This window comes from Aphelocoma coerulescens, chromosome 3 (genome assembly GCF_041296385.1).
Source record: "Aphelocoma coerulescens isolate FSJ_1873_10779 chromosome 3, UR_Acoe_1.0, whole genome shotgun sequence".
Lineage (NCBI taxonomy): Eukaryota > Metazoa > Chordata > Aves > Passeriformes > Corvidae > Aphelocoma > Aphelocoma coerulescens.
This window is the reverse complement of record NC_091016.1, coordinates 89,397,487-89,469,575: the sequence shown is the minus strand read 5'-3', so window position 1 is coordinate 89,469,575 and position 72,089 is coordinate 89,397,487. Positions and strand designations below refer to the sequence as shown.

The following is a 72,089-nucleotide window of genomic DNA, read 5'->3' as shown; positions in this document are numbered from 1 at the left end:
ATGTGTCATTTTGGCAAGAATTACATTCACTATTCAGCCTTGGGAACACAAAATAATGAAAGGCCATATAGACTTTTTAAATCCACATAATTTCTAGAGTATATTCATTTTTTATCATCTCACCTACAATATCTCTGTCAAGAAGGCCGAAGGATGTTAATCTTAGGCTTATGCCAGGAAATACCTAATTTGGAACACAGCACTTTAAATGTACTATGGTCCCCTTACAGCTTTATTACCTTTGCCATGACTTCAGGATCTGGATCTTCTATAGGGTCAGCCCATTCCACTGTAACAACATTTCCCCAGACTTTCACTTTGCCGCTCATTAACCTACGTCTGGCCTGAGCAGCAGTTTTGTGATCTTCATATTCAAGAAAGCAGAAACCCCGGTTCTTCTTCTTGTCATCAGGCTGATGATACAATATGACATCTGTAAGACCCTCTGAAATGAAATAAAATATTTGTTATGCTTTCAGTCCATTGATTTGCATTCTGAAGTGTGGGTTGTCTTTGTAGCTGTGGAAGAACACCCTTTCTCTAACGGAATGGAGGAGAGTTGGGGGCAGCCAAAAGTTTTGCTTTGTCTATTCTCCTCTTAAACCCCTAAGTTACAACACTTATCAGTGTGTGTTTTTTCCATGCATGTCTAAAACAAGAGATAAAAGTTGCATGACTTCAATACCTAAAAAGTTCATTGCTCCAAAGAACCAGAAGTCTAGCATTCAGTAACAGAGAAAGTCATCAACCATTACCTTTGCAAGTTCATGTTATCAAAAAGAGATCCTTAAATTTTAAGAATTCTAAAGCACAGAACCAGTTACATTCTTCAACTTGCTTCAGTTTTGCCTTGAGAAGTTTTAAAACATCCATTAGTACTGAAATTATTAAACTTTTAATTCAAATTTCTTCGAACAGCTTTTTTAAACATTACACACTTTTTCTACAGGTAGAACTTGGAACCACCCATCTAGTCTAATTACAAATATCTCAGCCCTTAGCAAACAACAGTTTTGAAAAACCCAAACAAACCCCAACACAAAAAGTTGAGATAAATGCCGAGTGGTCTTGGTTTGGTTTCATCATCATTCAGCTATAAGCCAAAAGGTGGTGAAGAGAGCTCACCACGTTTGACACTTTCCAGCTCTACAAAACCTAGTTACTAGCTCACCTGTTACTTTGCTGAATTCTTCAACAATTTGCTCCTTGGTTTTACTCTTAGGAATAGAGCCAACAAAAAGCCTATTATTGGCAACAGAGATGCATACACCAATGTGTTTTCCAGAACGAATTTCATGGTTGTTGTACTGCAAGAAAAAAATTATTGGACAATCATCAGTTACAAACAATTTTCGCTCTCCTTCAACAGCAGCATACCAAATACTTAACTTTGGAAAACCCAGCATAGGGCAATATATTACATTTTTGCAGCTTAACACACTTTTATGATGCATATTCACCTACTCTGAAGTATATCCATGTTTTCTAAGGTATCTCCTTACAAAATTTCAGCCAACAATTATTCTTCCCTTCTTGTTCAAGCCTCTCAATACTTTTTTCTTTAGAGATTTTTATACAGAACCAAGTCATCAAGGTCAAGGCTGCTCCCTTCACAACCGTGCAGGAAAAAACCCACAAGTTTCTCTATAGGCTTTATCTATAAATTCTTGATTTGTGTGCAATACAAGACATGAGTTGCAATTAACATCAGATTCCATTCTGAAATTCTACAGCTAACAAAAGAAAGAGAGTCATGATCAGGTCTTCTCCACAAAATGTGCAAGAGCAATTGGCAAATACTTTACAAAGCATAAAGATTACACATGTAAAGAGAGGCAACAGCAAGAACAACTTTCTATTGACTTGAAAGGATCCTAAGACTTCTGTTCAAATGCTTCTCCAGTAACATTTAGAAGATACCATGAACAAGTTAGCAGTTTAAGGAGGAAAAAAAAGTACTACTGTAGACATCTGTTGACAAAACATGCAGACACAGACACGCATCATCTAAATAAGCAGCAGGGAGGTAAACTGCTGGTACATCAACCCATTTCCAACTGGAAGCCCTGCAACAGACAGTCCTTCAGCTAAGAAAATTCAACTTCTTATTGCCAAGTAGCAGGACAGATTTTTAAAATTTCATCTAGCTATATATTCTATGATTTATTTTGTGCTTGGTGGTAAATGTTACTACATAAGCAAGTTATCCTCCACTCCATCATGCTTTTTGTGCAATAAAATCCAGGAGAAGATGTTTATTTATATTTATCTTGGGCAAACAAAAACTCCATCACCGAAAATTTTCTAAGCCAGGTAACTGCACGAAAAGTGAGCCAAAAGGCTAACTGTACATGTGAAAAGGACCTGGAGTGACATCTTCCCAACAAATTACGTCTCAAAACATAATGACAACAAAAGACTTCTATCTCTGTATCTGTTGCCCATGTGGCAGAAGAATAGTTGATTTTAAATTAGTAAACCACAGTAGGAGCTGCAGTAGCTTCATAGAAAACCGTATATATATTATCATCGCTAATAGACATATACATTAATGAAGAGACAGATTATAGTAGCTAAAAAGAAAATCTTTTAAATAAACACTTTTAAAGAAGCTGACAGTTTATTAGTCTGTGAAAGTGATTCTTTATTAACTGAACTGTACACTAGGAAACACTTCCTTACATTAGGAAACTTTTTTTACTGAGAGGGTGGTCAAACACTGGAACAGGCTTCCTAAAGGGGTGGTCAATGTCCCAAAGCTGTCAGTGCCTAAGAGAGGATCTGGACAATGCCCTTGATGATCAAGATGACAGCAACAATTCTGGTCAGCCATGAAGTGGTCAGGCAGATGGACCTGGTGATGGCTGCAGGTCCCTTTTCCAAATGAAATATTCTATTCCATATGGATAATAAAAAGTATTATCCAACTGTTCATGCTATAAAGTCCAGCACCAACATTTGGGTACACATCTAATCCCAAAAGAACCTCTCATACAACGCAGTATGTTGTATGAGAGTAAAATTAACAAAGTAAAATTAATATGTGCTATGATATTGCAGTTCCACTGACAGTGGTTTCTAGTAGTTTTTTCACCTTACAATGTATTAACTGCTATTTTTCACTGTGTGTTTCTCTTAACACATAGAAAACATCTTCAGTCAGGTGTTCTTGAACATCAAGTTGGTGATTTTTTGGTAAAAAGTTTGCATACCATCTGCAAACTTAGATTGTAGACATAAAAGGCTCAGATCATGATCTGGGTAAAGTGCCAAAACAGTCAGGCTACCAAATTAGCTGTGTCAGCACACTGCTTCCCCCTCCTGTCACCATGGAATCAGTGTCCAAAGTCAGTAGCAGAGATATTGCCACCCTCTAGACAATGTAATAGTTTATTTTTTCTTGCTGACTTCTGTAAGAACTTAGTCACTAACAAGTCAAAGTATGCAGAAGGTCTGTCTTGGCACTTTACTAACTTAAATTTTCACCACCAATTTTAGTTTATTTCCAGGAGCAAATGGCAAGCTGTAACTCTATGCATAGCTAGCAAACTGCTTAAGGGGCATATTTGAGTAACTCACCTGTTTTATCCCTACTTTGATCAAGCTTACACCTGTTCTAGTCAAAAATACACTGAATACTTCAATAGTATGTTTTCCTACAAGCTTCACCTCAAAAATATGTATTCTGTACATATCTACAGTGACCTTATTCACATAGAAATCTTTTGAAAAACTTGATTTCTTATGAAATAGGAAGGAGAATTGAACATGTGTGCAAAAGAATACAACTGAAGTTGTAATTCCTAAACAGTATAAAGCAAAGTAAACATGTTACCAGGGGAAAAAATACTGAAAGTATGAAAAAAAATCATACTTTGATAGTGAATGCTTGTGTGAACATCTGAGATGCCATTTCTACTTAACCAGCAAGGGTTAACCACACTGAATTAAGTACTGGTCATAAAAAAAAAGGAGAGAATTCCCTAAAATGTGTTTGAAACAGTTCTGGCTGTGCTTAAGACAAAAATGGAGTGATACTATGGCCTGATACTGAGAAGAATTACAGATATGAACAGTAATTAATTTTAAGTGGCTTAAAAATGCATGTACATAAACAAAATCAAGACTTCTACCTTTTAAACCGCAAGACTCCTTCTTGTTAACAAACAAAGTAAGTCAACACTAAGCGTATCCAAAAATTTTAGTTGAGCTTTACATGAAGTTGTTATATAGACTGTGGAGATACATACAGCAGCCACACAAACACATGTTGTATGCAAAATGTGTTACACCAACTCCAAGAACCTGAAGACAGGTCAGTTTACTCTCTGCTGTAGTTTGGGTACTGACAAAAACATAGCTGTCTCTTACTACTCAAAAGCCTATAGGCAATGCAGAGACTTTTAATCTCATTTTTTCTATACTGTCCTGAAAAAATAAAAGCCTCTTGGAAAAAGATGGGAAATAACAAAAGAACCATTATCCTAAAGAGTCCAGAAAGCTGGGAAGTTGTATACACTTGAGAAGATTACAGATAGTATCAAAAAGAACACCACCTGTTAAAATAATAGGTTATGAAAATGGCTAGGACCAAGTGCTCAGTGTGTTGAAGAGGTCTTTCAGCAGTCTCTCCCATGCATGTGTAACTAATACAAGTTATAGACCTACGATTTTCAACTGAGCTCAACAGGCACAAATTGCTAATACTCCTGCAAACCACTTGCAGATAACTTGGGAAACTTATACACCAAACTAGCCAGTCAACTATGGTTGGAACCACTCCAAAAAAACTGAGGCATGGCATGCCACAGGACCCAATTTAAAACTAACTCTAATTTCAAAGAGTTTAGCATAAAGGTTGAGAGACTGCCCCATCAACTGCAACACTTTTCAGCTATTACCCTCAGTGGCTATTTAACTGACAAACAGAACACAGTGTGCTTCCTTCCTGAACATCAAAGATCAGACATAAAGGGACACCAAGTAGCTCCTTTGCTTTATCATTTAGTGGAAGACGGAGGCTAGGATCTGATGTTACTTTTCTGAAAACATGACTTGAATGACTTTTCAGAGCATGCTACCTTTAAGCAAAATCCAGTTAAATGAAGAAAAACTGTTTTATTCATTTACTAGGTACCTCTGAGAACCTAGATGATTTGATTCACCTTTTTGCTAAGTTTTAAGAGTTAACGCTTCAGCTTAATTCATAAGAGTTCACACACTCTCTCAACAGCTAGGTTGACAATGAAAGTACAAAAACAGAGTTATCCTCAGCATATCTGACTGCATACTGGAGCAAACAACTGTTCTTACCTAAAAAGCTGAACAGCATACACCAGATTGCTTTTGTACTTCTACTTTTGCAGACATTTGTGTACTTTCTCAAAACAAATTGCCATTTTCAGCTCGATTTGTCTCTACCAACTGCCTTACATGTCAATATAAAAAACCTTAATTTAACCTATACCTCATTACAAAACAAGGTAGGTTAACCTTAGTATAGCAATACAGTATGAGTACACTTCAGAATGCATATGGTTAGCACTCTCCAGAGTACTATCTTGGCCCTATCAGTATAGCAGTAACCAGTTCAAAAAAATTCAAATTTAACTTAGTCAGGAAAATAAAGGCACTGTGCAAGGATCAGGGTAGCATTTCTCCCCACCCTCTTTTTTAGTGATGGGTACTTCATGCATAAAACCTGAAAAACTTACTAGGAGTATCCCACATCAAACTATTTCCTACCTCTGTGTAAAACAGAGGAAATGCTCCTTAAACTGGCAGGATTTATGATGTTTTTCTGTCAGTTGCAGCAAATAGAACAGATCTTCAGTGCCCAAGAGACATTTTCTCCCCATCTGAAGTATCTTACGGAATTCTGTGACTTTGAAGCACTTTTCCAGCATGGGCCCCCTGCTGGTGCAGAAGCACATCAGGAGGCACAGACACCCTGACCAGCACTGCCTTGTACCACAGCAACCCCACCACTGCCCTCCAGAACACATCCAGACGCAGACACAGCTCAGAAGTCACTACTGCCAATACAACTTCGGTTCATAATAAAGGCTCATCTAACTAGACCAAACAGCAGTCCATCAGGTTTTTTTTTTCCCTGTCCCTAAAGCAGTCAGTAAAAATTTATATGCAATGCAGAAATAAATTCAACACCTAGTGAACATTTTTGAAGTAATCTAACAATGGCAGTTTCACCTTGACCATTTAAGCAATAGGACCAGGACAACTGCTTCTAAGCCAGAGTGTTCCTTGTCAAAAAAGAAAAAAATCCAAGAAAACTTACCAGTTTAACAGCTTCCTGAGCTGCCTCTTTAGTACAAAAAGTGACAAAAGCATATCCTCTGTTTAGACCAGTTAGTGGATCCATCATTAAGCGGAGATCCCATATAGGTCCAGCTTTCTCAAATAATGGAACAAGTTCATCTTCAAACAAGTCTCTTGGAATCTTGCCCACAAATATCTACAACAGACATACAAAGCACCATTTATAAAAAGTATTTCCAATGAATAAGTCTACATCTGCATAAATATCTTCTCCTTCTTACCTCTGTACCAACAGAAGGTTGTTGTCCTGAATATACAGACTCTGGAGGAGGTCCACCATACTTCCTCTGTCCAGTAGTCACATCAAGAGTATAGCCAGTTCTCTCCAACAGTGCCTTCAAGTAAGAAACTTAAATTTTTAAAATCACATACAAACTGAGCAAGTTTAGCTGCACTTCATTCACAGACAGACATGCCTCTAACTCCTTTTAAACTACTGCTTTGAAGCTCCCACAAACAAACCTACTGCTAGTATTTCAACAAGAAACTTGCAAAACAATTAACAGAACTATCAGGTAAAGAAACACTGCTAGAATATTAGAGATTCACATCCAGTTTCCCCAATTCTTTCATTTTCATTAAAAAAAAAAAAAGGCAAGTAATAGAATAGTGAGCTTCCCTTTAATTAGGAAGATCTTAGTCTGAGCCACTTCTTGTTTTGGCATGTCCAATCCTGCAGACATTTATGCACAAGAGTTCCCTGCACTTAATGAGATTACTCATAAGTGTGAAGTTAAAGAACACATGTTTAAGTGCTTACACCCCTGGAACACAGTCTGCCTCAGGTACCCAACTACTAAAGTGGCAGTACTGCTTCCTTTCTCTTATCATCCCTCCCTTCAAATTCCTTGTGGGTTTATACAGGATCCCAGGACAACTACAACTATCCCTCACTACGACCACTGCATGTAGTTATAGATATAGTCAGATACAGTTACAGATATACTACCAATTTAAAATGTCAGATGAAATTCAGTATGCAAACATATGAGAAACTCCTCTGAAATTAAGTCTTTCTTAATAATTTTGTACAAAGACAAATCAACTACACACAAAGAAACTGCATATTAAACAACCAACTATAGTCAAGAATTAGCAATTTCACAACTATAAAATTGCAGTTATTTTAAATGTTATAGTCATCAGCAGTAAAAGCTATGCTACTTGAAGTTACTAACCAAGTCCTCATAATATTATTGCTTTATGTGACCGTGACAAAAACTGTACCAGTTTTTTTTTAGCTTGCAATTAATGGCATCCCAGCCTCAAAGTCAACAGAAAAGAAGACTTTCTAATTTTACAGGGTACATAATTATTTGTAATGATCATTTTATACTTTATACATGAAGTGTCAAAGAAGAAAGATTCTCTGGGGTTTTTTTACGACATCACCTAAACAACATGCTTAGATGGTTTTTCTTCCCTTAAGCTTTGGTGAAGTTGCTAATCACAGTATTTTAATATAAATCATTATTTGCCTAACTCTTGAGAAAGGAGCCTCTTGTTAGCAACAGACATGGTCAAAAAAATAATTTATCCCTTATTAAAACAGTTTGGGATACCGTTTATGAGCACAATGATTATGTCATAAGAAGTGGGCTAAATCCTAAATCCATTACAATCTGTTTTTTCAGACACGTGGTATCTCCTCCCTATTGTGGAGTTGCTCTACATCTGAACTAAGGGGGTAGAGTGGAAACAACAACCAAAGAAACCAGAACACAAAAAAACAACCAGCAGTAGCTGAACTTAGGCATTTTGAACTCAACTAACTACGCTAACAAGTAAGCACAAACTTTTAATTGTGAAATAGAGTAACTGTCTCAGTAAGACATAGAGCAAACTGTGAAATCTTTTTCACTTTTGTATGTTCAGTTCCAGCAATTAATGTATTAACTTTCTACTTGAAAATGAAAAAGTGCAAGACAAAATTGCAAGCGACAGCTTTCAACAATGACAAATATGACAAATAATCTGTAATAACCTTTTTAAGGAAAGCACAGTTCCAAAACAATCAAGGTAACTATCACAACAACTCGGAAAAACAAACAACAGGTACACCTCGTAACTTTTATTTTTACGGACATACCTTAATTTTTGCCTCATCTGGTCCTTTGCTAGAATCTGCTACCTTGGTCCCCTGTTTTTCCCTCTGCCTGTATGTCTTCATGACTCCACATAAAAAGGCACTTTTGTTCTGCAAAAGATATAATCTTCAGTTCTGAAAATATGACAAGCCAGAATCTCATTTTACCTTGAACAAATACAGTGTTCATTTCACTTATCACACATGGATCACTGAAGAGACTAAAACAGACCTCTTCCCAGAAAACTAACAGTTTATCCCTCAACAATTATATTGCAAATTGCTTAATGTTACCTGAACGTGTGAGAGATCACTGTCTTTAAACTGTTGAAGCACTGCCAGTGCACCTTCTTCATTGAATTCCTTTAAAGCTTCAATAGCTCTTTCATCTAGATCACTATGTGCAACTAGCCCTAGAGAAAAGAAAAAAAATCACTAATTATATTTGGGCAGTAATCTTTGTAAAACCTAATGTAACATCCTTAACACCTTCCAGTGACCTCTAAATCAATTACTGATTAAAGTAAGTTACTATGCCTAAAAAACCACTTAGCTCCTTTGAAGTTAAATATTTAAGGGTATATAATCTTTTAACTAAAACCAAAAAGATAAGATTCAGAATAAAAGTTACCACATTTATGTGTTCAATTTGACTTCTGTGAAAGCCAGATGTTACAAGGGCCAAGTCAATATCCTGAAGCTGAATTCAGAGGAAATTCAGATCAAAACCTATCAAAGCCTGACTTAGCTTGCCTATCAATGGTACCTTAGTACACTTTTAGAAGACCATAAACTGCAGCACTATAAATGACCACCGCAATCCAAAAATCAAGCTTAAAAATGCTAGCTATTACCACACATGAAAAAGCCAACACTATAACTTCTGCACCCAGGAGCCCAAACACAATGTCAGGAAGTGTAATTTACATGAGAAGATGCATACCAAGGCTTTAGTTTCTTACGGTTACCTACAATTACTGCAAAAAATGCACAAAGGCCACATCACCTGCTCCTCCTAAAAATCATCTGTTGCCTATTCCAGCTGTTGCTCTGGTCACCTGCATACTTCTTCCCACCCCTCAGCCCAAGCACCCTGAGACTTTCCTCTGAAAGATAATACAACAAATTAAAGTACTGAATGTAAAACATCCAGATTTTGGTAAGACTGCAGTTCCCATACTTTTGGAAACCACAAAAAGTTGCTATTTTAGCCCAAAGACAGCAGAATCCAATAAAATATTGTATGTGTGGTTTTGCAAGTCTTAGATCTTACCTGCAACGTAAATTTCATCTAGTTTTTCAGCAACTTTCTGTGGTAAACCAGCATCAAGCAATGTCTGGAAATGCTCAGAATGGGTAACTGCAGCAGAAGTATCCATGGGCTCTTCAGTACCATTCCCATTAACATGTTCAGTAGCCATGTTTCCAGATATCTGTTCAAATGCAATAAGCATCAAAATTAAGCTAAATATATCTTCAGGTAGAACAATTTAAGTGACAATACATGCAACACACTACCCTATTCTTTGAAAGTAATGGAAAAAAATATAAAAAAATAGCAGATCACCGCCCTGATACTTTTTTTTAATAGTTTTGCAAGGCGCAGGAAATTCCTCAAAAGAAGCACTAACACAAAGGAAAGCCCTAACACCACTGCCTAGGGGGGGTGGGGTAGCTTTCACTGCAGGTTTTACACAACCCAGACAGACACTGACTCACCTCCCCTCTCTCTGTCTCTCTAACACACTCCCTAAGACGCTCTGAACAAGTTAGAAATGGAGCAAAAAGGCAACAGCGGGGGTGGAAGGACAAGCAAACCTGCCACATGCACCGCGATACCGTCACTGACACTCGCTGCCGCCTCCACCGCCCGCTGCAAACTCGCTGCCCCTCAGCGCACGCCGCCTCTCCAGGCCCCGGGCGCGGCCGGGATCCCTTCCCGCCTCCACTTCGGTGCCGGCCGGGCAAGCGAGAGGAACAAAGCGCTCTTCCCAGCCCGCACCCACCCACGGCGGCGGCGGCCATGAGCCTGATGGAAACACGTGCTCCGCGCGTTCAGATGTCCTACAACTTCCTCCAGTGACCGACTTCCCCCCCTCCCCGCCACACTCCCGCGGGAGGAGCGGCTCCCCCCCGCCCCGAGCCCCGGCCATTCCCCACCTCTCACCCTATTCCCCCTGGAGAGGGGGTTGCAACACCCCGGGCCCGATTTCACCACGCAGCCGGGAGCTCGCGGTGCCTCCCGGCCCCGCCGCCGCCCCCTGGCCACACGCCTGTCCGGAACAATGCAAGGCCCCGTTTCCCAGCCAGGAAACACCGCTGCCCATCGCCCACCGCCTCCCGACGTGACCGCGGCCACGCCAAACCCGGGCGGCCCCGCTACCCGCGCACATGCCGGGCACCGAGGACGCGGTTTACCCCCTGCCCCTCACGGGCAATGAATGGAGCGGCGGGGCCGGCGGGACAATAAGGCGGGAGCCACGCGCCCCGCGCCGGCCCGGCTCGGGTGGTGCCCCAGCCGCTGCTGCCGCCACCCCGGGGCCGGGCGCCGGCCCGGCCGCCCCGAGCCTCGACAGCTGCGGCCACGAAGGCAGCGCCAGCAGCTCCTCCACCCATAGCGCAGCGCCCCGGCCCCACAGCGCTGCAGGGCCCCAGCGTGCGCCTCCCGCCCTCCGCCGCCTCAGCCCGCTCTGCCACCCGGCCCGCTCCCACCCCGCCGGCGCCCGGCCGCCCTGACCTGTGTGTGTCTGCGGGGGGAGAACCGCCGTGTGCGAAGGGTCTCTCGGGGCGCGGGTCGCGGCTCGGCGTGCTGAGGCGCTGCCCCCGTTCCGCGCTCCCGCGGCGGTGTGTCCGGGCAGTGCTGCTGCTGGAGCTGGCGTAAAATGGCGGCCGCTCGAGCGCTCACGCCGCTGCTGCTGCTGCTGCTGGCACCAGCCCCGGCCCCTTCCACTCCGCGCGGGGGGGGCGGGCGGAGGGCGGGCGGGAGCGGAGCGGGGGGAGAGGGAAGAGAAGAGGAGGAGGAGGAGGAGGAGGCGCCGCCGCGCGCGCTGGCGCAGCCCCAAAACCCGGGGTCTCCCGGGCAGCTTCGCAAGGGTTATATCGCCGAGCCCCGCCCGCGCGCGCGCGCCCGCCCTCCCCTCCGTTCCCCCCACGCGCGCTCTCTGCCTTCCATGCGGAGCGGCGCGCGCCGCTCCCTCCCTGCGTTCCTCCCTCCTTCCCTCCCGCGTGAAGCGCTGCCGACGGCAGGCGGCGGCGGGACGAGCCCCGTGCGCGGAGGGCGCGCTCGGCGGCACCGCCCGCGTGCACCTGTGCGGGCTTGGCGCTGGCGGAGCGGCCGTGGCCGGACCGGGATTGGGATTGGGCGAGCGGCCGTTCCCACGGCGCGCAGGTGGCACAAAAAAGGGGGAGGCGGGGGGGGGGGACACCGCGGCGGCCGCCGGCGGGGGGGCTGAGGGGGGGGGGGCAGTCCCGGCCCGCAGCGGGGAGGGGACGGAGGAGACAAAGCCACGCAGACAAAGGGAGGGGAAAGCCACGCTTTGTGTGGCTGCCGGCCAGGCGAGCCCGGCAGCGCTCAGCGTTCCCGCACTGGAGAGACGGGAGGCGCCTCACCCCTGCCCAGAGGGGCGCCCCGCGCTCACCAGCGGCCCCTCGGACTGCCCGCCCCGGCAGAACCGCCGGGCCGAGGCAGAGTTTGGCCGCGGGAAACGGGAGTTTCCTTCAGGCGCTGCGCGGAGTCGGACGGGGCCCCGGGCGGGGTTCGGCCGTGGGAAGGCGCTGGAAGCAGCACGGGCTGGGGCGCCCCGGAGCTCCAGCGCCGGAATGCTGTAGCACGCCCCCAGGAACGGGGCCTTTGCCCCGCAGCCACGCTTGCAGCGCAGCCTCGGTGGCGATTTAACCTTCTCCTGATGGCTCCACTGGAATATGGGTCTGCCCGCAAAGCTCTGTCAGAGGCGGGTTTCTTGCTGGAGGGATCCTTGTTACACACTTCGGAGTCCCAGTTCTGAGCACGTCGCGCTTGCACACCCCACACGAGAAACATGGAAACCAACCTACTGATCTCTGCCAGATCTGTATGTCCAGATAAAGACAGCAAAACGGAGGCAGGAAGGCACATACAGTATTACTCACTTCCCCAGAGGCAGGTCAGCCACAAGTTGAGCAGCGCCTGCTGCCCCTGAGCCTGGCCAAATACTTCCAGCATATCTCCAGTGCTTTAAAAACACTTGAACCTGTGCAGTGGAGCAAGCACAGACAATTACAGGGTTAGTTCACTGTCAACAAATGCTCACATGCTGGTGTACAAGTATGTGAAACATACAACTGGTATTCGGCGATAGAAGAGATTTTTTTTTTCTTCTTCAGGTATTCGATGCAGTTAGACTTCATTAAAAGCTGGACCACTCCACACATTTGTCTGAAACAGCAACAAATACAAGGCAGCTATACACTATCAAATAGTCCAGCTAATTTTTAATTCAAAAAATTGATAAAAGGTAATTTTTACTCTTAACTTTTCCCCACCTTTAAAAAAACTAAACTTCCTGAAAAAGAATTAGTAAAACAAAAGCGAACTTTTTTTTGTTAAAAAACCTGAGTGGTATTTTAAACATATGCTTTATAAAAATACATACACTTTTTCTCCCTTCAAAAGTTAATAATTTTCTCCAAGAACATAGCTGGGCAGTGAAAGTAATCTTCTCAAAAGCAGCTCTGGGGAGCATTTTTCCAAGTTTCCAATTTTTCCAGAAGTGGAGCATTTGCACCAAAGCATGCTGTTTTCAGATGTTTGCAGAAGGTGTTTCAGTGTTATGTTTGTAGTACAGATGTGGTCCCAAGTATTATCTAAATTTCATAAATGCATTTGTTCTCTGGAACTAATGGAAACAGTGAAAAATCATAGAATCATTAGGGTTGGAAGGCACCTCTGGAGATTATCCAGTCCAACCCCCTGCCAAGGCAGGGTGACCTAGAGCAGGTGACCCAGGAACATATCCAGGTGGGTTTTGAGTGTCTCCAGAGAGGGAGATTCATGACCTCCCTGGGCAGCCTGTTCCAGTACTCTGCCACCCTCAGTGTAAAAAAATTCTTCCTCATGTTGAGGTGGAACTTCTTGTGTTTGATTAAGATTCTCAGTCAGTTGATCTGACTAACTGTAGGTGGCAAACTCCTGAGAAAGGAACTCCTGCTTTCAGGCCCATTTTTTGAGGAAAACTTGTTTATGGACTTAACTTTTTCCTCCATAAAATAGAAGCAAAAACAATAAAAAGACTAGGATTAATGCAATGAACAGATTTGCACCATTATTTAAAATAACAGCTAACCCAGAGTCAGAGTTGCAATTATTTGATCCTTTGAAATTTTACATAGAAAGCAGGAAGCACAGAGTCTGACATGCAGTTCCTCCAAATATAGCTCCATTATTAGCCCTAATATCAAAGCCAAAAGTAGCATGTCCAGGAAAACCCTGAGATTAGTTCAATTGGGTAGAACATTGTGCTAATGAGACCAAAGTCATGGGCTTGATCTCTGCATGGGCTATTCACTTAAGAGCTGGACTCGGTGATCCTTGTGGGTCCCTTCCAACTCAGAATATTCTGTAATTCTGGGACAAGATCCATGAAATCAGTGGGATTTTTTTTCTTTTTAATCATGTAGAACATTGATTGAAAAAATACTCTTGCCAAGAACATTTGCAGACACTTACCTGGTGACTTAGATTTACATGAGAAACTTCTCTGCACATGCCTGGAAGTTTTGACAGCTTGTCACAATAATTAAAGTTGTGTTGATTCCTAAATTTTCCTGGTGTATGAAAACCCTGTCTGCTTCTGTTCCAGTTTTAACCATTGTAGAACCACACTGAAGCCCACAGCTGTACTTCAGCACCTCCCAGTACACCCATGGTAAAACCAGTGATTACAACAAGACCAACTACAGAGTAGCAGAGATAAAGCAGTGAAAAACAAATTTAATTTGACTAGAAGACTAAGAGACTATTTTTTGCTTTGGAACTACTTACACACAGTTAAATAATCATATCCTAAACAAAGGATAAAAATCTAGGAAACTCAACAGGAATCTTACCTTCAGTTTCTATGATGCTGTGCCTTTCCAAAGTGTGTATTCATTGGAAATACAGGCTTGTCTGTAGAATTCACTGTACTTGAGCTATGAAATGCACCAGCTACAGCACTAGAGGGGTGGATCACTCTGGTCATGCAGCAAATGTCATCTCTCCTAATAACGAAACGAGCCCCTTGTGCTGTGTCTGCCACAGCAGAATTCTGAGATGAATGAGCCACTCTTGGGGTTTCTCAGCAATGTGCTTTTCCCAGCCCTTAGTCTCATTGGTAAGGCTGCCAAGTTATTAATATATCTATGTATTATAAAGATATTTAACTTCAGGAAAGGATTGCAGTTTGCATTTTATTTGGTGTAGTGCACATTTAGCTAGTGGCCTGTTTGCCCTGCGAGATCCTTGGTAAAATAAAGCTATTTGAGGAAAAACCTGTTTAATTAAAAGTTTGTTCAATTTCTTCATTCTATCAGTCAAATTCTCTGCCTTAAAAAATAGGTTGCATTATGAAATGCAAGGCCTGTCTCTATTAAGAAAAACAAGTCAGAAATTAATGAAAAGGAGATGAATCACATATATGAAACTTTCTTCCGAAAAAATACTTTTCATATATGGCTGTCTCAGTCTTTAATATGCAGATTTGAGAGTCCTTCCATTCTATAAAAAGTAGCTTATGATCTAAAATTGATTTCAGCAAAGAAAATTTACTAACATAACTAATGGTAATATTTTCTTTTAACATTCTTTCCAGTTATATCCTTTGTGCACATTCAAACTTTTTCAAAACTAGGCAGGGTAGTACTTTTTAAAATCAAGGTTAATCCCCCTTATATTTAAACTGTTTCTAAAGTTCTAACTTTGACCCTGCTATCCCTTCAAACATTCCACTTCTTCCAACTAAGTCAGGAAAACAAAAGGAGCAAAAAAAGCATTTGCAAATCCAGTATGATTCACAGCAGCAGAGGCAATGGGCACAAACTGAAACACTCTGAACATCAGGAAACACGTTTTCACTGTAAGAGTGACCAGACACTGGCATCAGTTGCCCAGGGAGGTTGTAGTGTCTCCATCCTCCAAGACATTCAAAACCTGTCTGGACATGGAGCCAGGCAACTAGCTTTAGGTGGCCCTGTTGGAGCAGACAGATTCTGTGATACAGTTCATTACACTGGATCTTTACAAATCCAGTTCTATCCATGAATTGATGCTTCTTTCTTGAAACTTTTTAAAGACTTCCCCCTCCCCCCACCCCGAATCAAAAACCCAAAGTAACCAAGTTTTAACTAATTTTTAATTCTTCTAGTTCTGCAAGATGGAAGAGGAGTCTGATCCTACAGACTTGACATGATGCATTTCAGGGGTTTTGAGGTTGAAATCACCTGCATTCTGCTAAATATTTGCCCAGATAGTTGCAGGCAGAGAACAAGCCTGGCAATGAGGAAGAATGAGGCTCTCCCAGGAATTCTTGTGGTGTTGAATTCAATGTATAGACAGAAGGTCTTAAATTCTTCTCTCACTTGTGTTTTACGTCCATGCTATAGCCACACTGCCAGTGAAAGAAAGGGTATTGAACTGCTCATTTCTGTAAAGTAACTGTGTTTTAAGTCTTTTTTTTCTAATATCAGTCACTGTTTTTTCCTCTTCCCAGTCAACATCATCCCCAAACACACAGGTACCTCCACCCCAAACAAAACACTCCAGGGCTGATTTTGTAAGAAAGAGGTACAAGAGAAGCAGCAGAAGGTAGTTTAGTTCACATTCTGTTAATACCTTTAGTTTTTTTCTAACTTAAGTTAGAAATTTTAACAGTTGTTTATCAGCTGAGGGTTCAGAGCAATCACTGTAGAATTCAGTGTATTTGCAGTATGCTGTAGGCTAATGTGTAAGTATTGAAAGAGGAGTGGAGGAGGAGAGCACTCTATTTTTGCATGCTCAGAAGACAGTGAAGTTGCTTCCACGTGTATTGTGGAAATGCCATCTGAAAGCCATCCCAAACTGACTATTGTCACTCAGAAAACAGGCCCAGCCTTGCAACAAGGAACTGCAAATGCCATATGCTTACTGGCAAAAAAGCAGTGCTAAGTTACTCAGAACCTATACCTTCAGTACAGACAGGACAGATGAGGAAATCTAATGCAGGCCTACAAGTCAGAGGTGGCATGCAGAAAACTAGAGAATAACTGCTCACTCATTCTTCCAGCAGAAGAACTAGGAAACATTAAATCAAACAGGCAGATAGCCAAGCAAAACCTGCTAGTTTTACACACATGCAGCTAAAGCTAGGGAATTCACTGGCATGGGAAGCGGTAGGTATTTCCATAAATCCCCAAAGTAACTAATGCAAGAAACACCCATCTAAAATTGTTAAATGAAGAGATAGAGATATCACCCCAATTTATATTTTGCAACAGATATTAGTGGAGGAATTGCATAAACTGGGGGAGCATACCAGAACATACTATCATATCTATGCTTGCCCTATCTTTGTATTTTTCCATTAGCCAATACCCACTACTGGAAACGGAATATTGGTCTCAGCTCTTCAGTCTAACAATTCAAATACCTTGTCATTGCAGCAAGCAGGCCATGCAATCACTAATCTGTTCCTTTCTTCCCAAATCCTTTCCACTTCCGGGAAAAGTATACATGCAAATGTTCCTCCAGATTCCCTTTAATCACATACTCCTCTTCCCACTATAGATAGACTTATTTATAACAAGCTTCCTATACAAATAGCCCACAAGTTTATCAAGGGTGAGCAAACTATGGAAAAAGGCTTCCCAATCTGACAAAAAAATACTGCTTTACTATTGCTGTGGGTACAAGGGTGAGAGCTAGGACACAACTTCTGCCTTTTCCATTCCTGTTATCCTAAGCATTTGATGCTTTAAAGCTCTTAGAGGAATGCTGCCATTAGGTCAGTGCCTGGCAAAACTCCACGGAAAGAGGAGACAAGATACTCAGCAAAGAAGTGACAGGAGAGTTACCACATATACTGCCCTATTTTCATCAAATTAGCATGGAGAGGTTGAAGAAAGAGGTTTCCTCCATGTCCTAGTGCATTCTGCCATATGAGAAGGACTCATGCAAGAGAACTGCAGAGAGCATTCCTTATCAGCATCCATATTCAAAACATCTCCAAGTCATCTCAGGACAGTAGTGCTGTCCTGTCCACTTGCGCAGTGCAAGGTAGCCAAGTGCTGAAGCTGCAACTCACTGAATACAGCCACAAATGAAAGTGTCAATAGAGAACTTACTGCTGTATTTAGACCTTGCTTCACCCCAGACACTCATCCAGCCTGGCCCTTACGTCCCTGTACTGCCTAGCAGCCACATAAGGGTTCCTCCAGTACTTGGCACCCTTGTAAAAGCCAGCTGGAGGAAAGAGACCCTTGGGATCTACTTAACCCCATGTAAGTTACTTACTGCATTAAGCCCATCTCCAAAGGCAGACAGCATGTCAGTGGGTCACAGAATGTTCTTCTCCAGCTCCGGGCATCTTTCCCAGGAGAGGAGAGCACAGCACACCACAGACACAATGGCCACAGCCATACAGCAGATGGGACAGGTCATGGGCTGTTCTCCAGCTGTAAGGCAAATATGGAGAGCACAGCTTGCATTCCCACAGCTAAGCTCTCACCCACCTTGACTTCTAAACCATGCCCAAATATTAAACTGCTGCCCAGGCTTTAGCTGTCAGACTGCATTAACCCTTCCTGGCATAGATAATCAGTTGCCAGAAACTGGGCTCATATCCCAGGCCTTTTTAGTTGGCTAGTAATTACATGGCTGATTACTTAGGAAAGTGTCTGATGCAGCAGTTGCAATACACAGCTTTCAGGTCAAGTGTTCCAGGCTACTTAACATGTAACCAAAGAACCTAAAAATCCTTTCAAGCATGGGTGAGCCCAAATAACTTTGTGTCTTCAAGGTCCTTTTAAGAATAGAACAATCTCTCACACACACACACATTTATGACCCTCGCCAGTGCAAGACAGAAGTGACTACCAAAATGCAGTGTTTCTGCAGATCCCAAGAGCAGACAATACAACCTTTTGTGTACAAATGTTTTTCTATTTTATATTTTAAAGATACCTGGAGGATGCTGCCCTAAAGGAATTCTCATTTACAGCACAAACATCAGACCAGAGCACAGGGATGAAGAACTGTTACCGTATCAGTACCTCAGGCTGTGCTTGCTGCTCTTCAATAATCTTCTTCTGGAAGATCTACTCTCTTACTACATGGGCCTTGAGTGATCTTAATTAGATCTTAACCTAAAATAGAGCTTCAGCACATGTCTGTAAGTTTTCCCTTTCCAACTTGTGCAGCATTAACCAGGAATCTCTTGTTTTGCACAGGGCAGTGCAGGCAACATAACCTGTGCTCAAACCTGAACAAATTTGTAATGTAATATGGTTCAACTAATGCAGCTGTATTGTGTTGCTAGAAGCACAAGTTTAGTTCTTTAGAGAAGCAAAGTTTTAATTTTACACAGCAACTGGTAACTAGAAAAAATAAATTGCTATTCTGTGATCTGCAGGGGACAGATGAAGAACATTATGCTTTTAATCTGCTTTAAAAAAAAATTTCAATTAGCTTTGATCCTGTAAAAACATAAAAGGTTGTTTTTTCTTTTTTAAAGTTTAGATCTTAAAAGTAGTGGCAAGTAAGAACATTTACAGGGAAGTTTCATTTTGAAAGCTTGAATCTCTTAGGGTCAAATAAAAAAAACTTTCTCGGTTTATGACTAGTTAAATACCTAGCTGATAAATCTGTGAACTTTTTTATTAACACCTTTAATGCATTTAAATTAACCAAAACACTTCTAATAGCTCTTGTGTTCTCCAACTGGAGTTATGTACCAACAGAGAACAGTGTTTGGAGGCACATATTGAACAGCAAGAGGAGTCAATGCAACTGTGTGAGAATATACATTTTTACTGCCAATACATCAATTTTTAGTTTACAGCAGAATCAATAGATCTCTGAGCATGTTCATAAAAAATAGTTAAAATCACTGATGACAGTTAACTGCAGAAGTTTCTGAATTCTTTCATACCCTTCCAGGTCAGGCATTTTTAGATTTTACTGCCACATGCACAGCAATAACTTATGTGTCTCACAACGAAAAATGATAAAATAATTCTTACCCAAGAGATCTTCTTATGTACACTAAAAGGCAAAGGTTTGTAATTTAGTGCCAACTTTTATTTTAATACCTTTAAACATCTATTAAAAGTTCAGTCCTGGTTAGTAAATTTGATGCATGAAAACTGTTAAAAAATTTTAGATCAGCAGTATTGATACAGACCTGCTGCAGCCAAAAGAGGCAGTGAGGAACATGCAGAATTTTTTTAGTCTGAAAATATTTCAAACTCCTCCGGTGTCAGTGCACAATGGAAAAAAATTAGAACCACAACTAAGAAGGGAGAGCTATTAAAAACTTTTGTAAGCTATTCACAAAAAACCCCAACCTAAACCAAAACAAAAAAAAAAACAACACAAAGAACCCCAAACATGAGACATTCTCAGCTTGGAAGTTCACCTGCTTTCTATAACTCAGCCAAGGTGACACAAATGGATTCTTCCACCCTTAGGCTGATGATAATAGTGCTGGTAACACATTAGCTTTCCCTCTCAGCATCTGACACCCCAACTGCTAGTCATATTTCTTAGCAAGCAGTGAGTCGATGCACCCCAACAAAGATTAAGTTCATATTAAGGCTAAATCCCAGCAAACGGGGAGACTATCTCAGCCAGTCACAGAAAGCAAATACTTCATACCTTGCTGTTGCTTGGCCCAAGACAATAATAATATGGACAATATTTTCTATATTTTTTATCTTAAACACCAAAGTTGAGCAGTAGGATTAGACTGTATATGAAATCAAGACAGCCCAGGAATTTTCTAAAACCTCATTATCATACTTCTTTTGGAAGCTTTACCAGAAGCTCAGAATGTTTTGCTTCCAGGGCCAGATGCCAATTCTGCTGATAGTTCTTTTTGCTGCTGCTATAGAAAAGGCTGTCATCTTCACAGACGTTAATTTCTGCCTTTTTAATGAATTTGAAGTGCCTGTTTCCCAGCCAAAATTCAAAACAGTCAAGGAGAGAAGAGCAAGTTCAACAGAGCCTATTTCTGCAGAATTGAGATATTTCTGAAAAATGGTTATGGCTTTTTGGAGAATACTATACAAAGTACAGTTGAGTTTTAGCCCTGTTACATTAATTGTGAGTAGTAAAGATTTTTATTTAAAATAGTACTGACCATCCATTTTTTTTTTGTAACTCCTACTTTATAGCCTGAAACTTTCCAGCAGAGAGCTCAGTATGAACACAGAAGCAGAGAAAGAAGTGTTTCCCTTCCATATCTGGAACAACCTGAAACCCAGCTAGCTGTCCTTGCTGACAGATATGCAATTTACCTCATAAGCGACTCTAATTTGCAGGCTCTGTCTCTGATTTCTGAGGAGCAAATCACATCAATTACAGGACCTGGTCTTATTTTTAAAGCTCATCACGTATTTCAATTTCATTATTATATCCTTGAGTCCCAGAGATCTTTCTTTTTTTCCCTTTACAGAAGTTTCATATATTATTACAGCCCTTCTGGGATTAATACTGAATGCTTATGTAGTAGTCTTATGGAGTTTTGTGGTTTTGCCATGTTTCTTGGGATGTTTAATATATAACTCTCACAAGGAAAGAAATAAGGGACTAGTATAGAAGAGGAGGAATAGTATCTTTAAGAGACTGGGACAAAACTGAGTGCAACACAAAAGTTATGGATACCAAGGTCCCAACCTTGGCCCAGAGTAAGAAATCTTATGCTGGGAGGTAGAGCAGATTATCTGTGGGAGGTAGAGCAGATTATTTGTGGAAGCTTGAGCTTTCTATAAAAGATGTAACTTCAGGAAAGACCAAATATGCATACTGCTTTTGTCATTTAAAATGCATTTTACTAGTTGAGAACCAACAATACTTCAGGCTTTCCTGGTCACACTTCAGTAAAGAAATCATAACTAGAAAACCCCAAGTAGCCCTTAGGAAAAAACAGCAGATAAGACCAAGAGAGACAGAACACCTCCACGAGTACTACCTCAGAATAACAGAATTCCTCTTTTTCTTCTCTTATAGGTAGATGAGGATACAAGAGTTTCATTACAGTGAACCCTCCTCATCGTGTCAAGTTTCTTCAACAAAAAACCAAAGCTAAGTAGCTATTTCCTTTGAAAGTTAGTGCTGTCAGACAACAGCCATCAGGAAGTCAATGGTCCTTACACCACAGGTCTCTTCACATCTGTAGCTCCTACCAAATCATATTTGTTCATATTTGTAAGGTAAAAGCTTTGAATTTTCCCATATCCACCCTGGCTCATAAAGGGACTGCACTTTTATAGAAAATATATCAAGCAGTTGCTACAATTCAGTGTTCAGTGTTTTACTTTTTCAATTATAAAACTAGAAACTACATAATACTCTCAGGAGAAAGTACTCGTACAATCTCCAGTCATCTTCTCATAGCATTTAAAACCACAGCAAAACACCTCACAGTTGACCCCTGGCAGAGAATCACAATATTAAGATCTCATGGAGAAAAAGGCTTCCAGCAGCTTTACAATCTGTATGTCAAATTAGCAGAAACTATGAAGAACAACTTTGCGCTAGCAACAGAAATTAAGTTGAAGTACATGTCAATGAAAAGAAGCCAATTCAGACAACTGTAAAGAGTACTACTTCAGAAACATTTTCAAAAGCCTAGACGCTCTTCCCTGCCATGTGATACTGTTTATTATAAATTACTATTTCAAGAAGTTTTAGAGGTAACTCCTGTTCCTGCCGTTAAACATTTTATATTATGTGGTTTATAATCTGTGAAACAGGAAGAGGGGAAGGAGCACTAATTCCCACAAACCAAACTTCTCTGTTTCCAGTAGCAAATAGACAGTTTAATACATTTTATGTAATCCAACTACTTTTAGAAAATGCTTATTCTAATATACTCTGGGGATTGAATAATCATACCCTGAACTGTTTCAGTTATGAAGTCAAAATGACATTAAGAACTGCCACTCACCATGTTTCAATATTGTACTTTTCTGCTGGCATGCATGAAACGAAAGACAGCCATTTTGCTTGTATTTTCTGCTGCAGAAAATGACCTAACTACTAGACAGAGCTAACACACCACCATGGTTTCAGCTGGGTTAGTTAGTTTTCTTCTTAGTAGCTGGTACAGTGCTGTGGTTTGAATTCAGCATATGAAAATGGGGTTGTTAACACTTTGATGTTGGGGTAGCACTATGTAGCAACAACCACAAGTCTCTGCCAGTGAGGAGAGGCTCAAGAAGCTGTGAGGGAGCAAGGCCAAGACAGCTGACCCAAACAGGCCAAGGGGATATTCTATATTAGCATAACGTGCCCAGTATATAAACTGGGGGAAGCTGGTCAGAAGGCATGGATCATTGCTCATGCTGGGCATGTTAGGAGGTCATGAGCAATTGTATCATGTATCATCACTTGCCTGTCTTGGGGTTTTCTCTTTGTTGCCTCCCTTCATGGTACAATTATTATGTTTAATTTCAATTCTGTTCTTATTTCAACCCATGGCTTTTACCTTTCTTCGTATTACCCTCTCCATCCTACCAGGGCAGGTAGGATGTGGTATTTAGTTACTGGCTGGGGTTAAGCCTCGAGGCACACAAAAGAGTTTAAGTCTCAAGTGTTTTTCTCAGGACCTTAGTATCTGCAATACTCCGCTCTGATTGAAAGAAACTAAGCCTAGGGCAAATTATTTCCTATTTTGTCAAGGTAAGATGAAACACTCAGATTTAACAATAGCTGTATATTCTTCTTCAATGATCTTAAGACAATTTAAAAATACCTTTACTTTTCAATCAGCTTACCTATTTCCAAGTAAGGCCTAAGCATTTGTTTTATTACAGTCCATTCATCTCTACTTTCCACATAGAAACAGACTGAACTTCATCTTGGGACAGATATTAATCATTCCTCACCTGCCACTATAAAACTAGTACCATTGTTGCTGGGAAAGTGCTCCTTCAGTTACAGAGAACTCCATCTTCAGGGAAAAAGATAGTGTTTATTGGTCTGGTGAGAAGCCTGAAGTGTAGCTCAGGGCTAAGAGCACACATCAGTACTTCAAACTTTCACCCCCAACACAGCTCAATTTAACAGCAAAGCTGGCCTAGCACTGGGGGGCCTTCAGTGAACGTCACTTACCACTGTTTTCAGTAACATGAGAATCGGAAGTGACATCAGCGTCAAAGGGGGGGGGGAAGCTTTTACTTCAGCCCCCTCCCAATCCTCCCCTCCCTACACTTAACATACCCAGTACTTCATCTCTTGTACAGCCTACATATCATTCTTGTTTCAAATATTTTTAAATGGACATAGGTCATAATTGCCAAGTAGCACTCAAATACAAACGAAAATCTCAGGAAATTCCCAAGAAAACTGCTGGAAAGGCTCTCTATACTTCTCCTGTTCCTTATATTGGTCATCCTCAGACAGAATACTGAACGAGGCAGACTTTGTCCCACTCAATACAGCCATTCTTCTGAGCATCAAACACCACTTTGTCCTCCGGAGCCTGCAGGAAGTTTGAGACAATGGCAGAGTAGTACTGTCTTCATAGCCCTGATAGCTCAACTGGACTATCAACTAAAAAGCCACGATGTTTGAAAGGAAACAGAATTCATTATTTTAATTGTACTTTTCCAGTTTATATCCTCCCAGGGAAAGACAAGGGCAGACAAGCAAAAATGCTTGTAATACCGGTTTTAACACCAAAAAGTAGAGAATGCAAATCATCAGACATACATTTACATAGTATATGAAGCCTCCATGTGTACTCCACCCATCTGAAATTACCATTTTTCTGTTAAATTCATTCATACTCCAGACTGTAGCTCCAACTTTGTCCTCTGGGACAAAGGGAGGGGCTGTGAAGAAAAACTACCAAAGTTAGGGCCAAACACTCCTCAATATAAAGAATACCTTTCCTTGGGGAAGTCAAACACTTGCTCACTCTTCTGTGTCCGTGTTTGAATGCCCTATGGAATGCTTTTCTTTACCAACTGATATTTCCTTCCAATACTGGTTTTTAATTAGCAGAACACATACCCCAAACTTTGTATGGCAAATTTACAGTTAAGAGCTTTCCTGGTCTAGATGGCAGGAACCCCAACACCAGCACACTACGTAGCTGCAGCCACACACTCCTCTGCAGGATGGCAGCCTGACAGCACAGCTTACACTGGAATTCCTGTTCACTGGGATCTGACACTTCAAGCAGGTGTCACACCAGCACTGGCACTCATAGCAGTGTGGGTGCTGTGCCTAGATAACCACTGCTAGCTTAGTTTCACTTGCAACTCCTGATTATAGATCACAGTCTTCACCAGTAAGACAAGTTCTTCAGCAAGACAAAACCTCCCACTTTAAAAAGGACCTCATTTCTTCAATACTAGCAATGCATTTATGCAGAGCTACTCTTCAATCTTCCTCGCGGTTGCAGTACTCTTGCTTATAAGCACTTGTTTAACTACTAAGGCTCTCCTGTTTTTGCCCAGTTACTAAGACTGATAAATGGCAACATTCCAGAACAGTTTGTCTAACCACCGATTTCTTGGCCTACAGCCCAAGAGCCATGTGACACTTTTAAGCTCACCACTGATGATGGTTAATGGAAGACTTCACTGCATTAAAGCAGCAAAGTGCTTTCATGCTGTTTACTGCACAGTCTTAAAGCTTTAAGTCTAACAGTGTTTTGTAAACTTTATCAAAGTGCTTTTGCAGAGAAATCTCATGCCACGTGTTCCAAATGTGTCACACAGTAACTCTTCACAACTACATCTTGGTATCTCACTTGTATTAAACATTACTCAAAACAGACCTAAATTCACAACTTGTTTGAAATATATTAACCCACTCCTACAAGGCAAAAAAGCCAGATTCCATCTTAAAATTGGTTATAAAAATGACCCTCTTAATCTAATTTTCACTGGTCTCAGAAACCAAAACCTCTGGAACATGTCATGGTTAAAACATTTCTTCACTTTTATAAATGCTACACTCCCTACACTTCTAATACACTTTTTTAAAAAATTGGCTACTAATTTTCTGTAGCTCAAAAGTACAGGATCATTTCTAGGGAAGGTTCTGCACCTCAGTATTCAATATGCCTTACCATTGGCCACATCTACCTTTTTTATATGCTGAGGCCAATCTTTTTCATGCTTGAACATCACACTTTGAGACAGGCCTCCACCACAGATATGCAGTAACTTTTATCTGGCACCCTTTATCTATTGCTGCCTATTCTACCTCTGAGACCATCCCCAATGCATGTTTTAGAACATACAGAACAAGTACTTTGGGTACCTGAAGTACCACCCACAATGCTGAAACTTTAGTCTTCTATTTCATCCACAGCACAAGATAAATGCACCAAGTTTACTGCATATACACGGCATTCCTTTTAAAGGCTTTAACACCTTGTATTGACATCAGCTCAAAAGATTAAAGATGGTACCTTTATTCTCCAAAACACATGCCACTCTTCTGACTCTGTAATGAATATATAGAACCCTTTGAATATCTAACAGTTACTTACCAAATATTGCTGCTCTAGTAACCATCTCTCTGCTGTTTGACATCTTAACATCCAGAAGAGGCCAACCTAGCTAGGACTGACAAGTTTTGCACTTACCATCCAAGCAGCTCCACTAGATGCTGTTAACAGCACCCAGACTTTTCACAGAACCACAGTGGGCAGAAGATTGAGACTGATCTTACCTTCCCACCTCTTAAGTACATAACCAGTAGTTTTTGTCCTGGAGTCACTCAAGCACAACATGAAGCATCACATGCCCAGTACATGCTGCACCAGAGAGCACAAGGCCAACGCTGCCTATATAGCTCTTGAGCAGTACAAGCAGTCAAGGAACACTGTGGTGTGATCCACACCTCATCTTCAACAGCCATGACTGTTAACATCATTATCTTTATTCAAAAGCATGTACAAAACATGGCACATGGAAATATGTACCACTCTCAGTAATGTTAACAGAAATAAATCCTGTTGAAAACAACGAAGAGAAAGCTATTTTCTAGTGGATTTCTGCAGATCTTGATATTTAATAGACTTATTTACCATTCCTTGCTGAAAAGGTGCAGCCAAAGTAGGTGGCCACTGCTTATTATTAAGCAAACCACAGGAGATGCTAAGTGAGCCAATGCACTCCTGGAGTTAAGTCAGATCCTTAGCATCCACTTTAGTAGTCTGATGGATACTTATTTTTGACATTTCCAATGTTTTATATAGTGCTCCTGGTAGTGTTTTGTACTTCATGATATTGCTTTGACAGAAAATTGGACTTTACATGGAATTTGTCACTGACAAACAAGGACACCCCATGAGCTATAGGGTTGTTTTATGTATTTCAGACCATTTCAAAATGATTCAGAAATAGTGTGTCTATCAATTTTCAGTTTTGCCATTCTTGTGTTTCTGCCCTTATAAAGAATTCCTGACAATAAGGCTTGACAGTCATGCTTCAAGGCCAATTTCATTTTTTGTACACCATGAGTTGTCTTTAAATTTACTTGGTAAACAATTTATGATCCTTCATTCCTCTGTGGAAATGACAGTTTGCTGAATACAGCAAATATGCTGCTACTGTGATACAGCACCATTACTTTTCAAGTGACTGTTTGAAGCCCAAGTTCTAATGTATGTAACTTTTCCCACTACCAACCTCTTTTCCCGACAGAGCAAACAAGTACCGTTGCCAGTGTATTCCTCAAAAGGCAGTTTCACTGTTATGTACGAGTCTTCTTTCATTGCCTGCTGAAGTGGCAGTCAATAAAGGCCCAACTCCTTACTCCCTCACTAGATACAGTGATGCAAGCTGTAGACATTGTCTCTTTCTTTGCTTTCACCCTGTCTTTACAGGGCCCGCCTGTGAGCTCTACTCTTGAGTTATCACAGATCTTCAGTGTCTGCAAGACTGTGTACCATATGGTATTTTAAAAGGGTAAATTAATCAAGGGGTTTTCCATGTACTGAAGCTCAACACTTCTTTCCCTAGTATTACTGCTACACTTCCTAGAGAAGACAGTTCAGTAGTTTGGAAAGACAGTGTTTTAAATATGCAGAGACAGTAATTTTGGTCTACATGCAGTTTCTGAAAACAGCATCCTCTAAAATTGCAGCTGTTTCAGCAGGCTTTTAAAAGCACAGCATCCCACTGCAAGCCACATCATCTCTTCAGGTGTTACACCTCCTTCTGGTTACATCATCCACATTTGTCAGGCAGTCCTGACAAAGTGTTCCAATTCATCACTGAAAAAGGAGAACAAGTTCTAAGTAAAACGGTTCATTCAAGGGAGAAATTTCAATTTACAAGTAAGCACACAACAGTTTGTATTAAGATGTTGCTATTTCTGTAAAAAAAAAAAACAAAAACTCCAAAAAACCCAAAGCAAAACAAAAACTAAACCCACAAAGACAGTTTAATGCTTTTCACAAAGTTTAAATCAAATTATTTTGGTCTCATCTCAGATGCCGGATCCATATGAAGTTTCTCAGCAAGGAATTCAGGTTCGGGATAGGTTCATCACAGATGAGACAAAAGCAGTACAGAAACAAAAAATTTAGTAGGGTTTCTGATTGCTTAGTTTTTTTATTGACAATCTTTAATACTTCTATCAGCACACACTGTACCTTGGGGAGGAAGTGCTTTTTAAATGCCAGCTATGACTAAACATATCAATTGATCAATTATGTTCATAACTGTCATAATGCAAAAAAAAATCTGAACTGTAAGCACAGTTACTTTAGAGTTAGAATGAGAAAATGTTTAGAAGCTTTTCAGTTACATACCTGAATAAGCCAAAAGCATTTGTTCCTACGTTGTTTCTATAAAAAACATTCCCCTGTAAGGAAGACCTTTATTAGTTCAGAGAAGTTGTTCTTTCATCACTCAAAATACAACTTGCCATCTATTCAGCCTCTTGAACAGATGAAACTGCATTATTCAACACATGTTGCATTAGTATCAGCACACTTCAAGTTCTGTGAAACTTTAATTGGAAATATAGTCAAGTCACAGTAAGATTTGTTTTGCTTCTCTTGCCCAGCTATTGCTCAGCCTGGGTATGAACTGTGATAGGAAGGGGAAATTACACTTGATTATCAGGATATCTGATACTGGTGATCTGCCTATCAGGATCAAAGATAGTGTTGATTGGAATTCATACCTTCTATTCAGAAGCAGCATTCAAGCATCTCTGTAAAGACACAAAATACACTGGTTAGTTAACATCAACAAGCTTTGCTACTTCCAGCTTTTCTCTAGGTCACCCATGGAAGTCACTCCCCTTTCTACTTGCAACAGTGCCTGTCTAAACGATACAGCATTTTATAGGCAGCAGTGCTGCAGAAGAAGTTTCACTCACACATTTGAGCTTCACATACTGGGACAAAACCTGTAGGTGAAAAGAAAGTACTGGTAGCTAGCTAAGTATTTAAAGGTACCTTTGAGTGGAATAAAATTATAGATGTGTAGTAACACAGGAAAATTACAAGTTCTCACACTCTAGATTTTAACTTTTTAACTAAAACCAACCAGTGGATATACTCAAGCACCAGTACAGTAAAGTGAATTTCACTGAAAAATATGAAGTTCATATACTTAAGTGGGAATGAAGTTCTTGGAGAAACCACTGCTAATATTCTTAATGCACAGTAAGCATTTGTGAGTGTTCTTTTTGCCTGCTCAAGTATACTATACCAGCCCTTGTGAAGTAGTTTATCTCTGGAGCTGAAACAGCTTTATTTAGAATTTACCACCATCTACCATCAAATTCCACCTCTGTCATTAACATGACTTTTCCTAAATGCCCTCATTTAACTGTCCCTAAAAGGATCAAAGTGCAAACATCATCACTAGCTTTCAAACACCAGCAACACTTCCTGACCATACCTGGCTTATGCCTGTAATTTACCCACTATAAGGCAGAATACCTGAACTAACACTTTCCCCTCTCTGCTCTCTAAAGATGCGAGCTTCTGCAATAGGACATATTCGTGTCAACATGGACTGAGAGGTGGGTTTAAATAATGCACCAACATTCGTATTCACAGCCTGGTGCATGCTGGCACCTCACTTGTACAGAGCAACAGTATTAAACCAACTGGGATGATTTATGATTGAATGATTAAGTGCTTTCACCTCAGTAGCCAGAGCCTTACGAAGTTTCTCATCAATGTATCAGGTCTGGCCGTTTCAGCACGATTCACCACTATTCACAAATATCAGTGACTGGAAACTGTAACACCACTCATACCTTCATCTATTCCACAAAACAAGCTCTGTGTCTTTCATTATCAATGGCAATACATTACAATCAACAAAACATTTCTGCTGTTTAATCAATTAATATTACCTCTGTTATATTTCCTGTTGCAAGGAAATTTTTCTTCAGGACATGTCACATTCCCATTACTAGAAACTGTTCATGCCATTCTAGAAATTTGAGTAAAATTCTGAATTACAACGAGTTCATGCATAATATAACACAAGTCAGTAAGAACAACTGAATTTTACTTTTTTAACAACTCGTAAGCATTTGAGTCAAATTAAAATGAATACATATCCTGGAGTTATTTCTTTCTTCGAAAAAAGTGAGAATATTAACTATATGCTAAAGTGAATACACATTTTTATTCAAAAATTGGAACATTTGCTTATTTATATGAACAAGCCTTTAGATGCCCTGCTTTCTTTGATTAAACACTGTTTCATACTTATTTCGCAATAAAGTGCAAAATCACAGTTAAAACCCATACTGAGGTAATGTTTAGATTTAGTATAAACACTTCAGAAAGGCATTTTACCAGCTCCTCCAACACAAAAACTATTCCAAATCCCCCCAAGCCTACACAGCTCTAGACCATGTCAAACATGCCCAAAATATACCCATACCTCAATTTTAAAGCTAAGGACTCAACTAATTTGATCATATGCATATTTTGCTAATATTTATCATTAATTTATCCCCACCAATCATTCAAAACATACACAGCTTTCAGGAAAATCCACTTGTGTGTACCAAGTATTCTTGTACTTGTGATGATCCTTCCATGAAGGGCTAAAATTAAAAACAAGCAAAAATTATCTTTTAAACTAGAAAACAGCTCCTGCTGTGGTCTAGCATCATCTCTCATGTTACTATGTCAGAAACATGATCACCAAGCACTAAAAATTGACATTTTTATACAATTTAATACTCTTCTGGAACAGCCTACCATACCTGACAAGGTGAAGTTTTGTAAGCAAAAGAAGTCCAATTAAGAACTGACCTACAGGCTGACCTTAACTCAAAGAGCACCAAACCCCAAAATTATCAAATAATTACTTATCAGTTGGATGGCAGTTATGAAAATGCAATGTAGATTTTCCTTTTTGTTTACTCAGTAACCATACAAAGATGACAACTCTCTGGCACTTCCCATACTTTTGGCAGACAAAAATAAAGAAACCAAGTCATGAAACAGAAGTATTTATTGACTTGGTCAAAAATACACACGCAATATTACTTCTAGAGCAACATTAAAAATTCCAGAGCTGTTACCTTAATGTACAATGTACGGGACACCGCTGAAAACCTCCTCTCCATCGTACCTAAAAACAAACATGGATACTCTTACAACTTGACATCAGCAGCTTCATATCACCAGGCCAGTACATCACACACATTATGAGGCAATAATCAACACGATCTCTAGAAGCAGCATGTTAAGTACTAAATCACAAGCTTGCAGGAGAAAAGCAGCAAGAACTGCAGTTTTAAGCAACAAAGGAATTGCAAGTTACACCCACGTGAAACCCCATATTCAAAGCATTAGCAATAACTGCATGTACTCACTGTTAAACCTCAGTGCAAAGATTTTTTTTTAACGAAAAATCATCATCTCAAGGTTTTAATCACTTTTAAGAACTGATTTAAGTTGGTTTAGAGAATTGTTTTAGCCATATAGCAATTATCAAAATCCACCAACTCAAGCAGCTTAAGAAACACATGACAAAGTATGCTTTGTCATATACATTATTACTTCAACATGCTTATTTAAAGTATCTCACTCTGTACTACATAGATCAAATAAACACATCGAGCCATAAAAGGTGACTCATCACACACGTTGCTTCAGATCACAAAGACATTTAAAGCTATAGAAAGCCTCGAATTAAGCTTCCACTTCTCACGTGCAATAAACTTTATGCTTGAGTATAACAAACCCAATAATCAAGGGCTACTAATGGTCTAAGTTTCAAATATTTTACTGTTCAGTAATCTCCTGTGTGACACAGACTGTTAGACAAGCTAATTCAACACACAAAGAATGCACCTGACAATTTCCTATGCGAATCCAGCCATACCCTAATCTTTGCTTGCAGGTAAGAGCCTGGAATCCTGGATATATTTAGTGGCATTTCCTGTTCTTTCAGAAGTACTATGGGTTCAATGAATCAGCACTTCATGGAGAGGACAAAAAGGCATCTTTAAGGCCACAAGAAGCTTCCAGGGGAGGAGGTGTGGGTTTTCTTGGGGGGTGGGTGGTTTATTTCTTTTAACATATCTCCCTATATTCTGCTGTATTATTGTCTTAAAAAAAAACCAAAGAAACAGCACTTTTATAGGTCTTCTGCTGTGGGGCGATGCCATAATCCTGGTGGCTGAGGCCTCCAAAATACATACAGGTAACACAAGCACGAGCACCAACCTTCTGCCACACGAACAAGGCGGCTCCGCCTTATTCAACATTTTACGCACGAATCCGGAGGACTGAAGGCTGTCCCACCGTGCCAGGGGCTGTCCCAGCCGCAGCTGAGGGCACAGTAGGGGCAGCACCCCTCACCAGACCCGGCCGTAACGGGTGGGGATCAAAATGGCGCGGGCCCAGCAGCGCCACGCGGGCCACCACCGCCTACCGATCCCAGCCTGCCTCGCGCCCCGGGATGCGGCTTCCGGCAAGGAGCCTCCCGCGGGGCATGCTGGAATATGTAGTCCGCCCCCTCCATCCCCTCGCACCGCCGCGACTGCCAGCAGGGCACCGTGCACGGGCGGCTGCGGCCTCACAGCCGGATTACGGCCGCCTTACGCCTGGCTCTACCCGCGGCTCCAAGGGTCAGAGCTTCACCCGCCACCTCCTGCCTCGAGTACTACGCAAGCGGCGCCGCGGGCGATCCTCCCGAACGTCCGAGCACAAGGAAGAAGCCGCGGCTGCAACCCCCACCGCCCCCCGCCGGGACAGCGGCACACACTGCATTCCCCGCCGCCTTACCGCGTGCCCCACAGCAGGCGCTCCGCAAGGAAAGGAGAAAGGCGGGGGCGCGCGCCAGCTTTATATGCACGCTGCGGGGTGGACCGAGGCTGGCCACGCCCCCTGCGCGCCAGCCGAGGGGCGGAGACCCTGCGCGGCGCGGGCGCGGGAGCGCGCTTCGGTCGCGGGGGCGCGCGGAGGCGCGGGCGCTGACGTGTGGCCCGGCCGCCGCGGGGCCGCCCCGCGCTCCCGCCTCCCGCTCTGGGCGCGGCGTGTGCCCCGACGGGACGGGAGGGCCGGGCGCTGCAGCCCGGCTGCCGGTCACGGTGCTGTTCGCACGTTTTGCGTTACAGGGTTCCTGTGTGAAACGCAGAGTGCTTTTAGGTGAGTTTTTAAAGGGAGGGCAGGAACTGACCTGGTGCAGCTCCACCTCCCAAACTGAAAGAATATGTTTCCTGAAGAATCACAGCATCACTAAGGTTGGAAAAGACTTCTGAGATCATCGAATCCCACCTATGACCGAACACCACCACGTCAACCAGACCACGGCACTAAGTGCCACATCCAGTGTCTCCTAAACACTTCCAGGGATGGTGATTCCACCACCTCCCTGGGCAGCCCATTCCAATGTCTAATCATTCTTTTGTGAAGAAATTCCTCCTAATGTCCAGCCTAAACCTGCCCTGGTGCAGAGGACTGTCTGTGTCCTCTTGTGCTATTGCTGATTCCCTGGGAGAAGAGGCTGACCCCCACCTGGCTACACCCTTCTTTCAGGGAGTTGTAGAGAGTGAGAAAGTCGCCTCTGAGTCTCCTCCTGGATAAAGAACCCCCAACTCTCAATCACTCACCACAGGACTTGTGCTCCACACCCTTCACTAGTTTTGTTACCCTTTTCTGGACACCCTCCAGCACCTCAATATCCTTCTTGTACTGAGGGAGCCCTGAACTGGACACAGTAGGTAAGATGTGGCCTCACCAGTGCTGAGCACAGGGGGACAATCCCTGCCCTGGTCCAGCTGGCCACACTATTGCTGATGCAGGCCAGGGTGCTTTCTTGGCCACCTGGGCACATGCTGACTCATGTTCAGCCACCAGCACCCTCAGGTTCTTTTCCACCAGGCAGCTTCCCAGCTGCCCCCAGAGTGCGTACTTGTTTCTTATATCTATCTTCTTCTCCTGTTCCCTAGGGCTCCCAACTGGTTAACCTTCTGAAGCTATGCCTTGATGCCTCAACTTTCCTTCAACTCTAAATAGATGTTTCTGACACATTAACCACAGGCACACCCATTTCTACTTTTTGGAAATAGCATGCATCCTCTTACCCACAGCTGGCAAAAAATAGAGCTTTCTGCAGTTTTTCACTCTATACATACAGTCTAAGGATATTGTTCCACAGTGAACGTAACAGTGGGTTTTAGGAAGAGCTTCTGTACTGTGAAGGTGGTGGGACACTGGAACAGGTTGCCCAGAGAAGTTGTGGATGCCTTATCCCTGGAAGTGTTCAGGACCAGGTTGGATGGTGCTCCAAGCAACCTGGGCTAGTGGAAGGTGTCCCTGCCTGGGGCAGGGGGGGTTTCAACTGGATTATCTTTAATGTTCCTTCCAGTGCAATCATATTATGATTCACCTTATTCCACCACAGCTTTAGCCACTGGAAGTTGTACAGCTGCACCTCGTAAAGTGACTTAGTCTCCATCTGAATCTGCCTCCTGTACTGCTGTGGAAGTGTTAGTGAAAGAAAGGCTTAGTGAAAGGTACCTGGGCTACAGTGAGGATAGCAGGAGCACTACAGCCTTGGTGATGTTTGAACTGATGGGAAACCACATCCTAAATTCTCATTTATGGAGGTTCTCACTTATTGTTTATAAATAGGTTTTTTTGTCTGCCTGTATCAATCAACTTCATTGAGGAAATAAGGGAAAAAACAAGGAAGGATGAAGAAAAGCTGAAAAAAATATTTGGTGTTTTGACAAGTTATTAACAGTATGACAAAAACCAATGTTCCACAAGATGGACTCTTTTTAGGAGGGTTTAACTGTTGGGAACAGATAAGGGAAATCTAGACTAGTGAGTTGTAAGGTGCTAAAATATTTGGCAATTTTATTCCTGAAAGTATTGAAATTTATACTACCAGGAAAACTAAACAGCTGACAGATTTTAAACAAGTTTTCTTCTGCAGTCCATGGCAGCAGATGACACTCTTCTCTCTGCTTCTCTTCTTATAGATCCCTTTTTACCTGTTTGAAATCTTGAGTGTGAGCTGCAGTTGGCCCCTTTTCCGCTGTAGAGGCATGAGGAAAGAGGTCTACAATGCTGCCTTTTTGTGAGCGCCTCCCACCGGCAACTGTTTCAGCTGCTGTTTCTGCAGGAGAGAGAGTGAGAAGCTGTAAGCATCCGGGAAGAGCTGCTAGTGCTTCAGGGACTGCTGAACAGCCAAACTTGGGCACAGACAAGTGGTTTATGCTGTTTTTATCTTTCCATCTGACCTCTTCAAAAGGCCCCAAAACTAATGTTGGCCACATGGCACTGAAAACGTTGACCCACCCTTCCTAAGTGACATCAGGGTTAAAGATAAGCGAAGTAATCACAGCCATTAATCACTACTCAATTAGCCCTAAAGAAAGAAGGCATTTCCTTACCATTCCTTTACTAAATAATTCCATATTTCTACCAGCGCCTGTGGAGGGCTTTTACTGCATGTTATTAAAGACTGGACTTTCTTTTTGGAGAAAAAAGACTCACAAGTCAGAAGTACATGACATAAAATATGCATGGATACTATTTCAGTTTGCATTTGATAATAAGAAGCCTATAAGTACTGAGGTGAGTAAGGGCTGTCCAGGGCTGCAGGGTGCTGCTCTGTAGTGTGAGCTTCGCAGGTGAAACACGGGTGAGCACCCACTGCGGGGAGCTTTGCACCGTGCAGTGCTACTGCACCCTGGCTTTTGGAATTTGGCAGAGGAAACTCCTCATCTCTCTGTTAGATTGGAGGCTACAGGTTTATAGCAGTGCCTGAATGCGTGTTGTACGCAAACCTTTTATCCCCAAAGAAAAGAGTCTTGTATTTCTCAGCATCACTCAAGGCTGCTAGCACTGGACAAGCTTGTGGGCCAAGTGAAGCATGCTTTTAACTATAGGTAGGCAACAATTACAAGTCTGAAAGAAGTTAACCAAACCAAAGTAAAAATGTACACCACAAACACAGATTATTTTTTTAAGTAAGGTTCTTTCTTTTGCCTTTCTTTCCCCTCCTTCAGGCTTCCACATTTTTAACCGATATCCCAGGTGTCTGGATGAGGGTGCAAGCTGTACAGCAAGACCTGATCCTCTACTGCCACTCCCCAGAGAGATCTTAAGGCTGCTCTGAACCATAAGCCTGGTTGCCATAAAGTGTTAGTTTATAGATGACTCGCTTCTGAATGTAACTCACCACATGGCTGCACATTCGTGTGCGGTCAGCACTGGCAGCAGGGAGTGCTGGTTATGAGATAACAGGGATGTACTGGATTGACTCTCTTGTGTTGGCCCACACAAATGTACGTCAGCCTGAAAGTCTGGTGGTGCAACTACCTCCATTGCTTTTCAGGTCTAGGCAACCCTCTCCAAGTTCTCTTTTCTTGTCTTAAATAATTTCTTTCTTGTTCTTTCTCTTTATTTCTATCTCCCCCCACTTCCTTTCTGTTCCTATTTTAGGTCTGACTTCCTGGATTTTCTCCAATAAGATTGCAGCTTTGATGACTCACATTTCTTGGTTTGGTTTGGGGTTTTTACCAGTGCGTCCTTTGGGATGCTGAGTTCCCTTCCCTCTCACCTTCCCAGCAGGAAGTCTATTGTATGTAGCTTTAATTTCTTCCTTTTCAGAACAGATAGTACTCATTGTAAACTCCTGAGCTGACTTTGCCATATTTCACATTACGTATCATAAAATACTTGAGTTGGGAAACAATTTAGCTTATGAATGTGACCCTGTTTTTAGTGTTTTGCAGATGCCAGAATTTTTTTTTTAAACTTCTCAATTCTCTATCTTTGATTTTTTTTAGTCACTTCAGTGTCACAGAAAGACTAGCACTTTTTTTTTTTAATAATAAGTGAGATCATAAAAACATTATTAACAGCTGTACAGAGTCAGATCAAAGGTCTACCAACCCCCACTACCCACTAGTATCCTGCTTCCAAATGTAGTCAAAAGTAAATGCCTAGGGAGGGGAGTAGGGATAGAACAAGCATGTCTTTCCCCGAGTATTTGCCCAGCCTCTGTGCGTGAGAATGTAACAATCCTCCATTAATTTCCTACCCATAAATTTGTTCAGTCTTCCCCAGAGCCTTTAGAAAATTTTAGTATCCCCAATAACAATGGCAAGGAATGCCAGAGCTTAGTTAGTGTTACAGGAAAACACATCTCCTTTAATTCGCTTTCTATCTACTTTCTGTTTGCTTTTTGCACAGTTCTAGAAGAAGCAGTGGGCAATCCTTCCCTCCACGGTCATCCCCTCATTGAGCCCCCACCCCCCAGTCTCTTCTTCAGGCTGAGAAAACTTAATTAATTTAATCATTCCTCATAGGGGAATCAGCTCCTACCTCTGACCGTACTCTCATTGATCTTCTTTCAACTTCTTTTGCTTTCTTTTTGAGGTGGGACTCCCAGAGTACAGAATGTGTTCAGGAAGCAGGTATGACATGGGCTTATGCAGAGGTCCCATGATGTTCCCCGCTTCCTTTTTTTTGTTCCTTAGCACTTCCCAGACTTTGGTGTCCTTTTCTGGCTGTCGCTGTGCATGGAGCTGACATTTCCACAGAACTGTCTGTCATAACTGCAGGATCTCACATCTGAGCAATAAAGGCCAGAGCTCATAATTTTGCATTTGCTGTTGTTTTTGCTTTCCTTGGTAAGCAGTGCTTTGTATCAATCTATGCTGAATTTCATGTGTTGTTGTTGTACTCACTCAGCCTTTTTAAGCTCCTGCAGCTACTTTTGTATCAGCAGTGAGTGAGTACTAGTTTTTTTACCCCTCTGCATACCACCTATTTCAGATCAGTTCAGTAAGTTTGCCAGTACAGGTCATGCAGATTTCTGTGGTAGTTTTTTTCTGCTGTGAAAATTAACTGTTTGCTTCTACCTTCTGTTTCCTGTCTTTTACCTTTCATCACACATCTGCTTACTTTGCCTAAAATCATTTGCTAAGAGGCTTTAGAGAACCCATGCACTAGATCAATTCATCACATGCTTGATGATAAGTATGATATGAGTTTACCAAATGTTCTGACCATTGCCCTGCAGATCATAATTATCTAGATACACACTACTTTTTATAATATGCTTTTTGCTTATTTCCCTTGAATAGATATGAGGCTTAGTGGGCTTTAGTTTCCTGGATTTCAGTAGAACCTGTTCAAAACATTGTAATTCTGTTTGCTACTTGCCCCTCTTCAGCACCAGAGCAATTCAAGGAGGAGGTCACATACCACAATTAGAAGTTCACGTGTTTCACTAGCCTTCTCTAAAGCATCATTTGTCTTGTTGAAATTGCAGCATCTTCAAGAAGTTGGAAGCAACTTCCCTCATGAAAGCCTCAAAAGTGGTGTGGTGCAGGGAATGTCCCCAGATTTTTCACACTGAACATAGGAGCAAAAAATGAATGCAATTATGTATCTTAATTTTCTCTGAACAGACTTCCTCACGGGGGTCAGATTCATTAATTTGAAAAGGGATATATTATTAGTTTTGATGACTAAACAGTGTTACTCTGACATGTAATGTAATCTCCCTTTTGCCCTTTTACAAGCCTAGAATGGTGATTTTGTTTCCTCAAGACAGTGTTCTCAGTTTGTCTTCATATCACTTGTGAGGATCTAATGCTCCTTGATGGTTCTGTTAATTTTGTTTTTAACAAGCATCTTCAATTTTAAGTATCTGCCCTTTCTGAAGTTGAGTATGGCTGTGGCGGATATTTGGGGTTGCTGCTGAGAAGTTAATCTAAAAGTACAATGGTTGCTTTTACTGACACACTTGGTTTAGTGCCATTATCTAATCAGTTTATATGGCTAAAATTACCAGTAAAGCATAACTAAGCTTTATGCAAGAAAAACCCTCAAACCCTCTTTACTTGGTTACCTAAAAGAAGAGATAAAGTTGGTGTATTAAGGCAGGCAAACTAATTAATATTAATATTTTTAAGTTAAATTAGTTAGTTTTTCCTCTGTTTACAAAGGTAGTTCTGTGTGCTGTCTCAGGAGCACATCATTGTAACTATTTTATTGTTTAACAGAAGCATTCATTATCCTGAACTACCGCAGCAGAATGCCCAAAAATACTTAAGGGAAATATCAGTCTGAGTCTTTGTTAGTGGTTGGGAACAGCATCTTTCTCTCAGTGTTTAAATCTCTTCTATGTTATTCCACATAAACAACATATTACTGGAAGATAATGTTTTATTTAACTGCTATATAATTGCTACTTATCTTACTGCCTTTTCTCACCCTTAAGTGGTGAGATGGGTGAATTTGGGTGAGACAAAAGCATTGAAGTGGCAAGATGGGAGAAGAGCAACCTGCTTTTTAATGTTCTTGTCACAGTTGTATGACCCAGCTGTTTATTACTATCACTTCCAATCACTTCATTAATTAATGAGGCATAGGGGAAATAAGGCTTTTCTGTCGTATTTATACAGCCTTGGCAAATTGAGTGTCAAATCCACTTTTAAATAGGAAATATATCTTCATGTTCCTTAAACAAGAGGCCGCCTCTGGCTCTTGGAGAACACAAGGCTGCTGAGCTGTTTGATTATTTTTACCAGAACTATTCTTAATATTGCCATCTTTCAGAACGTTTCTTACAATTGTGTCTTATTTCTTACAATATCCTAAAATCACACTCTACAGAATCAGGAAAAATAGCATGTACTTGTTGGGGTCCCTCCCCCCTGCCATGTGGTCCTGGGAGAGGGGCCCTGGGGGGAGACATGGGGTTTCCCTGCCCCTGGTCAGCCTCGTTCCCCATTGGTTGTTTTGTGTTCCCCGGCACGGGCAAGGACCCTCAGGTCCCATGATTGCCTCAGTTCCTCGGCAGATCCTGGCCATGCGGCTGGAGAAATAAACATCTCTGAAAATATCTATCAAGAATCAGTCCATAGATATTTCTTTTCCACGGGCCTCCTTGTTTGATACATGTGTTGCAGTATCCCCATGGTAACAAATAGTGGATGATGCAAGCAGAACAATCCCCTATCCCTCAGGACAGAGACTGATTTGTGAGTAAACTCTGGATTTCTCTACTTGTTTTTGCTTTGCTGTTCCATCTCTAAACTATGGAGGAACCATGGAAAGACTCTTGGCTCTCAGAGCCGCATATGGACATTTATCTTAAACTTGAAAAGATTCTTGAACAACGATTTGTAAATTTTAGCTTAATTCAAGCTCAAAAGGAACTGAAACATTTCCTTTCATGGTCATTTAAGAACTTTTTTCTATGTTTCTTGGGATTTGATTCTTACCAAAGATTTTTGGAAGATCGTTTGGACACAGTTAATTTCTGAGTCAAAATATACGCCGATGGAAGAATATTTTTGTGAATATTATTTAATTACCGAGACTCTTGAGCAATGTCACCTGTGTCCTGGTGAAGAGAAGCCTGCCTCAGAGACCGTGAGGCCTTGCCCACGTGGGCCGAGCGCTCTCCAAGCAGCAGCGAGGCAGTTCCCGTGCGCAGGCGGAGTGATGCGAGCTGCCGTGTCGGCGGCGGAGCGAGGCGCAGCGGGAGCGGCGCGACCCGGCGGTGCCCGCCCGGCCCCACACAGCGTGTGGTGGAGCGAGCCCACCACGAGAGGGGCGGCGCGCGGGCAGTGGTCGGCGGCAGTGGCAGCAGAGTGGAGCCGTGCCCAGCCAAAACGTGCACTGGAGCAGGGCGTGGGGGTTCGTTGCTCAGGGGCCTGGCCGAGACGTGGGCGCGGCCCCAGGCAGCGGCAGCTCAGCTGAGAGCAGAGGAGGCGGCGTGCAGGGAGCTGAGCAACGCGGCCCGGCCCGGCCCATGCGGCCCCGAATGCGACCCCGGGAAGAGCGCGCAGGCACGAGCAGCCCCGACGGCCCCGGCAGCACTGACAGCTCCAATGCAGGAGCGACCGAAAGTGAAAGAGAAAGCAAAAATGCAGCGAGACAGAAAACAGCAGGCACTCAGAAAAAGGGAAAAATCACTGTAGCTAAGGTTTTAGGAATAGTAAAATGGTACAATGTTAAACGAAATTATGGTTTTATAACAAGATGTGACAAGCAAGAAGACATATTCCTTCATAGAACTGCTATTAAAAAGAATAACCCTGAAAAATGCATCCCAAGCTTGGGAGATAGAGAGATGGTGGAGTTCAAAATTGTGCAAGGTAGAAAAGGGTTACAAGCATCAGAGGTCACTGGGCCTGATGGTGTTTCTGTAAAAGGTAGTATATATGCTAAAAATCATAGTCATGTTAGACAATATTTCCATTATAAGCCCCCCCTACAGTCTCCCTCTCCTAATCCCACCTTTCCCTTTTATCCTATTACCCCCATTGTATTCCCAATCCATTTTTTCACCGCTGGTTTCCCTCACAAAACCATGCCTTTGCCAATTGTTTCCCCAAAAATCCCTTTCCAATGCTGAGTGGGGGATGAAGAGGGAGAGGGAAGAAATTAACTATTTTTGTTTAGTGTTCCAGCAGGTACAAATAGAGGAAGCCCTCTCCTGCCTCAGTTTCCCCACAAAGCATGCCCGGAGAGTTCTGTCTCCCTTCTGTCAGCCTTAAGATGTTCCAGAGAATCTGTTTGGACATTTAAAGACTCAGGAGGGTGGCTTGTTTTGTTTTGAAACTGTCCCTGTTATGTTTATCCAGTTGTTTTCAATGTTAAGTTTTAAATCTCTTTTTGTTAAAAATAAATGGGTGAAATGTCGGGGTCTCCTTCTCCCCGCCATGTAGCCCTGGGAGAGGGGCCCTGGGGGGAGACACGGGGTTTCCCTGCCCCTGGTCAGCCTCGTTCCCCATTGGTTGTTTTGTGTTCCCTGCGCGGGCAAGGACCCTCGGTCCCGTGATTGAGCAGTTCCTCAGCAGAGCCCCGGCCATGCGGCTGGAGAAATAAACATCTCTGAAACATCTAGCAAGAATCAGTCCATAGATATTTCTTTCCACGGGCCTCGTTGTTTGATACATCATGTTGCAGTTTCCCCACTGTAACATGTACTCACTTTGCTTTTTTTAATATGAAATACCATGTGAACTATTATAATGAAATAGAAGTTGTAAAACTACATTCCAGTATCTGGAATTGAATCTGGATATGATAAGTACAGAACTCTGGGTAAGAAAGGCAATCCCTTTAGAGTGGATATTTCTCAGACACTTCTTCAACAGCTTGGAATGTTTCATACGATAAAATAATAAAATCGAATAGGCATACATATTATTTTACCCATTGTATTCCTATTAAAACAAATACATTTTTTTAAAAATTAAAAGATGTAGGAAAATGTAACTACCTTTGCTACAGTGCCAATATATTAATTTTAATAGATGTAATTATACATAAGGTCTTCACCTAGGATGGCACAGAAGTCTTTCCATCTATGAAATTTGCACAGACGCAGGTACTTCTCAAATCTTTTATTGTAGAATTTTGTTTCCGTGTTCTCTTGCTCTTAAAAGTTAGCAGGTTTTGTGAGTGTGTCTTTCTCTCAGCAGCTCAGATTTTCTCATACAGGGAGAGATCAAACAGCACTTTCTATAGCTGTGTTTTAACTTTACAATTACGTAGAACTTAGCAGCTCCTGCTGAAAGGGATAACCTTGTTCTTCCCTCCTCCCCTGTAACTACTACAGGCTACTACATGCTGCCACAAGCAACTAGCTGGTGCAATAGAAAACATTTTTAAATTTTTCTTCCCCTTTAGTTTTCTAGCAAATCAGCCACCTGAGCTGACTTACATTGTGACCATCTAACCACTAGATTTAACAGAAGGGAAGTGGTGAAAACAAAAACTCTGGGCTGGGGTATTGTTGAGCAGGGTTACGTCCCCTGACAGCATCTAATACTCAGGCTGCTGTAAATACGATGTGAAATCTCATGCTTGATCTCTCCAAAATGCAGTGTAGCCCCCATTTTATTATGCTAAATGCAAGGATTCAACCATTAAAATAAACAATATTTGATGTTTAAGAAGTCTGTTTTTCTACTGTTTGCTGATATTTACTCTCAAACTGTGAAGAAGAAATGATCTCTATCTAAACACAAATTAAAGGAACAATTTATATTCAGAGCAATAAAACTTATGACTTGTCCTACTAATGAACAACACAATTGTGATGCTCTGCCCTAGGATATGTAAGATTATTGTGTTCCGTGTTTGAAGGTGGAAGTCTGTATTTGTAAAGAACAGAAAGAGGCAGGCAGCACAGTTAATCCTATAACCATGATAATATTCATTAAAACCCAAATAAGCCATTTCATCTGTGTAAGTAATTTTTTAACTTTAAGAGAAAGTGAACTAACACTGATAACTTCTTAGGAGGGAACTCGTAACATTGCAAGCTTTTACCATGTACCCAAGCACACATGCCCTGTCCTGGTATTCTTGACTGGAGTGGGTAACAGATGTCCTGATACCAGAGAGGCTGCATCCCTCTGTCATGGAAGTGTTCATACAAGGTGGCTTCTGCTGAAGGCCCTCCTATGATCTAACCTGCTTTGCCTGGTCATGTTCTCTTGGATATTCACCGAAACTCAGAGGAACTCACCCAGACTCTCAGGGCAACAGAGGGGCAGACCTGAGAGTTTCAGAACTTGCAGTCTCCCTCTGTGGGCTCAACGGCCGAGAGCAGAGTAAGACAAGGCCATCCTGTGTTTTGGTCCTCAGTTTTACATATGCTGTGTAGGAAAATTATGGGACAAGGCTGCCACTCCTTGTCAGCACTGGGAACATGCTCTCCTTGGCTACAGAATACGCTACAGAATAGGCAGATGATTTCTTCATGCACTTCATGTGACGTGGAGCAATTGGTCTGCCAGAGGTAATGAGCACACACTGTTTCTAAACACAGGGCCTTTTCAGATCAGAGAAATTGTGGTCTGAAGCTTGAGTTGGGGCCCTATTACAGACATGAATCCTCTGGTGCTCCTTAATCTCCAACTGCTGCCAGAGTCTCAGAGTGTAATCCCATCAGCATCCTTTGTGATCCCTAAGATAGGCCCTCTTGGGAGCCAGGAATGGATGACCAGGAAGTTCTCTATTTCTTCTCAAAAAAGCAGTTCTGGGGGACTTTTCAGAGATGGCAGTAATCAGATCTGAGTGTATCCCTCCAGGGAATAGCAGCTGACTCTCAGCTTCCTCTGGAGTAACTCCTAGCTGGAAGCCTGTGGTGGTGTTGTGCAAGATACAAAAACATCTGGCCACTACCTGTTCTTGGGTGAGGCAAGCAGCCCACTGCCCACGGGCAGCCTGGTGTTGCATAGGGGAACTTACAATGCCAGATGGGGCTGAAGAAGCTGCTGAGTGGCCCTGGAAGCTGCACGCCCTGTGAAAACCATTAATACTTGCTGTAATGCAGCTGACTGTTCTCACAGGAGCTGCCACAGTTGCCATAATTACCATGTGACCCTGTCTGGTGTCAGTTGCCCTGTTAATTTATATCTTTCATTTCTCTTGAAGAAATTCAATTTATTGGCATGTTTAAGCAGTTTTTATGGACTGCAGTGCGAGTTTGTGACACAGCTTGATTGTAGGGTTTGTCTATTACATGCAAGTAAGGAATAAACTAAGATAGCTTTAGCATAATTAATACATATACTAGAACTGTCATGGAGTTTGAAAATCTTACCCAGCCTACCAGACTGGTTGTAGGCAGAAGCAGACTAAGAGGTTATCCATGTCCTCTCCTTTTGGGAATCATGTGGGTCCAGCTCCATGAGTCCCTCTCCTGCTGTCCCCCTACTTTGAGTTACCACAGACCTTGCTAGGATCTGCAGTAACTTGATCTTAATTTATACCTGCATTTCTGCAACAAAGGCGGGACTTGCCTTGCAGGCACTGAGAGGGAACATCACGTAGAGAGGGAGCCAGTGGCTCTTGCCCGTGTTTCTCCTCATGCTGCGTAGGATGGGGCCATGGGCCTGTGCAAAGCCAGGGATTGCTGAAGGTTGCAGCAGAAGAGCTGGTGAAAGAGAAATGTGCTGCAGGATACTGCGTGACAAAACAAGAGGCTGAAACCTTGTTTGAGCTAGTAAGCAATTGGTTTTGCAATGCTGATCAGGTGTGTACACCTGACCTGCAGCCAGTCTGGAGATGCTTGGTACAGGAATGGATGAATTTTCCCCACTTAGTGATTTTGAATGGGATGACCATTAAGCTCATTCCTCTGTAAACACAAGAGGGCACTCCCGCCTCACTCCTCAGTGGTTTGCAGCACACGGAAGTTTTTAATGGAATGACACAGATCTGCAGCGAATCCTTTGAACATGCTTTGATAACACAACACTATGCACTTCTAAGCATTCATAGACCATGCACTTACAGGCCATATTTAAGAAATGTGGTTTGATACTTTCTCTAAATTAGCATGCATGAAGAAATGACTGAATTTAATCCTGATCTCGATGAAATAAAACCAAAATTTATATGTCCTTTTAACTGGAATCACACTGAAGCTGGGGGACTACAGACTACTTGTTGTGATTTTGGGTACATTATCACATGGAAACAAAGATTACCTCTTTTGTCTACAGTAAAAAATTCACTAACAGGAACTACAGAGAGGGGTAATGAGATTTAAAGCTGTTACACTTGCCAACATTCACATCTTAAAGCAGCATGTCGGGGATCCATTTGTGCAGGCTTTTCTTGCCGACTCATTCTTGTCTGCCTAATGTGTTATGCTATCAGTGCTTTGTACACTCTAGTCAGTTACACAAGAAAAAATTTAAGCTTACTCAAGGGCCTCTCGGCTGTACAGGTCAGAGTCTCACTTGATCACTCAGAAAGATTTTAACAACTTTTAATATTGTTCAGTACAGTAGAAGAAAAGCTAGGCTTGTAAAGGAGAACTTTGTCCATTTTGAAATACAAAGGAATTCCACAACTAATTACTCTTTAAAGGTAAATATAAATCTACAAACCCTGAAGTCCACTGTACCAATTATCTCAGTTTAAATGTTTACAGTTCCTTCATTTGGAAAGAGTTATCTGGTATTGTCTTAAGCTTTTCCATGGGGAAAAAAATTTAAACTGCACATTTAGCCTCTTCACATTCTTTCTGCAATGTGTTTTTCCATCCTATTTTGTGTAAATGGGATGCGCTTTTCATTGTCCCTTAATGGTCCCCTCCCTGTGAAGTCTATTCTAGCCTCTGTTTCCCATACAAGATGGAAAATGTCAGGCAGTGGAAGAAGGAGTGGGGTGGGAGGAGAGAAGCCTTCCAGTCCCCCGTGGGAAATGACAAATTTGTGTACATGAGTCTTGTCCAGATACCAGCTTGGTGATCTTCCCCTGCACTTCTTACCCCTTCTTCTTACCCTCATGCTTCTTTTGGTCATTACAAGCTTCACCACCAATTTCTTAAACAACACGTCCTTTGGCCAGGAGGTCTGATGTCCCTCTTTCAGAACATTTTTGATTTGAGATGCTGAAAACAAGAAACAGAAGAAGGATCAGCACTATCTGGTACAGCACTCTGGGGGAATATTTGAGGGACTAGAAGTGTGAATTGCTAGGATAAGAATTATGTAGAGTGCTGGCATTAAAGGCATGTGAGTATGGGCTGTGGAGCTTGCATTGCATTTTATCTTCATGACACTACTTCTTTATTTTATGGCTCAGCAGACCCATAAGCTCATGCCTGACTGCTTCATAAAGTAGACTACTAAGTATGGTTTGAAAAGATTAAAACCAAAGTGTTTGTAAAGCAACTTCATAGAAAATTATTTATTCTAACTGAATTTTCAGTTAGCAGTTGCCTCTTCAAAGAAATCTGGTTTAAAATAATGTGCATTTTGCTTGAAACAAATGAAGCCATGACAGATCCTTTTGGGTTAAGGTGCTCATTTCATTGTCAAGCATGATCTTCTCCTTAGAAATAGTAAATGATTTGTAAGTATGGATGTTTCTGAAACAATGGTCATAAAAGTTGACTTTTAGCTATGTTAATGAACAGAATTGAAGAGGCTGGCTGCTCTACAGAAGGCTTCCTCTGCGAGCACCAGGAAATTGCTCCTCCAAGAAGGGTCGATAGTGATTATTAAAATAGAAGAAATCAATTTGAAATGCTAGTGACTCTGTCATAGGTTTTTTCCTTTTCCTAGAAATGGTCCTATTCTTATGTTTGACAAAGTTAGAACAGGAGGAGGAACTCATGAAAAGTAATATAATTTGAAAATATACTGTGACTATGAATTTGGCTATGAGAAATTCTTGTAATTAATGATGTAATTTATTATTTATAATTTTAATTTTCTATTCCTATTTATTTATAATTGAATTATGAGGCCTGTATTTCCCAACCTCCACTGCAGACAAACCCATTCCCCAGTCCTTTCCTCCTCTCTTAGGAGGTGCTCTGGCCAAAGGTGTGTTGGTGCAGTGATAACTGATGGGTGTTACAACCACAAATGCTGTGTGGAAGCTTTTCTACCCTGTCTTTGAGCTTTATATGGAAAACTTTGCATTTTGTGCAGGCAGCTCCTGGTGCACAGGGCATGCTGCAGTGCACAGGGAGAATCCTGTGGCACTGCAGGCAGCATGGGGATGTGCTGAGGCCAGTGCTGTCTGGGGTTAGCCAGTCTTGGCCATGTAGGCTCAGTAACCTCCATTTGTCAACTACTCTTTAGCAATAAAGAGTTAAACTTCTCTGTATGGTTAGACTTGAGTTTTGGATGCTTAAAAAGTGTGGGAAACAATTGCCAAGGAGAGAACTTGTTAAAGGCCTTACATCAGAAATGTTTGTTTAAATCACATTCTGAAGTAAAATGACAAAAATGGCTTGCTTATAGCATTGGTGGATGGTAGTTTTAAAAGGTCCTGAAGGTAGATCCTGACAGGGATAAGTCAAGATGTCCTGAATCTCATCCATGCTTGAAAACATGAGTCAAATTTAATTCCAGACTCTTGGATGACTGCCTGGTTGGAGAAACCTACCACAGTTAGTGACAGAGCAACTGCCCTGATGGAAACCATCCAGCAGGAAAAAGAAGACTGAGACAGATTGCTTTGAAACAGTACACAGATAATGCAGAGTATTAGTGTACGTGACTGGCTGTACAGAAATTCAAGGAGTGATGCAAGGAGGAAAATCAGCAAGGAGGAAAATCAGCAAGAAGAATTATGTAGGAGATCATGAAGCAATGGCTGTAGACAAAACCTGCCACAATAATTCTTGTTAATTAAATGTAAACTTGCTTCATGTTATTTGTGAGGTATGAGAATGGGACAGAAAGATAAGACACAGAATTGTTCCAGTTTACAGTTATAATAACTCAGCATCTACTGACATCAGAAGTCCTCCAACTGACTTTACTAGACCTTTAGTCAAAACTTATGTCACTGAGAAATACCAGAATGGAGACAACAGAACAATTTGGGTGAGCATCTTAAAATTAAGACACAATGCTCTAGCCATCTGCTGCTGGCGATCACCAGCAAAGGAAAAGCTCCTGAAAAGCTCCTGAAATTCCAAACAAAGCATCCCCAAAATGCTGCTGAGCAGAAATTTCTCTTGAAAAATAGGACTATACAATGTCATGGGTGCCAAAGCAGCATTCAGAAACAGAAATATAAAAGTGTTTGCATTGCTAAGTTGTATATTGGTGCAATGACCACAAAGCTGTGCCTTGTTTCACAGTCTCTTTGTGAAGCTGCAGTTTAAGAGTGAGGCTACGGCTTAAAATAATTTGGTCTTAACATCAAGGATGTACAATTATGAGGCCTCTATACCATTATTCTAATGAGAGATCAACTTGTTTAGTGGAATATTTAAACATTGGCTTCTAACATTCATGGGCATGATCCATGGTACATCCAGCATCCTTATGCAGTGCTCCAGAGATAAGCAAAGCAAGATTCCCAACGCTGCAGTTTGGGCTATGATGGCTAGGGAGCAGGTAATGGCAGCTCAGAGTTATTAATTAACATGCCTGGACATGACACAATTATTAATCTGAGTGCATAATTTCTGTTTTGGCAAAACAACAGTAACCAGGGCACTATGAGAGGGAAAGGGTTGAGTCATCTGAGGGCAGTAACAGTCACAAGTTTGCATACATTTTGCCATTTTAGCTGAACATTTTTAAAGACTTTTTGAATGCCTGAATCAAAACAGAAAACCTGTAGTTTTGAATCCCTAATGTCAAAGAAATTAGTTATGTAGTGTTATTCAAACCCCCTCCCCCCACACACACCTCCTCCTTACTTCCTTAGATCTGTGCAAGGCACTGAGGATTCCCACAAGGAATTAAAATGTTCAGAGGTGCTTTGTTTGTGCTCAGTGAATGTGAAAGCAATGAGGATGAATCCACTCTGTGGTCCTGCAGGAGCACTGACTAGGAGACCAGAAACCTGCCCTTTGTGTCTGGCTGTAAATTCAAACATGATTCAAAGAACACAGTGAATTTTTAGAAAGTAGAATTGCAAGTAAAATTTCCTGCTGTACACGAACAAAAGGATTTTTAGTAGATCTTACACCTGTCATAAATTCATTGTCATTAATCTCAATGAATCTGTGCTGATTAACACTCAATGCAAATCTGACTGTCCTCTTTTGTTCTGCCTCTCAGGAAGGGATTCCCTGTGGAGACACCCTGGCTTGCCCTAGAAGCCCCTGTGTGGCTGCAGATGAGTGGTGATCCCATCACAGTTGTTCTCTAAATGGTGGGAATTGCTGGATATGGTATCAGCAGGCATGGAGCAAGTGAGTTACTTCCAGAGAAGAAGTTAAATGCTGGTGATTTGATCTGTTCACTAGAGAAGGAAGATTTTTTTTTTTTTTCCAGAGGAAGGGGGATAAAAACCAGGGTTAGGGATGTACAGATCTAGGAATGAAAGCCTTGTCCTTGCCGTGCAGGTTTGCTGTTCTCGGATAGCAGACCATGGTCTTTGTGTTGAATCTGCAAGGCAGTGTGACTGAGGTTTGTCAGACTTGCTCTGTCTGAGGTTTTCTTGACATGCCTGTGTCTTGGTTTCACTTAGTCAAGCTGTGACAGCAGTTTCTCTAACTGACCAGGTGTCTGTGGTTAATTTGTTTTGCTTTTGTTTGTGTGGTACAACCATGGTTCTGTATAGATATTTTAGCAGACAGTTATTCTATGTGTGGAATGAGATATTTATGGCTCTAACACAGTGATGTAGTGTAGAGAAATACAGCCCTGGAGTGATAACATCGGCCTTCAGATATGGAAAATGGGACTCAGCACAGAGGAATGCATGCAAGGAATGATAAGAGATAGGGGCCTGTTCTGGCACTGTAAACCCCATGACTATGAACAGTTCTATGGCTGCCAGATAAGGAAGTGCAGATCTGGACAAAACTAGTTGCAGGGTAACAAATAGCATAAATAAACATAATTTTTTGCTGTGAAATGTCTGTCTGAGGTGCAGGGAGTCTCTCACAGTACTCTGAACTTCATCAGTGCAGAACTACCCTAGAAATGATAGGATAGCTGCACAGCCCACCTCCATGGACCTTCAGTCAGACAAGTGGAGTAGATATCTGCAAGGAGGGAGCCCAGTTTTCCTGTGACTGACAGACTTAGAGGAAAAATCTCAACATCTCAAGGTCACTTCACATTTTCTGTGAAGATATGCAAAAATAAGGGCACGCTACCTTTAGCACTGGCATAACACTGTAGGATGTAGCATAGTATTTATGCTTTTGTCACCAGAAGAACACAGCTGGTGTTCAGAAGTTGAAAAGAAAACACTTAAAATAATATATATAATAATAAATTGACATTTATTCTGTATAAGTGTATGCATAGGTTTTCAAGATATAATGTACTGTTTCTTATATGATTCCATAGATTGTTTACAAAATACTCTGCAAACATCTTTTCCTATCAGTCCTTCAACATGTGTTTCAAAGGTGTTTTTGTAAATGAATATTCTGTTATTGCTCTTCCTGATTTCCTGCAGTGAAAGGGAAAGATGATGAAGTGGGGTTTATCTCTGACATCTCTGACAAGAGATTTACTCTGCCCATCTAAAAATGTCCAGTACCCATGAGCTACTGCTGCTGGCTGGTTTGTTAGTCTGTGTGATTTACAGCAGACCCACTGTACCACAGTAACAAATGTGTATTGTCCCTTTCAAGACCTGTTCTCTCATGCTGTTGATAAACAGTCTCCCTGGGTTGGACCATCGTCCAAAAAAAGAGGAATGATACGTAAAACAACCCTCAGATCTTGATTTCTCATTTAATTGCATTTCATGTTGCTCTAAGAGTGTCCTCTCACTGTAGTATTATCCTTAAATGGATGTCAGGAAAAGGCTGGCATGTAGTTAATTTGTGTAGGTGGTTTTCTTTTCACAGATATATTACTGTCATGCCTGGTAGTGCAGCAATGTGTATTTGCTTCAAGCAAGCAGGCCAACTTACTCTTGTGGTTGGCACAGGGGGAGATTCTTCATCACAGCCAGTGGAATGATTGAAGCCTTATTTTCTGCAAGTATCTACCTCACAAAGGCTGTTCCCTCTCTTTACAATAACTCCAGATCCCCCATGTTTGCTCCCAAAATTTCACTTTTTAACACTTTGTGAAGGAAATGGCACTCTTTTGGTTACTTAGTTGAGAGAGTTTAAAGAATGCCAAATATTAACAATACATTAAATGATCTCAGAACCTGGAGAGAGCATGGAAGATGGAAATTATTTGCTGTGCTAGAACTGCTTCCATTCTAGCCTACTGAAAGAACCTGCAGCTTCTCACGCAGTATTTTGTGGAAGATTTTGAAGGGTGGTCATATTGCAGAATGGTAGGCACCAACAAATGTCTTCTTAAAAGGAGAAGGTTGTATGAAATGTCTCAAATAAAGCTCAGCTCCATTTTGGCAGTATGATGCTCTTACTCAAATCAGCTTGAAAGCTTTCCAGCAAAGTCATGGGTAAGCCTAAACTGATCACATTTTTACCATGCATGTTTTACAGTAGCTGACATTGATTTGATATTATGGTTCTATTTTAGTGCTTTGTAAAATGGATGCCTTAACTCATTTTTCTCATCCTCACACTAATACAGTGTCCCTATCTGTAATCTGTAGAGGCAGCAGAGACATATTAAATACAATTTCAGAAATGCACCCATCAAATTATTATGCAGTCCTCGTGCATCATAAGAATATGATGTGATGTGAATAATGTGTCTTCCACACCAGATTTATGGGTTTGCATTCTTGTTACAGTTCTCTTTCTGTATTGTTCGTATTCTCTCAACCATTTGTAAATACTTAGGTAAAGTTATGCAGATGTCAACTGCCCTTTGTTACCATGGGATTAAAAAATAAGTTCATTTCAGAATGCACCACGGGCTCTAGAGTTATATTTAGAGTCTTTGTTTATGTTTCAAGGTGATACATTTCTCACATAGATGCGGGAGGGGGTCAGGTCTTTGTTCCCAAATAGAGGGACAGCATAAATAGCTGCAACTGATCCCAGTCTGCAGAGATCCAGGGAAAAGTCTGGAAAAATGTTGTCTTATCCTTTGTGAATAATAACCAGGATGGCAAACACTTAAGCAAACTGGACATTCATAGGGCCTTAATGGGATGCACCCATGAATACTGAGGGAGCTGACTGATATCTGCACAGAGAAATAATTACCGGAATTAATTTTGTAACTTCCATTTTTAATGGTCAACACAGGTGATACTCATAAAATTTAGATCAGTGTAACTCCAGCTGATTTCCCTTGCCTGTACAAAGGACAGCCAATCTATTCCTTACTGTTTTCCTGGAACATCAGGCTTCCAGCTTGCTATGTTAAGGTACATTGAAAGAGGAATCACCTTACTTGAATATGGTAACTTGCAGAAATTTGGAAATGAATTAATAGTGCATCAGATTTCCCTACCTTGGGACCAGCAATATCCGTCAGAGGGGTAGGGCAGGTGCCTGGGAAATGTATCAGTGTGAGCCAGGTAAATTCTCATGTTGCTGTATCATATCAGAGTCCTGGGGTTCTCCAGCTTCCTCTCATTTTTCAGTCTCATCATTTGCAACCTACAGTAATGTTGCCACTGTTATCTTGGTAAAGTAGCTGTGGTTTGTGCATCTTTGCAGGTATAGCAACCGGAATGGCTTGGTTTTGATTTTTTATTTTTTTTTTACATAATACTGTATTAAAGGATTAACAGGTTTCCTAACTGCATATAATAATTTATGACTAATGCATTGTTTTAGCTTATGTGACAATATACCTCTTTGTGGTTTTCCAAAAACAGGAGACATGTAACATCTCTGATATAAATTCATAGCAGTAAACTTTCAGTAGGCATGAATTTTCCCCCAGATGCCCAGCTTTTTGAGTTCTCTTTATTTCTTTGTGGTTTTCTACCTCCATTCACCTCAATACTTGTTCTTATCTGTTGTATTCCCACTCCATTAGTATTACAGAAGTCTAAAATGCTTTGATTTGCTATTTATCTTTTAAAATTAAACCAGATGGCCCTTAGCACACATTTTACTCCTAAGATATATAATATTATTTGTTTGCTTTTGGCATGGGTAGGCAGGCTTAGTAAGGGTAAAAAGGTCCAGGTAAGGGATATAGCCATTCTTTCAAATTTAAAGACATCTTTCAATTAAATGGAAAAATTAAAGGAATCTATAAAATTCCTGTTGCAAGAACAAAGGGCTGCAACAGTTAGCTTTTATTTCCCCCTAGGGATTCTTTTTGCAAAACTCTATCAATTGAGCATGGTGAAGAATAAAGTTTTGTAAAGCTCTGAACTGAACGGGTGTGAAGCGACAGAGTTGACTCTGATGAGTAGAAATCCATTTCTAATCAAAAAACTCATCCTGCTCTCCTTAAAGCAAATTACAAATGAGGAGTGCAGCTCCCTGTCTGAAAAACAGAACTCCACCTTTGATCCATGAAGATCTACCTCCTCACCTTGAAACTACAACACAGTTTTATTTTGTAGTACATTATTTTATGCCCTTGAAGCAAAATGGAACAAAGGACAATTGTACAATGAGATTTCTCTCTGATTTATTGAAAGAACAGCGTGGCATTACTGTGGTAGTTTTGCTGCTTTTAAAAAAAATTGTTACAATTGGTTTTCAGCTCTTCATTCTCTTGCCTCTGTGTTGTCTCCTCTAGAGGGCAATTTAACACAAGCTATACATTTATGAGACTTTTAGGCTGGTAAGTGCTCTGTCAGTGATAAGAGGGGTTGAAGAATTTATTTCCATTTAAAAGGCCTGAACAAGCTAAAACTGGTTTGTGTGGCTGCCTGTCTGTAAAAGATTTGCAGGGGGCTGCTTAGGCTGTTAAGAGTGCAGAAAGGTGTCTGTGCTCCCAGGGTCACATTGGCCTTTTCCAGTCCTGTAGGAGGTCAAACACACGTTTCTGAATGTCCTCATTTTCCAGAAGAGAGTCCTTTCAGCACAGGGCTGGGGACATCATCTGCCTTTTTTTCTGTATTGTTTCCCCCTGCTTCTTTCAAACTTGAAAAATGGAAGAAATGCATTACCAAGCATGAACAAGTCATTGATATTCATGCTGCTGCTGCTGAGCTACCTATATGGGGGTCTTAAGGGCATCCTGAGCTCATGGCTGTGCCACTGGGTGGGTGCTCCAGATGCTCAGGGACTCATTTCTCCTTCTCTAGGTTGCCACCTGCCTGCCCTCGGAAAACTGTGTCATCTCTGTGCCTCAGTTTCCATGAGCAAAAAGAGGACAACAAAAAGCTGCATCTGATTAAAATGGTGTTTCATAGGGCTCACCAGGTTTCTTGTAAGAGAAGTTCTGTAGAGACCATTGTCATGGACCCTACAAGAGCAGGAGATGCCAAGCCTCTTAATGGAAGAAAATCCATAAATATCAGACAAGTTGATAACCCTGCTCTCAGAAAAAATTTGCAGAAGAAGCATTAATAACCTTGTAGTGTCGCTATGTTAACTGGGTTCAGCCCTGTTTTTCTTATCTTTTTAACCATGAGTGGTTTTCATTTCCATACTCTTTAACCTAAGGTGCCTTGTATGTTTGAAAGGGTAATATACTTTTCTTATCCGATAAAAGATGTAAAATTAAAAGTAGGGGATGAGGGCCTGCTTCTTTCATTGTCTGAGCATAACTGCCATAGACTTCTACCTGTTTTTCTTGTGTCTAGAATGAATCCCAGCAATAGCAGTGCTAATCAATAATTGATCAAGAGGCCTATTAGTAATTAGTTGTAAAATGCAGCTGGGAAAAATGAGAGGAAAGGCAAAGTGCATTGCTTGAAACAGAGAAACTTAAAGCCTAAGGAGTTCCTGGTGTTAGTATATTAAGCTTGGTCCACTGAAAGGCTGATGCTCAGCATGACTGAGGGTTGACTACATGGGCTTGCACAGCATAAATGCACATCAGGCGTGTCATAAAAAATGCTAGACTCAAACAGAAGCCTTTATTTAGACACTAGGTGAAGAACTAACTTTTCACGTACTAATTTTGTTCACTTTAACTGTTTCCTTTGAAGACATTATGCAGTCTATGAGGAAAATAATCTTTCAGAAAGACTTCTATGTTGGTATGTATTAGAGAGTGATGCCTTTCAGGGGTTTACTGAATTATTAGTGCAGGTCAAACAGGAACTTCAGACTCAGGAGTGCTGGGACCTGAATCTGTCTGTCACAGAGGCCTCTCTTACTGTAGAATGGGTTTTTGTGAGGTGGCTCCAAGAGCAGTAGACTGGAGCTCATCAGGCAGAGGATATGGTGGAGATGCAGAAAAAATGCAGTGTCTTGAGCAAATCTTTAACTTTTTAAACTGTGTTCAAGGTCTCCAGTGCAATTAAGATAAACTGGGATTTGTTTATAACAGCTACCTTCATCTGCATAAATCTCTCCTCTTCAGGGCTGTTCCTTTTCGTTACTCTGGTTCTTCTAGCTGCTATATGAGGGATCAAGTCAAGATTTCTTAAATTGAGGGACTTTCATGACACCAGCAGTGTAACTGTGGCTTTTTCAAAATGTTTTTGAAACCCTGCTTTTAGAATATGTTGTAATAATACAAGGGTCTTTAAAAAGCCCCCTCTTCTCGTGCAGTCAGTAATTGTCAGAGGTACAGGAAAGTTTTCATCACTGAAATAGGAATGACCAAACAATGCCAGCTGCCAAAACCCAGGCACAGCAGCATGAATCATGAAGATGTTTTTTGACTTTGAGCTCTTTGGCTTTTAATTAAATACCTCATACCAGGAATAACCAGTTTACAGGAACTGTCATATTAAAATCAAACTACCAAGCTGTATAATTTGCTATATTGGATTGGATGGCTGATCTAGCTTTGGCATTGGTGAACACTTGATGCTGCAGTGGAGAGAGATCTTTGGTAATGCTGTTTGAATATAGTTCTTTATTTTGGAAATTACAATTTTTCCTTGGTCTTCACAACCAACTGACTTACAGCCTTGAAAGAGGAAGCTGGATTTTCTCCTTTTGTTTGAATTCCTATACCGAAAAGCCTGGCAGATACTTTGATCCTGAAAATTCTCCATTGCAGTCATGTGGAAATTGATGGGAGTTTGGCATAGTGGTTTTCCCAAAACTCATGGTTGGTTTATTTTACATATAGTGTTGTGGGGTTTTCACATCAATTTGCCATGGAGTATTAAGGTTTCTCTTCTCTCAGATTGCTCTGAAGGTGCACCATAGACTTGAGTTCAATGTCAAACATGTAGCAAAATACATTGTTAGCTATAGCCTTGCCTGTCTGAATGCAAATGTTGCATGGGCTTAATAGTATGAATTTCCACTTGAATATCCGCAGAAAGCACTGTGAGTTTCACAATGTGTCAGCTTGCAAATGTTGCTATGCTAAATGAAACCGGGCTTTCTTTTTATTTTAGAACACAGCAAGAATTCAGAGTTGCAGAGCTATTTTCTCTAACAACAGACTTGTATTCTTAGAAATAAAACTGAGTAAATTTTAAGCCTGACTCAATAAAAGTGTCCAGACTTCTACACAGCAGACAATCTGTGCAACACCATTGTGAACTTTTAAAAATTTTGCTATGTTTGCGGTCTTCAGCAGACTCTTACTAGGTTTTATGAGACAGTTTTCTCTCAAATTAGCTACTGTGCCACGTGCCTGGCTTCAATACGCCGGTCTATTGCTCCACAGATGGGGAAACATAGTACCTCCTGTCAGTGCCTAGCCTGAAGCTCTTCTGGGGGGCATTGCTTGGGGTGCCTGGGTCACAGACACTTTGCATTTTTTTTTTCAAATTAGTAGGGGGAAAAAAACCCCCATCATTGTGTTGATGTCCTTGAAGAGAAACTATTGACGTGTTTTTATGTGAGTCACTATGGCACTTGTGCAAAGCAACACAATTCTACTGAATTCAAATGAGTTTAATAATTAGCAATTTAATGGGGAACATTTTAACAGTGATATACTCCATAAATGCTTGTAGCATTTTAACATGGTTATGTGCCATAAATGCTTGATTTTATATTTAATTACTTCATAACTTGTAAAATACCAGAATTCCAGGACTTGGAGTTAAAAATTGTCAGCTCAGTGTGTGGGGGTCCTATTGTATATATGGCATCCATGATTTACCCAAGATAATACAGTATACATTTGCATGCACACATGGCCTATAATTGTCTTATCCCTTGATTAAATAATGGCAGTTTTTCCCAGTTCTCGAAGTAAATCGATACGTTCTTTTTGAAGTACCCTGACTAACGTCTGTGTCCAGCACAATTTGCGTATTTAAAAATAGAATCTTTCTAGGTCAAATGTGACTTTTGAGACAACATATCTGTTTATCATAACTGAGAATCCCTTGGTTTTTCTGCTGCAAAGCCAGATATCAAATCTGAAGGTGTCAATTCAATAATTTATTGATATTCACTGAAGCATTCTGGTCTGTGCTTTGCTTAAAGCAGGACTAATTTTGGAGGCAGAATAATCTGAAGCTGATTCCACATTTAAGCTGAGCAATGATGTTAGCTGCAATTTGATACATTCACATTCTGGTATACTTTTCTATAAAAAATTACTTTTGGCCTCAGATCAAAAAATGAGATAGATAAGCAAAATGTTTAAGTGCTCTGCTGCTTTAGTGCCCAAAAAGCACAGCCACTGCTAACATAACACCGTTGACCTCAGTGGGGTGACAGCATTTTACTGGTCAGATGAGGCAAACTATTTGGGCTACTTTGGGTATTCCTTGGATCTAGAGGGAAAAGATCCCAGTTTTCAATATTCTGTCATATGTGCTGTCATTTTCAAATACTCTGTCATTGCCTGATAAAAATAGCACCTACGGTTTGGTACCTCTGAAACATGAATGCAGAACCTGCAAATTGATGAAAGAGCCTGCCTTTGTGAAGAGATGGCATGCTAAAAGTAAGTGGGAATGCAAGAACAAATATCCTTAAAGCAATACTTGGTGGATTATATAGTTTTTCATCTTCCTTGAACTAAATGCCTAGCATCTGAAAGGATGTGGACGTGCCTTTCATTTTCTGGGTTCTCCAAGTAAACAGCTGGTTTAAACCTTCAGATTCTGAATGCTGCTGAAGGTGTCCTGTGCCAGTAGGAAAATGCCACCATGCAGAACAATCTCTTCCCATGTTGCCAGGAGCATCTTGAAGGGGATGGGCTGGGGATTTGTGGCTCAGCTGGAAGCAGTGAAGTGTTAGGAGGAGCAATCGGAGATGCGTAAACAAGGATCAATGCAACTATAGTCAGGGCTGGAATGTAAGGTCCTGAATATATGTATATGTGTATATATAGATATATTATATGTGCATGTATATATTTATATCTATATGCTATATATATGTAGCTAAGAGCTTGCACTATTAGATAAAGTTGCCCACCAGTTACCCAAGTTGCCCAGACTCTGCCTTTCATCACTGAACAGCACAGCTTTTGTTTAGTACTTTTGGATAGTTTAAGTCAACATATCTTTGACATGCAGGGGGAAAAATAATTATGCAAACAACGGATGATTACTTTTCTTTGAAAAGCTCTGATACCTTTATAATTTGAGGTCAAGGCATCACATCAGCACCCTTTATGCCAGGTGTGAACTTTGCATTTTCCCATTAATATGTGTTCAACTTTGATTAGGTTTTCACCATTTGCTTCTGCTTATTAAATGTTAATCACAGCTTAGACTTCCACAAATCACTGCAGTTTCCATGTACACTAAGCAGTGCAGCTGCCTTGCCTCTTTCCCCTCCTAGCCCCCCAGAGAGTGATGAAAAAGGGGAGGAGAACTGCCTTTCCTGCATCCTTACAGTTCCCCAGGTGCTTTTTTTTTTCTTCAATGGGCATAGAGAAGCTGCCTTATTTGAAGCCAGAGTCAAGAAAAGCTTGACTTTGGGAAAAGGGAGAAAAGAGGATAGCAGGAATGATTTCAGAGACAGAAAATATATGATTGGGATTTGAAGAAGAGAGGAGGGAGAGGAACCAGGAACCAGTAATTAAAAACAGTGAGTGGAGAGGAAGGAGAAGAGGAGGTGGATCTTAAGAGGAACTGCAGTGTAGAGAGTAGAACTTAATCCTGGAAGGGAACAGCAGCTTTCTGAGGGTATTGAAACGTGGGGCAACATTCAGTAGCAAGTAATGATGCCTAATTTGGCTATCTACATAGATTTGTGTAGCCCCTTATACAGGTAACAGATTTTTAATCAACTTTATTGTAATCAACCTCACAGATCCTTCTGTCACAGCAGCTGGGACCACACACCAGGCACTCATACAGCTTTCAATGCCTGTGAGAGAGACAGCTGAACCTACCTTTGGTTGGGACAGTCTGGTGTCAGCTTGTTAAATTCCTCTAAAGAACTACATGATGTAGCTACTTCTAACTGCAGAAACTGACCCTGGGTGTCCTCTCCAGTCCAACAAGCTTGAATTCTTGAGCCAAAGTATTAAAAATATCTTTAGTTGTCAACAGCTCTTTATTACCTTTATACAGTTGCTTATAGGAAATACATTTGCCCTCTGTCTTGATCAGTGTATGTCTTTACATCTGACCCACAGCAGTCCAATACAGCCTCGTGGTATGTCCTAAAAATGGGATAGGTGTTTGTGGTGTGTCAGAATGGTAAAAGGACAAGGAAGAGAGAAACTTTTAGAGATTCCTGTTGTGTAGATAGTCAATGAAAATTTCTGTCCCAGAAGTACAAGACTAAGTAAAGTATTTAATAACAGCAATTAGCAGTTTAGGCTATAGCATGTACTGTGTTTATGTAAGCACATATATTCTCCAGACTTTTAAAAGAATATCTAGTTTCCTTAATGATTCCTCTAGATTAGCATGTACAAACCCCTGGCTATCAGTGAAATCAAGCATGATACAACTATTGCTGGGTTTGGATGCTAACTTGTATCTAAACTGAATTAAATTTTTCTTTGTTACTTTACCATTGGTTTTTTGTAGCTTTTTTTAATAAGAAAAAAGCAGATACTGATCTAATGTGCACATCCATATAGACTGTCGTTTAAAAGTTATCAGAGCTGTACCTAAATTACCAAAATAATTTGAAGCCAGTCACCTGGGTATCTTGCTGTTTACTGATCGAAGGGGCAACTCTAAATTTGAGATCTTTCTAAAACAAGGAATTTATTTGAGACACTCCCTCTCAAGTTACCTGCCAAGCTCTGAGAAGGCATCATTGTCTGAATTCCCTGAGTTTTCTAATGCTTAGTGTTGCTACAGAAACAGTGGATGATTTCATTACCCAGGCTGTGTTTTGGATTGAACCCTTCAACAGCACTCAGAGTGTTCTAGGAAAAGACAATATTTCATGACAATTTTCTGGGGAAAAAATGTTAAATGACTTTTTTTACATGTCAGTGTTCATATACTACCTGTGTTCGTCCTGACAGAAGGATTAATGAGAGGGTAAAATAAGGAAATACTTTGATACCTACTTTGACATACAGGTTTTTCTTGGTCCTTTTGGGGTTTTCTTGATCATTCATTTCCATACAGGCAACTTAGAAATGCTTTAAGTCCAAATCTCGAGAAATGCTTAGTGCAATGAAAGGAGTGGATACCATCTGTACGAGGAGGCTGGGCTTGTCATGGGTATGTATTAGAATATTTCTATCCTGCCCCTATGCTGGATGTGTCAGCTGGAGTCCACAGGATACATATAGGGGATCTTTGGCTAAGGCATTGAGGTGAGAGGTAGAAGAAATGCAGACAGATTGTGGGTGGAATAAGCCAGGAAATAAACCAGGAGCTGCCAGAGAAGTTCCACAGCTCATTCTCAGTGCAAATCTCTCCTTGCTGAACTCAACCTAAATTTTTCAGCTCTTCAGTTAGAAATACAGCTGCTCTGCATCCACTGCTCTGCTGCTCGAGTTCTTAAAGGCGCCCATTACACTCTCTTCAGTCATCTCTTCTCTAAGCAGAAGGATCTGCATGTGTTCAGTTTTCTTATCTAGAAGGACAGTCATCCCTTGATCATTCGCTATTCATAGTTTCAGTTCAGTAGAGCAACATAAATTACAATGAAGAAGACATGGATGAAGAAAGACTTTCATAGTGGCTTTGTTTTGTTCTTTGTTCATATTCTGACAGGAATTAGACACCTAATTTATACCAAAATTGTTTGTGGAAATAATGTTTTAATAATACCCACTATAACTGTGAGATTTTCTTCATAAGAGGTTATAGTCAAATAAGCGCCCATCCCTTTGATTGTAAAGCTGGGTTTGTTTAAGATACTCTTAATACATCTATTGAATTTCACCTGCCCATTTTTATCATTCTACAAGGTCCTTCTACAGTTTTTTAACTATCCTGAAAGCTTACCACCAGCAAATTCTTTAATTTTTTTTTCACCCTCTTCTCAAGATCATTTAGGGAGATATTGAACAGTACAGTCCAGAGCAGAGATCCCTGTGGTGCTTCATTTAGAATCCCTCTCACTATGAAAATTGCTCATTTTAAGCACATTCCATCTCTTAAACCAATTCTCCATTTATGTAACAGTTTCTTCTTATCCAACAGCAATTTTGTTTACTTGAGTCAACAAACACTTATTGGGGAGAAACTTGTTAGCTAATTATTAAATCATTTTCCATGCATCTCTCTCTTTGGATGTTGCCAACATTTTTAATTTTCAGAAGCATTCATCTGTCTCTCTCTGCCTTGTTAGTGCTTTTTCAGTTCTCACTTTCAAATGCTTTATATTCATAGGCCTTAGAATGATCCTCATAAATCTTTGGAGTTGTTGGGAGCCAGACAGATTTCTCTCTTCATCAAGCTATTAATAGCAGTGAAAAACATACACTGTCCATCTTGCAGATATTTATGCCTATTAACTGCTAGAATCCCTTGCTCTTTTCATCAGTATGGAAGCATGTCCTTGGATTTACTTTCACTGAAGTCTCAGAACTGCTGTTGGTTTCTCAGTTCCAAATTTGTGACCCCCTCTTACAATATTTGATGCAGATTGCTTCCATTTGCCATATTCCAAAGATCAATATCCAGTGATGTTGCCACTGAGACTGACCCATTTCCTATAAACACATCCAGAAGTAAGGAATTTTAAGTGCCTGTCTCTGATTTAATTTAACTAAGATTAGATTTCACACATACATGTCATTTTCATATCCTCTTTTTAAAAACTCAGATGTATAGTTAACCCTAACTGGTTTAACATGGATTTCAAATATCTCTAAGACAGAGCAGCTGAATCCGGGATGAGAGGAGTGAGTAGGAGGTTACTACTTCCCTGGGGAGCAGTGGGATATGCTTGTGGAGAGAACAACCCAAGACAAGAATTCTTTCAGGAAAAGGAAAAGAAGGAAGTGCAGAGGCTGAGGCTGTGACAGATGCAAGAGTACCTGGGACTAAAGGACCAAGGCACCGTTGCTGATTAGGCAATTTGGATATAGATACCCTGCTTCTGGGAAGTGGAAGAGCATTTTGCCTTGTGGATGTGATCTGTACTGTACCAATTGCCTGCGAGAGCAGAAAGAGGTCCATGCCTGCCCTACTTAATACTCCAGGTGTTGCCTGTCTCAGTGGTGAAAGAATGAGAAAATGCCTTAATTTGGGCAGTTTTCTGCAATTCAAAAAACCCCTGAATTGATTTAAAAAAACATAGGCTTACCCTGCAAGGGCATAGTGGATGGGGGAAAGAGTATCTTATAACCTTTTCTACTTCTATTCAGCCTGACTTAGGACTATGGGTTTTCTCTGCAGAAGAAGTTGAGAGTATGCATTTATACTCCAATGAAACCTGATTTTCCCAAGCTTAAAATCTTTGTACTCTCATTCAGAGAGTTTATTTTGGCAATATATGCTTCAAAGCTCTGTCTAGCTTGCACTCCTGATGCAAGAAGTTATGCATCCATTTAAACATTTGAGTTTCTCTCTACAGCATTGCTTTCTGCATAATCAGCTTGGTCTGTGTTTGCAGCTTCTTTTTCAATGACAGCATTTCAAGCTCGCATTTTCTTAGTCTAGATTTTAATTAATTGAGCTCTGAGTATTTTTACACCAATATGGGATTTGCAGTTTTTTGCTGCATATGCAGATATGTGCTGTTCTGCACCGTAATTGCTTTGATATGAATATGAATTACACAGCAATTGACCTTGGGCTCTGCTTAGTCTGTGCTGACTACCAGGCCCATGTTTTGTCCTCTGTATAAATAGCAAATCACATCACTTCTTATCTTTGTACAAAAATATGCTTTCCCTGGGGACCCATTTCCATTGATTTCAATAGCCATGATACTTTTCACCTTTCTGGGCTGCTTACATGCCCTTTGCTCTCCTCATAGGTTGTGCAGTGACCTCCAGTGCCTTCCAGCTTGCTCCTTATATGTTAACTGCATGCCTTCTGCTTTCTGTGACATGCTATTGCTTCAAAATTTGTCAGCTCTGAAGCCTTTCTTGCATAACTCCCCTCTCCCAGAGCTGCTGATTCAGCAGATTTCACTTGTCACAGAGACCAGTTTGGAGGTGTGTGATTTTAGAGACATGGAATGAGACTGAAAGTGGAGAGCTAAGGGATCTACGCTGGCCTTAGGTGTCATCTGTGCCCTCCTGAAGTTCAACTGCTCTTGCAGCCCAAAGGTGACACCAAAAGAGAACAACAGCCTTTCCAAAGTGACCCTTGGCGCTGCTCCAGTGAGTGCCAATCCCACATTGTAGGCTGTGTGTGCAGGACAGTCCTTGGGAGTGCTGAGTGTTCTACTGGGAGGCCAAAGGGGCACTTGGCACCTCGCACTGCGTGTTACTGATGGAGGGAGATGGTGACTCTCATCCACCTGACACCAAAAGCATAGTGTGCCACTCCCCAAACCACCAACACTAGCAACAAAAGGAGGCACAGAGGCAACTACCAGGGGAAACAAAGGAGCAATCCATCCCAGCTGGAGCTGAGCGTGTCCACTCCTCTGCTGGCTCACAGCCGCCTGGCCAGCCGTGCCACTGTCTCCTAGGTGCCAGGTTGTTTACTGCTGTTCCTTTGGCAAGCTGAAGTCCCAAACAGACGGATGCTTATGACCTAGACAATACTATTGCAGCAAAGCTGGTCACCTGAATGGCTGTGCCAGGACATGGACAAGTGCAGTGCACAGAAGGGAGCTGCAGCTGAAGGGGTACTATAGCCCAAATAGGATGAAGCTGCAGCCCCAACTGTTTCATCCCTCCTGTGGTTTGCAGGGGCTGCTTTCTATGATAGCAGCTGATAAATTCTTCAGTGTCAGTCCAACATAAATCCCTTCTGAGCTGAGCTGAGTTTTGAAAAACTTGTGATCAGAGCTGAGATTAGCTTGCTGTGACTGTGTGTATCTGTCGTGGTGCTTTTGCTTTGCTTTGGATGGAATTACGTGACCCTTCAGCAAAATTTTGTGGATGAAATTCTGTGCTCTGCTGAAACCTTGTAGATTCATGTTTATTCATTTAAAATTTGTCTTCTCAAAAGTAATTTTGTTCTAAAATTCTTAATGTATCCTGATAGCTGTTGGGAATTTAATGCTGTCATTTTCCTTGGCTTGCTGTGAGGGTTGTGTGTCACCTATAATTTATACGATATGGTACTTAAAAGGTCTAAGTGCTGTTTCATTATTACAGGGAACTTTGAGAAATAACACAGCTGAGAAAATTAGCTGTAGATAGCCCCTAGAGATTTATGAATCTCAAGGATTTTGTGATCTCCTTTTGATGAGATTCATTAATAGTGTTGCATGTTTAGTTATACCTCCAGCTCTGCCTGCCAATCCTGAACTGCGATATCAGAGAAAAGTTGCAGTGCTTAGAGCCTAGTGTTGCTGGAAAAGTCAATGAATCCCATCCTGCACAGGCCAAGCCTGCTCAAAGAGTCCACTGTCATTCCAAGTTTGCTGGTGAAATGTGGGAAGGAAAGCACTTGCAATGATTGTAGTTCAATGATACTTTGGTGCAGTTTAGTTTATTCCACACACTGCTTTTTCCAAAGAGGGCAGTAATGTTCCAATTTAACCACATCTGTACTAGCTGCTGCACCTGGAGGGTCTTTGATGCTCTGTCTCCAAGAAGACCGTATGATATATGTTTATATCTCATACCAGTAAAGCATGAAATAAATGCAGCCAGGATTTTTGCCAGCAATGATACCATCTAAAAATCTGTAAGACCCCTTTAGAAAAACAAGGAAATATGGGTCATTTGGTAAATAGCAAAAAGAAGAGTCACAGTTAAGCAGAATTCATGAAAAATCAAACAAAAAATCCAGGACAAGTTGAAAAGATAATATTTTTTAAAGATATGGTGGCTAAATGACCAGGCAAAGAAAACATTTTCCTCAATATCTACCCAATTTAATGGTCTTCTACTCTGTTACTTCCGAGGTACTTCCAAGAAAAATGGGATCTGCTGTTATTGCTGTGAGCTACTGGATGTATCAGAGGGACAAGGTCACATTTCTAGAGAAGTTGTTCACTAGAGTACTCATGGACTCATAGAATCATAGAATATGCTGAGTTGGAAGGGACCCATCAGGATCAAGTCCGACTCCTGGCCCTGCACAGGACACCTGAAGAGTCACACCATGTGCTCAAGAGCATTGTCCAAATGCTTCTGGAACTCTGTCAGGCTTGGTGCTGTGACCACTTCCCTGAGGAGCCTACTCCAGTGCCCAGCCACCCTCTGGGTGAAAAACTTTCTCCTGATATCCAACCTAAATCTCTCCTGACTCAGCTTCAGGCCATTTCCTCTGGTCCTGTCATTGGTCATGAGAATGAAGAGATGTGTACTGGACCCTCCTTTTCCCCTCATGAGGAAGCTGTAGACTGCATGATGTCTCTCCTCAGTCTCCTCCAGACTGAACAGACCAAGTGACCTCAACTATTCCTCACACGACTGCCCTTCCAGACCTTTCACTATGCTCAGGTCCTCCTTTGGATGCTCTCTAAAAGCTTTATGTCTTTTTTATATTGTGGTGGCCAAACTTCACTTACTCTGATTTCAGAGCCTTTTTTTGTCTTAATATCTGCGTGCTTTCACTTGCTGAAGAAGAAGTGTGTGATTGCATTTTTGGCGAATAAGTGCTAGAGGCTGTGTCCTTCCACAGTTTTTGCTGTGCAAAAACCATTCAGCTAAAAGCACACACTTTTATGGACATCTACAGGGCTCACTCTGAATTACTCAGTCTCTTTCCACTACCTGGTAAAAATGGCCTTTTACAGAAACAACATTCAAAGCCTTTAATAGCACTGTTGAACAGTATGAACTTTCTGTTTGAACGTCCATCCAAATTTCAGCCTGGAAAAGAGAAGGCTTTGGGGTGATCTAATTGCAGCCTTCCAGTATCTGAAGGGAGCCTATTAGAAAGATGGAGAGAGATTATTTCCAAGGGCATGTAATGATAGGACAAGGGGAAATGGATTCAAACTGAGAGTAGGTTTAGATTAGATATTAGAAAAAACTTCTTTGCTGTGAGGGTGGTGAGGCACTGGAGCAGGTTGCCCAGAGAAGCTGTGGATGCCCCATCCCTGGAAATGTTCAGGACCAGGCTGGATGGAGCTCTGAGCTATCTGGTCTAGTGGAATATGTCCCTTCCCATGGCAGAGGGCTGGACTAGATGATCTTTAAGGTCCCCTTCCAACCCAAACCATTCTATGACTCCATAATTGCTAACAAACTACTCTTCTGAGAGCAGGATGTTTGCATTTAGCTCATAATAAAAGTAAAATATGCAGAAGTTCCTAGCAAATTCAACAATTAAAATTGAAAACCAATAAAACTATTCTAACAGCACGTTGTTTCATAGGGAAAAGCCAATACTAAACATATTGCTATAACATTAACTCAACCAGACACACAACAGGAAACAGTCATTTAGCTCTGGAGTCAGCAACAGTAAATCACTGGTGTTTTCAGCTTAAGGCAATAGGAGAACTGAGATGATAGCCCTAGTATTCAAAGTGGGCTAGTCAGAACAAGAAGAAACATGTTAGTAGGATAAGCCGAGGGCATGCCAAGGCTTGGAACACTCCACTGTGCAATTCACATGGACAACTTCTGTAATACTGTAATTATATTGCAACAGACAATGTAAAGGTGCTGAACTGAGTCATGGAACCCTGGTCAAAGTTACAAGAAAGCAGTGTTCCAGTCACATGGTCAGCTCCTGCTGCTCCCTGATGTGCCTCCAGCTTCTTTCATACATTCTGTTGTGTATTCTGGGAGCCTGCACCATGCAGAAAGGACAAGCTGCCTGAAGATCATGTCTCTCTTTACGTTCCCCACACACAGAAGTTGCTACACCTGCCCAGTAAACATGCTCTTACCAGAGGGAAAAAGATACATGCGTGCCACATGGATGTTTTGCAATTGCAACTTGAGCGTTCATTTCTTAGGGAAATACGCAAGAAGGGGCAGAAGGGTCTTTCGATATTCAAAGCACGAATCAAATCACCCTCACAGGCTGGAGGCTGCATCAGGGACCCTGGAAATTTGGAAAGGTACACATGCATGTGCACACAAACAATTTTTGCTTGAGTTTTTGTCAGCATATCCCAAGCACAGAGCACAGACAAGGCCTGTACCATTTAACTGGGAAACACCATAAGCTGTGACGACTGCCATATTAGGAACCTCAGCAGTTCCTCAGAGTGATTCTGCACAGTGCGGGAGACTGTCATGACGAGTGTCATGGGCTCTAGCCCCAGAGCACACTGAATATGTACACTGAGCTTCTGTAGGGTCCCTACAGTTTAAAGCCCTTTGTAAAGTAATTTTTAAGTGCCTCTTCACTCCACTCTTTTTGAAGAAAGGAATTGTGGAAGGATGGGGTGCTGTGCTTAAAGTTCCAGAAAAATCCTTATCCAGCTCCATATAACCTAGATAAATGGATGAGACATCATCCTGTAGTAATATATCATATGCATGTTGTGTTGAACCCTCCTGAACCTGGTGTATAAGCAACGCAAAAAAACCCCCAAACTCCAGGAAATCTGTGTTAGAAATTCCAACTATACCAACCAGAAGTCATGACACTTTCTCTACAGCTTTCACCTGTTCCTGGCAACTTGACCATCTCAGGGTACTAACCAGTGTGTTGGAAATCACCGACAGGGGGAGAGCACAGACAGAGGGTTGTGCAATATACCCTGATTTTTAAGCAGTGGCAAGGAAATGCGTTGTGGCTAGCTGGTGTGCAAAAAAGAGCTGAAGAGTTCAGTGAGTAACTGAGGCATTGCCTTCAGAAAAGGTAATATGTTCCAATCCATCAAAAAGCAGCAAAACAACTGAAATATAAAATGACCAGGCAAGGAATTAATTTGCTTGAATGCATGGAAGAATTTGTGTCTATGTGATGTATTCAGATATAAGCTCAAGGATTTACAACATACATAATTAACTGGTGCAGCAGAGAGGTGAATCTTAAATGGCCTCTCAGTATCAATTTAACATACTGGAAATAATAGATGAATTTTCCTAGATCAGGCTAGTATATAATTTCATCATCTTCCTTCTGAAATCTATGGTTTCAAACCAAGGATCTGATCCAACCTTCTACATTTATGGAAAGACACTGACTTCAGTGAGCTTTGGATCAGGCTTCTTACAAATTTCACATTAGTTTTTTAATGTCTTGAAAGATTTAAAAACACATAAACTTTAGGATTTTTTTCAGTTAAGTAATTACCTGCCTTAGTTTTTCAAAAGTCATGGAAGTCCACAATAAAGCTTTGTAGTAATATTAAAAGCTCATGCAAAGACCGACTTGTTTCAGTCTAAAATAATTAGTAAGGCTAATAATTGGTCAGGAGTGCAAAATCAGTTAGTTTTCTTTATCCCTTGCCAACAACTAGATAGTGCCTGCACGGAGATTCTTTCTTCTGCATTAATAGCCAGAGAACTTTAACAGTTTGTTCATAGTCAAAATTATCTGGACCCTGTTATACCCCAAAGTGAAATGAAATAACATGTCAAGAGTTTCAAATTGCCAGCTGATGTGAGCTGCAGTTGGAACACAAAGAAATTCTGTGATTAGAAAACATCCCCTTTCTCTTGCTCTATCTCTTTTTTTTTTTTTTTTTAATTTAAAGAAATCACATCAATCAGGAGGAACAGCAAATTCTTTCAATGGGCTTTTTGTCATCTTATAGTGAATTACTGTAACAGCTGCTTTGCAGGATGCCATTTATTACGTGCTGCTTTGAACTGATACGCCACTCACAATTGCTTCTATCCTATACTCATGCTTCATAAAGAGCAGGAAGCTGCTAGTGCTAAACATCCAGATCTCACATTGTTATTAAAATTTCGTCTCAAATAGACCTGGCCCTTTATGTTTTAAGTTTTTATGTTGTCATGGGCATATTTCCCCATAAAGACAAGCATAACTGACATATCAAAAGAAATTTGTTTCGAGGAGAGCAACATTTTGCAACTGAAAATGATACAGGCCAAAATTTGTCACCTCATATAGCAGACATAGCAGATCTTCCCTGTAATTTATTGGCATGGGTTCCAGTAAGGGCAATTTTGCCCTGTTTGGAAAGCAGTCTTTTTATGTGAGCAGAATACAGATCATCTCTTTGCTCTTCACTTTATTTTCTACATGTTTTCAGTGCTTCCTGTAGTCAGGAGAATGACTAAAATTGCTGTAAACTCCCCCTGAACCTTTATATATAGCCAAGAATTTGCATTATAAAACTTAGCAATAAACTTTTGTAGCATAATTCTGCCATTGAACAGCCAAGGAAATTCATTCAGTGGGAGAGCCATGACTCCTTTCTGCTCACTTTGGTCTGCTCAGACTTTACAAATCTTTTCCAAATACTTAATATTAGCTCATGAGGAAGGGTTTCTGTTTTAGGGTCATAAGCCTCCAAATAGCCCTGTGCACTGGATTGCTAGGATGCTATCACAGTATTTGCTCTGCAGCACTCACTGGGATCACATAGACCTAACTGAGGTCCTCACCGGACTCCTTCATTGTCTGTGCTCCAGTTGGTCTACTGCTAAACTTTCCTTGCACACTCTTAAGCCTCTGTGGAAGAAGTAAATACTTCTTCCACTCAGCTTAAGAAAGGTTTGTTTAAAATGTCATTCTCAATGTACTAGCTGTTCTTTTTGTAAGCAAATAAAAACTATTGTTGCTGCAGATATTTCATATTAGGAAAAGTCGATAAAAAAATTGGGGAAAAAAGTGTTGGATATACTGACAATTATTCCCCTGCATATCTGTAAGCACACACACACACAGATCTATTGTAGGTTGTTTGAGACAGTTTTTGGTATAGAATTTTACCAATGGGTAAAAGGGAGAGAGTGTGATTTGCTCATGATTTCAGATAGTTCTGTATGATCCATGTTTTTATTTATTAATGTATGATTCATGGTATTATTTACCAGTGTTTTTGTAGGTGGATTTGTCAGAAGACCACAAAGTGTATAGCCCATAGACTTTGCTCTTTATAAAATACATTATTGTATAGAACAAGGCAGTTACTTTCCAGAGCAATGAGGAATATACAGAAACATTGCAATAATGGTGGTTGAGAAAGGGCATCACTTTATCACTTTGTCTATTTTCCTCTGTCCTTTACACACCTTGAGATTTTTATCTCCTTATATAACTCTTCCTTCGGCCTTATTTGCTGGAAAGGTCTGCCAAGGTCTAGGGCAACAGAGTCAGATTTGTAGTTGTTTTGAGACCGTTTTACTTGTTGAAGTTTATTACCCTATCTAAATTTAGAAAGGGATGTCCCTATGATGGACTTTCTGAGTCTGCTGTGACAGAAGACATAGTAGTAACCCACAAAAAGTTTTACTATAGTGTGTACTTGAGAGAACAGAGATGTAAGAATTGGTTGTTGAGAAATCAGTGTTTTGAAAATGCACACCTCATATTTTTTTCTCAGGCATAAATAGAATTTCAAGTTTTGGATATGAACACTTCTCTCTTTAAAAGCAGAATATTTCCTTAACTTCTGAAGAAAACTGCATATTCATAAAAGCTCTTAAAAAAGCTTAGGGAGGTGACAACTCTTTCTGTTTCCCCCAGGAGGTACAGGTCAATCCCAAATGTGAGTCCACTCATGCTTGTAGTGTCTGGTGATCTAAACAGCAGATCCAACAGCACAAAAAAGGAGTGCTGCTTGGGTGGAAATGACAACAGATGTCTGCAACTCTAAAGTACTCCTGTGTCCAAACTTCTTATTGAAGCACAAAGATTTTGCACAGTCTGGTTAAAGAAGGTCCCTAAGCTCAGTTTGGGTTGACAGTCTGAAGAATGCAAAATTAATTCCTTTCCGAGACAATCATGACCACGTGAATTCTGGGGATGGTCTTGACCACAGTGCCCATGAGATGGTACAGTTCAGGTTCCTGAGAGGACAGAGCAAAGCAACTAGGAAGATCATAGCCCTGGATCTCAGAAGAGCAGGCTGTGGCCTATTCACAGATCTGCTTGGAGAAATCCAATGGGATACAGCCCCAGAGAGAATAGAGGTTCAGGAAAGCTGGTTGCTTTTCAAGGATTCCCTTCTTTAAGCTGAACACAGAAGGTCTGTACAGATGAACAAACAGTTCCTGACAAAATTCAGACAT

The 72,089-nt window shown here is 41.2% G+C and overlaps 1 protein-coding gene, 1 long non-coding RNA gene and 1 other non-coding gene across 8 annotated transcripts in view; all 3 read right to left on the bottom strand.

The window, feature by feature from the left end:
* The window catches only part of SYNCRIP (synaptotagmin binding cytoplasmic RNA interacting protein), a 26,681-nt gene extending 15,301 nt beyond the window's left edge, over positions 1-11,380 (bottom strand). For 4 of the 5 annotated variants that reach the window (XM_069011201.1, XM_069011202.1, XM_069011203.1 and 1 more), the window contains exons 1-8: positions 11,163-11,245; positions 9,699-9,858; positions 8,720-8,838; positions 8,429-8,536; positions 6,561-6,674; positions 6,299-6,475; positions 1,172-1,307; positions 240-445 (exon numbers count right to left, since the gene is read on the bottom strand). In XM_069011201.1, coding sequence (XP_068867302.1) covers positions 240-445; positions 1,172-1,307; positions 6,299-6,475; positions 6,561-6,674; positions 8,429-8,536; positions 8,720-8,838; positions 9,699-9,846 — 1,008 coding nt within the window. In that variant the 5' untranslated portion in view covers positions 9,847-9,858; positions 11,163-11,245. Of the gene's footprint in view, positions 1-239; positions 446-1,171; positions 1,308-6,298; positions 6,476-6,560; positions 6,675-8,428; positions 8,537-8,719; positions 8,839-9,698; positions 9,859-11,162 lie in introns of all 5 variants that reach the window. The other variant, XM_069011205.1, reaches the window with a different exon arrangement.
* A 12,824-nt stretch (positions 11,381-24,204) lies between these two features.
* LOC138108481 (uncharacterized) lies at positions 24,205-32,959 on the bottom strand. 2 transcript variants are annotated; one of them, XR_011149984.1, is made up of 7 exons: positions 32,317-32,843; positions 31,167-31,216; positions 30,614-30,683; positions 29,979-30,058; positions 28,791-28,820; positions 28,414-28,466; positions 24,205-27,873 (listed from the first exon to the last, which is right to left on the bottom strand). It is a non-coding gene; the product is annotated as an uncharacterized lncRNA (long non-coding RNA). The 2 variants fall into 2 exon arrangements; XR_011149983.1 differs by lacking the exon at positions 32,317-32,843 and adding an exon at positions 32,878-32,959 and having other exon boundaries at positions 26,513-27,873.
* On the bottom strand, positions 28,086-28,156 carry LOC138108863 (small nucleolar RNA SNORD50). Its single transcript, XR_011150085.1, has one exon. It is a non-coding gene; the product is annotated as a small nucleolar RNA SNORD50 (small nucleolar RNA).
* Positions 32,960-72,089: the final 39,130 nt, after the last annotated feature.